A 72,089-nucleotide genomic window follows, 5' to 3' on the forward strand; every position below is an offset into this window, starting at 1 on the left:
GGACAGATGTGACATAGATAGAACTGCGAAAAATGAGGAGGGAATAGGTAAAAATTGATTTAATATACACCGAAATGCGGTGAAATTGAGGAAGTACTTGTGTATCTTCTGGTTTGCGCAGAACAGTTTGTACATGGGAACAAGTATGCAGCAACAAGATGAATCTGAGAAAACGTTGACATAGATAAACGAAGGGAATCAGGGAGGCAGTCAATTTTTTTCCGTTGAGGCAGTATTTTGCTGCATGTCTATTAAGGTATCAGTGATAGACGCGAGTTAACTATTGTATTTGGTGCTTTTGAGGAGGACAGAGATCGATTCAGCTCTAAACTTACTTGCATCTGCGTTAAAGGATAACAGAGAGTGGACGGGTTGATCGATTGAGTTAGAGCTGTAACGAGGTACGATTTAATGGCTGACTGGTTCATTCTAGAGAAGGAGAAGTTGCTGCAGGTCAGTTTTTTTTCCGGTTTTCTGTCTGGACTCATCAGTCACGTGACATGGGCTGCGTTCTACTTGTACACAGCTACGTGTTCCGAATGTGTTTTAAAGCACTGTATACTTGTGGTCGTTAATGATAAACCTGTCATTAGAGGACTTCCATCTCATGTGTGATGAAGCTTGATACATTCCTCTAACGAACTTTGATTTATGTGATCCCCCATGTCGCATCTCGAGACTTCAGCGTAATAACTAAGTTGTGAGGTGCTGCAATCCCCGTGTACAAATTTGCCCAACAGATGTGCTGTTAACAGGGTTAGTGACGGAATGACTTGTAATTTTCACATGTCGGATGCTGCTGCTATGCGTTTACCTGTCTCCTTGTAGGATGTATCCCCCGCTACTAACTATCATTTTATATAGGCCTGATGCGGGAATTGTATAATTTCTGAACCGTGATTGGATGTGAACAGTGTACACTGTACAACTCCGCAAAGCTACACTCCCGGAAATTGAAATAAGAACACCGTGAATTCATTGTCCCAGGAAGAGGAAACTTTATTGACACATTCCTGGGGTCAGATACGTCACATGATCACACTGACAGAACCACAGGCACATAGACACAGGCAACAGAGCATGCACAATGTCGGCACTAGTACACTGTATATCCACCTTTCGCAGCAATGCAGGCTGCTATTCTCCCATGGAGACGATCGTAGAGATGCTGCATGTAGTCCTGTGGAACGGCTTGCCATGCCATTTCCACCTGGCGCCTCAGTTGGACCAGCGTTCGTGCTGGACGTGCAGACCGCGTGAGACGACGCTTCATCCAGTTCCAAACATGCTCAATGGGGGACAGATCCGGAGATCTTGCTGGCCAGGGTAGTTGACTTACACCTTCTAGAGCACGTTGGGTGGCACGGGATACATGCGGACGTGCATTGTCCTGTTGGAACAGCAATTTCCCTTGCCGGTCTAGGAATGGTAGAACGATGGGTTCGATGACGGTTTGGATGTACCGTGCACTATTCAGTGTCCCCTCGACGATCACCAGTGGTGTACGGCCAGTGTAGGAAATCGCTCCCCACACCATGATGCAGGGTGTTGGCCCTGTGTGCCTCGGTCGTATGCAGTCCTGATTGTGGCGCTCACCTGCACGGCGCCAAACACGCATACGACCATCATTGGCACCAAGGCAGAAGCGACTCTCATCGCTGAAGACGACACGTCTCCATTCGTCCCTCCATTCACGCCTGTCGCGATACCACTGGAGGCGGGCTGCACGATGTTGGGGCGTGAGCGGAAGACGGCCTAACGGTGTGCGGGACCGTAGCCCAGCTTCATGGAGACGGTGGCGAATGGTCCTCGCCGATACCCCAGGAGCAACAGTGTCCCTAATTTGCTGGGAAGTGGCGGTGCGGTCCCCTACGGCACTGCGTAGGATCCTACGGTCTTGGCGTGCATCCGTGCGTCGCTGCGGTCCGGTCCCAGGTCGACGGGCACGTGCACCTTCCGCCGACCACTGGCGACAACATCGATGTACTGTGGAGACCTCACGCCCCACGTGTTGAGCAATTCGGCGGTACGTCCACCCGGCCTCCCGCATGCCCACTATACGCCCTCGCTCAAAGTCCGCCAACTGCACATACAGTTCACGTCCACGCTGTCGCGGCATGCTACCAGTGTTAAAGACTGCGATGGAGCTCCGTATGCCACGGCAAACTGGCTGACACTGACGGCGGCGGTGCACAAATGCTGCGCAGCTAGCGCCATTTGACGGCCAACACCGCGGTTCCTGGTGTGTCCTCTGTGCCGTGCGTGTGATCATTGCTTGTACAGCCCTCTCCCAGTGTCCGGAGCAAGTATGGTGGGTCTGACACACCGGTGTCAATGTGTTCTTTTTTCCATTTCCAGGAGTGTATATTGTGCTCGTATCATGCAAAGAAAATGTTTTACGGAAGTAGATTTTTCGTTTTACCATTCGATAAGATAGTTCAGCGTAGAGAAACCGTGAAGAAGGATGTATGTCATGCGCCTGAAATATATTTCTCACGGTGCAATATTGACGGCGCTACCTTCAATACGTCTGATATGTCGGAAACACAGGCGATCTAACATTACTGTCTGTTTTTAAGTGCAGAAACGTTGTAGCCTTAGGAGTTCCTGTGTTTATGTTCTCCCTCTTACCAGTACCTTCGAGGTACCGATCCTAGACTCTAGAACAATACTCTGGAGCTCGAACGTGTGTAAAAATCATTCATTTCTTGTTCTTCTTAACTGTCTGCTGTTACATCACGGCACTTTGAAATTTGTTACTATACATCGATAAGACGTGCTAAGGTCCTCGACATGGCCACATCTCGTGAAATCCCGTGCACTTGGACGAGTTAGGACTCGGATAGCTCAATTCATTCACGAGACGTGGAGTGTAGCAGTCTTCTTCTGGTCGGTTGCAGATTAATTTCTCTAACTGTGCTGCAGGGCGAGTTGGTCAATGGCAGTGTGATGGGGGGCTTTCACTCTCTAATTTTACCCTGAAACAGCGAGAATGCTCTGTGACTCCCATACGCAGAGAGATAGATCATAAACAACATGCTCGAGGTGGTAGAAATATGTGGAGCGCTTTCTGGTATACTTTAATGATTTGTGTGTTCGAGAATTAAGACTGAATGGACGTACTGCTCAGTCATCTATCCATGTTCACAGTGATACCCATTATGTGGTTTAACTATGATACTGAAATTGGAGAAACATGCTATCACATCATTGGCCGGTGTTGAAGTTACTGTAAAATTGTTTGCGCTATTAAGTTTCATGCTTATTATTAGAGTACATGGATGGTGTAGTTTTTCCATCCCATTCCTGCACTGGTTAACAGATAATGATTGACTGATATGCCTTGTTTGAGTTGGGGAAAAAGTTTTCGTGGATGGACAGCAACCTCTGGGGGTTGCTAGCAGTGAAACAGTGATCGCATACATGAGTGTAATATGAGGAATGAGTCGAAAGGGAACGCATAGTCGTCAGCTATTCCGTCAGTGTGGGAGACGAGTCTAAATGTACAGGTCATCATTCGCTTTCGGACATCAGTTTGGAGACGTACGCCAACGCCGTAAAAGTCTTCTACTTCCGTTATGTTGTAAGTGGGTTTTTATTTGAAATAAGCAAATGTGTGTTGTGTTATGATAGTTGCAGTAACAAAATGAATTACACCGTGCGATGTCTAGTTTTCTGTGAAAGGCCGTGTATCAGGGGGTCTTAATGTTAGTTTAGAACATGAGACAGGCATCGAACTCGTGGCAGAAAAACGAAATGTTTGGCGTTGTACAAAAGCGTGTTAGAATACAGTGTTTGAGACAGCCAAACAGGACCAGAGGAAGCGTGTCATACGATAATTGGCCTAGAGTATAGGGGATCAAACTTTAAAGTGGCCTCGGCGGTGTCTTTATGTTTAATACAATCGTGTCATACATGCAGCAGCAGTAGCAGTAGCAGGTTGAGGTGAGAGCCGGTGAGGAAGAGCTTATACGACTAGGAATGCTTGGATGGCTGCAAGCTGTGATATTGTGGGAAGTATTGTGAAATCTGTTTCCCCGCACTGGAGGCCGACTGCAGCTATGCGTCATTGCACCCGCATTGGTGTCTTGGTGATTTCTAATTCGTATGAGCTTTTATAGTTCGTAATTTTTGTGTGTTGGGCTGATTGATTTGAATGGACGTGGATCTGTAGTCCTTCTATCTAGTTTGCGGACGTAACACATTGCATGCATTTTCACCGGATGGTCAGAACACGGTGCTGTTGCAGTAATTCAGGTCGTTCTGTTTCTACAGAGGTTGCTGAAGATGGTAGATATGTCTTTCTCCGACTTCTGCTCAGTTCAGGATTAAATTGGACCGATCACATGGGCGAAGCTGTGGAAATGGGATCAGTTGCACGACGTGTAGGGTGTGACTAAAACCATGTTAGAATTTTACTGTAGAAGCTAGGTACGGGAAAGGTGACTCGTTTCGAGATATGAGGGTGCAACAGATATGATTGAGTAGTGATTGTAATCCGATACAGGTATGTGTTTGAATGGAGAAAGGTGATTCCAAATGACTGACATCATTTCGAACATAAAGCGTAACACTAGAGATCTGAGAAGCTAATGAAAATTTTTTTTTCTTACGACCTCAGTCAGCACATTATCTACAATTACTGTTTGTTTTCCTTCTCAATCAGTCATCGCCTGTAACCTGGTGAATATATCGCGGAACCTCTGATATAATGTCGAGACAGAGTGCGTTACAAATAATAAAGAATGATCTAGTTCGGGGCGGGGGGTTGGGGGGGTGTGAGGGAGTCGCAAATACCGCGCACATACCCTGTTCCTTAGCCGAATCACTTTCAAAGTTCAGTGATTTTATCCCTAGTCAGCACTGTTGGCTGATAATATGTATTCCTAAGATCACCGTCACGGTGTTTGTCCAGAAAAAACTCCCTCATTCAGAGCTAATGTCGTACCTCGATTCGTAAAGGGGCTATAGGTTTTAACATGGATACTTGTGTCCACCTCTGAATGAACCACGACTGTGACAGTAACATGCGCTAGTTGCTGGGATCGTTTTTTTTCTCGCTGATTACGTGTCTCTTTCTAGGAAACAGTGGTAGGCCTCGAAAGAAGAACTTAAGAGACATGCATGCCCATCATTGATTTTCGATCAGTATTACTTGGTATGGTAGGCAATCTGTTATTGACGAAGTAATATACTTAATAGTATTGGTGGGTACGTGATATGTTCACAGGTTTATAAAGTATGTGTGTTTGTGGAAAGAAGATGAAAAATGGTTCAAATGGCTCTGAGCACTATGGGACTCAACTGCTGTGGACATAAGTCCCCTAGAACTTAGAACTACTTAAACCTAACTAACCTAAGGACAGCACACAACATCCAGCCATCACGAGGCAGAGAAAATCCCTGACCCCGCCGGGAATCGAACCCGGGAACCCGGGCGTGGGAAGCGAGAGCGCTACCGCACGACCACGAGATGCGGGCTAAAGAAGATGACTATGCCCTGTTGTAGGGAAGGTTAGGATTTGACTTGGAGCACTGTGATAGCAATGGGGGTAGTATGTGCAGTTGTAAGGAAAGTACAGCTATTTCCAGAGACACTGCTGACAAGAGGATGTATTTCCGATGTTTCGCTCATTCTCGAATGCTATTCAATTGAGAGCGCTATTGCAATATTTAATTGTAAGTACAGTGATAAACATATATGCGACTGGTTTTCCGGAATGAATCTGTATATGAAAAGTTTGTGGTGGTAATGATTCAGGTTTCCTGTTAACAGCAGCATCCGTGCGAATGTAGAGGCCTGTTGGATTGTAGGAATGTGTATGAGTTAACTTTGCTCTTGTCTAGAGGGCCAGATAGCGAACTAAGTATGTGTTGGGCGGCTTCTGAGATTAAGTGGAACTTTGAGAAGATGGTATGATTGCGATGGAATGTTATTCCTGCCCATGTAAATTGTTCGGTTGACTGTTTGTGAACATTTTGCATCTTTATTTAGTTGGGAGAAGATCTAATGTGGTGTGTGGAAGACAGGTTTGCCTATTCTCTAGACATGGGAAAGACCTTTGTTGGCTTGTAACTTACATGGATGATTTGGAGTTAGATCAGCGAGATCGTTATTCGCGGTTGGAAACATGACTTTTCATGTGTTTGTTTCTAGTTACTCAGTGGTCCAGAGGACGCTCCATGTAGCTAAAGTTTCGTGTTTGTAGAGAAATGATTTCGAGTTTATATGTCGGGAATTATGTTGCGTTAGCTATCGGGGGGGCTACTGCTGTGTACCTGATATGGAGAAGTATAGCAAAAATGGTACAATATTATGTTGAAAATACGTGTGTTCTTGTTATCCGCGAGCCTGGAGATGTGCATAGAAAAGCGAGTAGGCATGGAAGCAGAGACAGTAACGCGTTTGTGTAGAGGGGAAACGATCGCAAATTTGTAGAACAGTTCTGAGAGTGACTTCGGTTCGCTGATGTAAAAGGGGTGATTTTGTATGATGGGGGATGTGAACTGTTTACCAGATCGACATGGTACTCGGTGATATATTGCTGGGATGGTGATCGGTTACACGCTCCAATATTCTTGTGAGTCTGGTATGTATTTGATGATCTGTAGACAATTTTGCGAGGTTTAGTTGTCGGTGCGAAATAGTGATTAGTATAAAGTGGTTTATTACAGCTGAATGTCGCGTCTATAGAAAGAAAGAATAGGCTGACGGTGCTTCTCTGGGACTAGGGTGTGGGGGATCGTGACATGTAAACGGTGTAAGTGTAGGCGTACGATGATTTTTTCGGGTGCTGTACATATGTAAAAGATAACTGCACTTTTTGTCTAAAATGTGTATATATTGTATTGTAAAGTTACTGTGGCTTACACTGTGTAAACGGTGTATATATTGCATTGTAAAGATAGTATGGTTTATGTTATGGCATGACTAGAGAGGATGACTGTGTGTCCTATCGTGAGGGACGTATAGATTGAGCAGACTTATTATGACGAGCGTATGAGATAGGTTATTAAGTGGAAAATTATATGCGCTATAGATACTGAAGCACAGTTGTCAAGAGGAGAGATTATCTGTACATTGATTGGTATCAGACTGTAGCAGCAGTTGTAATATTTAATTCTAGTTACACTGCTAAAAATCTTCCCGGATTCCAATATCCTTGTGAGTCTGGTATGTATTTGATAATGTGGAGAGAATTCTGGGGTTTAACTGTCAATGGAGTTTTGCGATCTGTGTAAAATAACCGCTGGAAAGCCGAGAAAGAATAGGTGGATGGTGCTTCAATACTGGCGGCATAAGTAATTCGCTGTGTAAATTCGATAAGAGCGAATCATAGTTCTCGATTCATTCACATCGTTTGTGCTGGGATATAGGAGTCTCTACATAGTGGAGGGAACGTTTGCGTATGTTGAAATCTGGAAGGGAAGACGTTAGGAGTGCTGGGAAGAGTGCAATAAATGTTATTTTGGTAAACAGGTTCAGTTAGGGTAAGGATTTTCGTGCATGGAAGCTGAGACATCAAGGTGCTATACATCTGAGGTCCTATACAATTCCCGAGAGTTCGAATTTGATATTTTATTTTTTCACAAAGCCACATGACGTAAGAATAACATTGGGAATATTTTACACTCTGAGTCGCCACGTGATGAGGCGAGACAGACCGATGAACGCGTGTGTTGACACTCACTGTGCTATTCTGCCTTCAATGGTAAAGACAAGTAGGGCATGGAAATGTCTCGCATATGAGACTGGCGTGAGCGCCCCTTGGAATGCTATGACCTCAGTATAACCGTGACTTATAGAGGCACGCAACTTTCACCTGTGTTTGACGAAGACTGCTGCTGGCTGCAGCTGTGATGGAGTGAACGGGAGCCGAGCGGGGAGCTGTGTGTGCTGTGACAGCTGGCCGCCACCTCACTTTGAGGGGTTTGTAGTGCGTGAGGACCAGCTTCGATCGTATGTGCGCTCTGTAAATATGTCTCCGCTCCGGGGCGATCGTGTCATCATCTGCGTCTAGGTGATGGGAATTTCTCAGGTGTGGTTGTGGGCAGCTGCGCGCGGTTTGGCACCTGACGGACGGATCAGTTCTCACTACCTCCTGTGTACTCTGCTGGACAAGGGGTGGCGGACTGTGCTTGCATCGTCGATCGCATTATTTTGCAAGCAGGTCTGTAGGCTGTGCTATGCGGTTATTTGGACAGTTTATGTGTACAGAGCCTGTCTACACATCTACATCTACATACATACTCCGCAATCCACCACACGGGGCGTGGCGGAGGGTACCTCATACCACAACTAGCATCTTCTCTCCCTGTTCCACTCCCAAACAGAACGAGGGAATAATGACTGTCTATATGCCTCTGTACAAGCCCTAATATCTCTTATCTTATCTTTGTGGTCTTTCGGCGAAATATAAGTTGACGACAGTAAAACTGTACTGCAGTCAGCCTCAAATGCTGGTTCCCTAAATTTCCTCTGTAGCGATTCACGAAAAGAACGCCTTCTTTTCCTCTAGAGACTCCCACCAGAGTCCCTGAAACATTTCCGTTACACTCGCGTGATGATCAAACCTACCAGTAACAAATATAGCAGCCCGCCTCTGAATTGCTTCTATGTCCTCCCTCAATCCGACCTGATAGGGATCCCAAAAGCTCGAGCAATACTCAAGAACAGGTCGTATTAGTGTTTTATAAGCGGTCTCCTTTACAGATGAACCACATCTTCCCAAAATTCTACCAATGAACCGAAGACGACTATCTGCCTTCCCCACAACTGCCATTACGTGCTTGTCTCACTTCTTATCGCTCTGCAATGTTATGCCCAAATATTTAATCGATGTGACTGTGTCAAGCGCTACACTACTAATGCAGTATTCAAACATTACAGGATTCTTTTTCCTATTCATTTGCATTAATTTACATTTATCTACACTCCTGGAAATTGAAATAAGAACACCGTGAATTCATTGTCCCAGGAAGGGGAAACTTTATTGACACATTCCAGGGGTCAGGTACATCACATGATCACACTGACAGAACCACAGGCACATAGACACAGGCAACAGAGCATGCACAATGTCGGCACTAGTACAGTGTATATCCACCTTTCGCAGCAATGCAGGCTGCTATTCTCCCATGGAGACGATCGTAGAGATGCTGGATGTAGTCCTGTGGAACGGCTTGCCATGCCATTTCCACCTGGCGCCTCAGTTGGACCAGCGTTCGTACTGGACGTGCAGACCGCGTGAGACGACGCTTCATCCAGTCCCAAACATGCTCAATGGGGGACAGATCCGGAGATCTTGCTGGCCAGGGTAGTTGACTTACACCTTCTAGAGCACGTTGGGTGGCACGGGATACAGGCGGACGTGCATTGTCCTGTTGGAACAGCAAGTTCCCTTGCCGGTCTAGGAATGGTAGAACGATGGGTTCGATGACGGTTTGGATGTATCGTGCACTATTCAGTGTCCCCTCGACGATCACCAGTGGTGTACGGCCAGTGTAGGAGATCGCTCCCCACACCATGATGCCGGGTGTTGGCCCTGTGTGCCTCTGTCGTATGCAGTCCTGATTGTGGCGCTCACCTGCACGGCGCCAAACACGCATACGACCATCATTGGCACCAAGGCAGAAGCGACTCTCATCGCTGAAGACGACACGTCTCCATTCGTCCCTCCATTCACGCCTGTCGCGACACCACTGGAGGCGGGCTGCACGATGTTGGGGCGTGAGCGGAAGACGGCCTAACGGTGTGTGGGACCGTAGCCCAGCTTCATGGAGACGGTTGCGAATGGTCCTCGCCGATACCCCAGGAGCCACAGTGTCCCTAATTTGCTGGGAAGTGGCGGTGCGGTCCCCTACGGCACTGCATAGGATCCTACGGTCTTGGCGTGCATCCGTGCGTCGCTGCGGTCCGGTCCCAGGTCGACGGGCACGTGCACCTTCCGCCGACCACTGGCGACAACATCGATGTACTGTGGAGACCTCACGCCCCACGTGTTGAGCAATTCGGCGGTACGTCCACCCGGCCTCCCGCATGCCCACTATACGCCCTCGCTCAAAGTCCGTCAACTGCACATACGGTTCACGTCCACGCTGTCGCGGCATGCTACCAGTGTTAAAGACTGCGATGGAGCTCCGTATGCCACGGCAAACTGGCTGACACTGACGTCGGCGGTGCACAAATACTGCGCAGCTAGCGCCATTCGACGGCCAACACCGCGGTTCCTGGTGTGTCCGCTGTGCCGTGCGTGTGATCATTGCTTGTACAGCCCTCTCGCAGTGTCCGGAGCAAGTATGGTGGGTCTGACACACCGGTGTCAATGTGTTCTCTTTTCCATTTCCAGGAGTGTATATTTAGAGTTAGCTGTCATTCTTTACACCAATCACAAATCCTGTCCAAGTCATCTTGTATCCTCCTACAGTCACTCAACGACGACACCTTCCCATACACCACAGCATCATCAGCAAACAGCCGCACATTGCTATCCACCCTATCCAAAAGAACATATATGTAGGTAGAAAACAACATCGGACCTACCACACTTCCCTGGGGCACTCCAGATGATACCCTCACCTCCGATGAACACTCACCATTGAGGACAACGTACTGGGTTCTATTACTTAGGAAGTCTTCGAGCCACTCACATGCTTGGGAACCATTCCCGTATGCTCGTACCTTAGTTAGGAGTCTGCAGTGGGGCACCAGGTCAAATGCTTTCTGGAAGTCAAGGAATATGGCATCCGTCTGATACCCTTCATCCATGGTTCACAAGATTTCTAAAGCCGTGCTGATGCATGGACAGCAACTTCTCTGGCTCAAGGAAATTCATTATATTCGAACTGACAATATGCTCGAGAATCCTACAACAAACCGATGTTAAGGATATTGGTCTGTAATTTTGAGGATCCGTCCTTCTACCCTTCTTATACACAGGCGTCACCTGCGCTTTTTTCCAGTCGCTCGGGACTTTACGTTGGGCAAGTGATTCGCGATACACATCGGTGTGAAGCATTATATAGGAGGAGTCTGAGTGTCTGTAACTAAATTATTTGCGTAAATTAGGAGCTGTTTGCATGTCTGCTGACTGTGTATTGTGAGCCGAAGCATATTATGGCGAGTGTTTTGCTTCAGTGTAATAAAGATATTCGATCTCTAAATACAATGCTCGAAAGTAAATAGAGTGCACTCCTTCTTTACTCTCCCCAGCAGCCCAGTGCACCCTGAGTTATTTTGGTATCATTCTGGCCCCTACAGACCACCATCTGGGATTAGGTCATAAGAGGGATGACAGTACGGTCTGATGGCAGTAATATGTACTATGTCAGTTGGACAGTAAATCTAGTGGTGGAGACACCACCTGCAAAATAAAGACTTTTGTTCAGATCTGTTCTCCCTCCATCCCCCCCCCCAACGTCATGCGCTGTACACGTTAGTACATACGTTGGTATACGTTTGTACACATTAGTACAGGTTAGTGCACGTTAGTACACGTTAGCCAGCCAATATGGGTCGGTGAGGGGGTGTAGTACTGGGTCCTAGGTTCTATGAAGTCTAATCACGTGACTAATACAGAAGCCAATATGAGTGCAGCATTCTAGGGGTATGGGAGGGGGGGGGGATGCTTGGTCATGAAAGAACAACGCGCTGATAGTGGGAAAATGAGGAGTTTCTCATTTGATCATTGAATATTGAAATTGTAGATTGACTTACTGAATATGATTAAAATTGAAATGGAATTATGTACTTCGGTAATTGATAGGTTAGATGAATGATGTTGGTGTCACTTGTGTTCAGCTAAATTCGTTAGCACATTTAGAGAAGAGTATGTCTGGCATGAGTATAAAGGTACGGGCTTAAGGCTGTGGTGTAAGCTGTCACTCGCTCGCGGGCCACTGTCACGGCCCGTGTCTGGCTCTGGTGTGAGCGAGAGAGAGAGAGAGCAGACGATGATGTGTCATCACTCAACTTGGGCTCTGGAGCTCGCGGTGAACACACTGGGTGCTGTCATCTTGAGTACCGGTACTTGCGTGATGATCTGATATCAGGAGTGGCCCTCTGGTGGCACCAATATGAACTAAGCCAGTTGGGCTCTGGAGGTCGTGGTGAACACACTGAGTACAGCCATCTTGAATAAATTGCATCATCATCTGACGTCACAGTGGCGTCTTCCGGTGGCGAGTCCAGACCCAGTGGAGAACAGACTGCTTGAAATTGGTTAAATAATAAAGACAGGTACTTCTTTCCTGCCATTTTCTTTCCTCAGTAAGATAACTGGGGTGTGGTGCATTATCCTGCTGGTATTTGAACTTTGCGCCATTTTCTGGGGGGGGGGGAGGGGGGTGTGGCACTTTCCCGCCAAAATTCAAACTTCCCGCCAAAATCCGCTATCTTGATTGACGTTATCGTCGCCATCTTCATTGACGTCATCTTCGCCATCTTGGATGACGTCATCGCCGCCATCTTGGATAACGAACCTTTGTCCCCGAACAAGCCTTGTTCCAATACTTACACCAGGCTGATGATACCCGTGTCTTACTGCGTCAAGTCTGTAACTCACCACTTCACATCCCCATACTGCGGTAACTGTCGAGTTCTTTTTTTTTTCTTTTCTATAGAGTGGAGCCTGTGAGCACCCACACTGGCAAGATGTCCAACTCAAAAGATCTACTGCTATCTCTGCATCGTGGTTAATTTTCACTGAGTGAGGTCTCACAGGCTGTAGGTACTGCGATGTTTACGTACGTCACGTTATCTGGGGGCAGATTGGGTCGAAAATCGGAAGACGTGTAGCGGGTTGAAAAGCAGAGAAAGAAAGAGCCAAGGCAAGATTCAAGGAGGAAAAATCCTCTGCGATAGTTGCGTCAGGTTGTAAGAGCACTAGCGGATTTCTTGCTGCCTGCGACAGGTCATGTAAGGTTACATTTTGTTAGTAGTGAGTATCATGCAGGAGGATACCTTTGACGTTTTGAAGCGGTGTTACTCGGCGGCTGCAGCTGGATGCCGGCTTTGGCTTCGAGACCAGGATACCTGCAACAGTTGGGCTCATCATTGGTCAGCGTCTGATAGGTCGTATATCGGATTCACAGTGTAGGGTAGTATTGGTGGTTTGTTCGTGCGTCAGTGCGTGGTGATGTCGGCTTCCCTACTGGTCGGCTGTGGTAGCAGCTGGCGTATCCAGTCAGTGTTGCCGATGTGCAGGGACTCGCCGATGTTGTCGCTTGTGAGTGTGTTAGCTCGCCGTAGGTGGTTATGTCCTAGCTAGTAATGTCTTTGGCCGTTATGCTTCCACCTACGTTTGGGATGATAGTCTCTCAGAGTGTGGATGAAAGGATTGTTCGAGGGTGCTGAGTTCCTGCATCGTCGTGTGGCATGTTTTTTTGAATACTTCCTTGAGGGTTTCAAGGCGGTATTCATTGTGGAGATCCACGGTGTGTATGTAGCGTGGAGCGTTGTTAATGAAGCGAAGCACGTGGTCCTGAATCATCTGCAGGCGGCTGGGGAGTATAGGAGCTGCATATCCCCGGATGGGAGCTGCATACTGAAACGTCCCCTTAGAACAAATTATGCATATGAAATGTCCACTTAGAACAATTGTACAAGACTGTGCTTAACCTGACACACAATGTTTTTAGCGCAACGCAATCTGACTATCAAAAATCCCTGCAAAAGAATGGCCCTGACAAACATTAAACTATACCTTTCACAAATCACTTACCTCACAAAAATCTTCGTTGCTCGAACTACTGCAATACGGCGAGCGCCACTACTGCCAGCTAAATAAAAGATACAAACTACGGAAGGCACTAACTACTGATAGTCTTAGCAAATGAAAGATTCTAATAGAGAACAAACAATGTATTTACCTCAAGATTCATAATATATACAGCAGTTCATGACATTTTTCAAAACTCCGCCATCTCTCCCCCCACATCCACCACTGCTGGCGGCTCACCTCCAACTGCCCAGCGCTACGCGCTGTTCGCATCCAGCTATAGCAGTTCATGACAACAATGGCAGACAACAATGCAAACTAGCCACATACTGCACACAGCACAGCCAGTGATTTTCATACAGAGTGCTATGTAACGTTGCCAATAAAAAACATAAACAGCAAACTTACATAAAGAAAACATAAACAGCCTAGCCTACTTACATAGCCCCCATGCTCCCCACAAAAAATTTTACAAAGGGTGTTGGGCACTGGCCAATACAGATTTGAAAAATTTTTCATAATTACAATCACAAAGATATCAAATGCACACACTGATTGATACAATGTTGGTCAACAGCTAAAATTTTTTTCACAGTCAATAAAGACAGTCCTGATCATTCACCACAGTAAAACTGCCGTTTCTTTTATCAAAGTCTGAGCAATAAAGACAATGCACACGGAAGTAGTGGATGTCCATGCAGTCTTGAAGAAGTAGTGTTGTCCTTCCAACAGAAAGACAGTGCTGACTCTTGACATGCTGACAGGTAATGTGCCACAATGGAGCAAACCCACAGCAGAGTCAGTCGACGTGTTGAAGAATATTGGTAGGTAGGTCATCACAGAGCAGACCCACTGCAGTCCTGGTAGAGAGTATTGTAGTGGTGGGCCACCAGAGGTGCAGACCCACTGTAGTCCTTGTAGAAATTGTGGTACTGGTGAGTCAGCAAAGGTGTAGACCCACTGTAGTCCTGGTAGAGATGGCCAGCAGCCATCTGCTGCGACTGTGCAGGTGCACAATCACCATCGAAGAGTCTTGCAGAGAAGATAGCAAGTCCATATACCCCCACTTGTGCACTCACAAAGTTTGTGGAATTGTCCTTAGAACCAGCAATGCTGTTATCCAGTCCCTTGCTGAATTATTAACACACGTGCAAACACTATCAGTCCCTACTTCTCACATATTGTCCATAAACTATGACCAACAGAATGTGTGCAGTGAAATGAATGTTTACAAGTTACTTAATTTGATTAACTGGCGTCAATTACAATTATATAACATAAGAATACAATTACAAAGATACAAAAAACATCATTAAAAACATAACAATACAGATAATATTTGTGGTAATAGGGGCTTTACAAAAGAATAGAAATAAACATATACATCAGTGTTACAGGAATTATGACATGAGTACAAAAATAAAAGATCAGAATCACTTTTGAAACATCAACTTCACACATGAGCATTAAAACAGAATAAATAATGTCTAAACATCTTTACAAAGAAAATAACAGAGTATTAGAAAAATTCTACAGCATAGCTCTCATCAGCTAAACACATAAAGACAGGAAAAACACAAATACACAAGGGTACACAAACACATAGTGGGATAACACAAAAGGAAAGGACAGGGTTTGTTTTCAGTGTAACATTTGGTACTGCAGTCCACCCCAAAACTTCATTTCGTATATCTTTCCTCGTATTTCATCCTTTGTTTCCACCAAAAAATTCTATCTAAGCATGCTTTCTGTATTTATATGTTCACACATTGCTTACCTCATCATTTATTTCCAAGAAAATCCTACCTATACCTCGTTCCCGTATTCTATTCATATTTCTTTCAAAATAATTATTTCTGATTGTACCATACTCATTTGGGCCCAATCTTTCTTCGCAATGCATTCTTTACCTATTCTCCATAGTCAGTTTCTTATATAGTCTACCCCCTCTTAAGCTAACTTAAATCTACTGAGCTCAGATATATACACCAAGGGACGAGGCAATGCAGCATCACAACAAATCAACACAAACAGAAATGACAAAAAATGCAAATTGGCAAAGCTAGCAGCATAAATTAGCAAAGCAAGTGCAATATTACAACTAATATAAGGCACTGTGCAGGAAACAAGAAAAACTAGCTTAGAAGAGTAACACAAAGTACAATTCAGTAACACTATGCCTGGCAAACAGCAGCAACTTATACCTAAACATGACATAGCTCAAGCAGAAAAAATATTACAGTAAAGACGATAATGCAGACAAGGGAAATGTATATTCACATCTTAATGTCTATGTAATTAAAGTGGTGCACCATAACAACTTATTGTAAAAAAAATATTACCATGTACTTGAAAAGAAAACTATGTGTCCAGTTACTAGTTCCTTCTTATTGTTCTTTCCTTTCCAGGTGCTCCTTTTTTAAAGAATGTGGATCATAAAATAATTATTTAATAGATCTGTTGACAGAAAGAGTTCACATTATCAAATGCATTTTATTTTATCAAAGCAATGCTGTAACACAGCTGGAAACCAGATATCAAATGAAATAAGCAACTACGAAAAGCAAAGCATAAAAATATCATTCAATAGTCATGTGGCATTTCGTTTCATAAGTTAATTGCTCTCAACTCTCGTAAAAAGACACTTGTCATAATCAGGTGTGCAGATGTACGAATATTTCCCATCAATTCATAAGCATTTCAGTAATTAGCACAAAGTGCGAGTAATCATATGTTTTTAAGTAACGAGGGTGTCGCATTAGCGATGAAAGGCACTCCCTAATGGCTTGTTCTCCAGGTGTTTGACACAGCTGTGTGCCCACAACGCATTACAAAAATCATATGTTTTCAAGTAACGAGCGTGTCGCATTAGCGATGCCCTCTACAAAGAATTGTCAACAGCGAGTTTAATGGCCTCCTTTTGTCCTTCTCTTCCACCTGTGCCTCTGGCACACCCTAATGGCTTTCTTTTCTACCTGAGCGTCTGAAAAGGCTTGTTCTCCAGGTGTCTGACACACCTGGGTGCCCACGTCGCATTATGTGTAGGTGGTCACTTAACTTTCTTACGGAAATATTTACGACAGCAGTTTCCGCTACAGTGACAGTCTCATATAAAAACATTTCACAGGTCAAGAATTTTATTGACATAAACATACCTCAACAGCATAATACACATCGTCGTCGTAAAAATAACATCATAAAACCTCAGTCAAATCTCAAAATCGTCGTAGCTTCCTCCAATAATTTCAAAACCTAACAAAATTCTCTGCTCATGTCAAAAGTGTCATCTGCCTCCAACGTACTTTAAAATCATACTCCCTTACCAAATACATCATTCAGAGTTCTCATAGTATCACAATGGTTTCAAAAAAAATTATGAACAGTTCACAAAGTGCAGACAAAGTACAATTTCTTAAGTGTGAAGTTATCCAACGGTGTAATCACGTAATCATCTGTCACTGACGAAATAAACAAGTTTGTCTCTCTCCGTTAAATGATCAGATAGCTGTGTAATTTATGTGTTAGAGAAATATGGTACCGATGTGTTAAATTGTATAAGCAAATACCATATTAGCTAGGGCTCCTTGTGCTTGCCAAACACATGGTACACAAAGTAGGCGTGTACCCCCCTGAGGTTTATTGTAATTATACCCTCAGGTGTTACAGATTACAGCAATGGAATGAAATGTATCACGAAAAACTTTCTTTGTAATTCAAAAATCTTTAAAAATAAATGTTTTAAGTACAAAATTAATCACTTAAATACGTGTCCTGTAGCGCTAAATGTGCGTCTCGCTGTAAGATAATCTCTGGGAAGTGTCGTAGTCATTGTCCTCCGAAAGCTAAGTTCTGCAGAAGTCAATGTACTTACCTCATGATAAACAAAGTGAAATGCTTTGCGTATAGATAACTTAGTTATTACGCTTATTGCCGTGATGAGGAAAGTACTGTGCTGTAACGTATTGTTGTCCTACGGAAAAGGCTGTCTCCTTGTAGCAATAGCACAAAAGTCACCACTAAAACATGTCTCACTTGAAGAATTCAGAAAAAACTGTGCAGATATAAAACAGATACACCGCAAAAGCAACATTGTAAATTGTCACTCATTAGTAACATCGTGATATAATCGTGTAGCTGTCAAAGAAACCAAATACTAAGTCATCTTGAATCTCACAGAAAGTACTTCAAATCCTGAATCCACTCTCAAGCAAACCAAAATGTTGCATGTTAACAGTTTCTCAGTGTGACAAATTGTACAAGTAGCGTGAAGTGAAAATTGCAAAGACTAAGTTAAAAAGCAGATTATCTGTCAATAAATGGTTTTACATGAGAAATGTGGTGTAAACCTTTACTCTTCCTAGTACGCAGAGTTTCAACTTCAACGCAATTATCATGTGGTATACGTCGGATTCTGTAAGGTCCATTGTAAACTAGAAAGAATTTGTGACTCAAGTGTTTCTTCTTATGTGACAATGAATGAGCTTTAATGAGAACTTTCTGACCAATATATAATTTCTTTGCATTTGCTTTACCGTGTAGTTTTCTCCTTTTGTCTGCTGCAGATTTTATATTTTTTAGAGCCAAATCAATTATGTCTTTGTGTCGAAGTTTACGTGTATTCGGGAAAGGTACAAGCTCTCTGATTCTGTTCGGAGGTTCTTCATTCTTCAGTACAAGAGTAGGTGGTAAAGCAGTGGAATCATGAGGCATTTCATTCAGCACATTTTGAAATAAGTGTAAATATCTGTCCCAATGCTGATGCTTTCTGTGACAATAAAGTCTGCAAAGCTTATTGATTTCTTTCATAATCCGTTCAGACGGGTTGCAATGTGGTGAATACAATGAAATAAAAACAGGTTTGATTTTATGATTCCGAAGCATGCGTGACCAAACAGCAGATCTGAATTGCGGTCCGTTATCTGAAATGACTTTACTAACGTGTCCAACTTCACGTAAAAATTTTTTAACAAAGGCGTTGGATACAGACCGTCCAGTGGCTTTACGTAACGGAGTGAAAGAAACAAATTTTGAAGTAAGTTCAACAGCGACTAGAACGTACGAAAATCCATTCGATGTTCTGACAAGGGGTCCCAAGAGATCAACAGCAGCAAATTCTTTTAATTTAGAAGGAATAATAGGAAATAACGGAGCACGATGTGAGATAGTAGATGGTTTCGCCTTTTGACAAAGTTTACAAATAGACAAGACTCTTCGAATTCGCTTTTCCATATTGTTAAAATAACAAGTCGTTCGAAGAATATGATAACATTTTCGTGGGCCAAAATGTGCGTAGCTGAAATGAATGTACCAAATGAGCTTATTAACAAAATCGTCTGGAATGCAAAGTACCCATAGCTTGTCATCAACAGTGCAGCGTTTGAAGAGTATGTTGTTTCTAACCAGGTAATAATGCCGAATCTGAGTGTGTGTCTTTTCATGCCATTTACTTTTGATATCTTTCCAAATCGGATCTTTATCTTGTTCATGAGCAATGTCCTTTAAAGATGTGGTGATGAAGTTTTCAAAGGCGACTTTCTGAATGTAAAGAATACTGAAATTTTTCTCGAGGTTGCCTTCTGTGTTACTTTTCTCAAGCCCAGCCGGTGCGCGTGACAGCGCGTCCGCAACAATGTTCTCCTTGCCGGGAATGTAGACTATTGTGAAGCGGAATTCTTGCAGAAACAATGCCCAACGTTTTAACCTATCATGATTTAATTTTGAAGACATAAGAAATTGTAATGCACGGTGATCACTGTATACTTTTACGTGCTTACCAGAAAGAAAGAAACGGAATTTGTTAAATGCCCAAACGATAGCTAAAGCTTCTAATTCAGTAACGGAATAATTTTTTTCAGATTTTGTTAGCACTCGGCTAGCAAAAGCAATGGTTTTCTGAACAGTAATGTCATCTTCTATGGCTTCTTGAAATAAATGGGCACCAAGACCAACTTTGGAAGAATCAGTGCTAAGGCAGAAATCTTGTGACAGATCTGGATGAGCTAGTATTGGCGCGTGAAGTAACGCTTCTTTCAAAGAATTGAATTCCAACTGTGCTTGTTCGTCCCAGTTCCAAATAGTATTTTTTCCAGTGAGAGAACAAAGTTTTGGTGTAACTAGAATTTGCATATTCAGAAAACGACGGTAAAAATTTACGAGACCTAGAAAACTGCGGACTTGTCTTTTTGTGGATGGAACAGGAATGGCTCTGATTGCTTCTAACTTTTCTGGATCCGGCTGAATGCCTTCAGAAGAAATAATATGTCCCAAAAACTTCACCTTTGACCTACCGAATTCAGACTTTTCCAAGTTAACTGTAATTCCAGATTCTGCAAAAATACGTAACAAACTGTTGAGGATGCGGTTATGTTGTTCCCATGAAGCTTCTGCTATTAGAATATCGTCCACATATAAAGTGATGTGACGTTTTAAGAACTCAGGTAATATGGAATTTAACCCACGAATGAATGCTGCTGAAGAAATGTTCAAACCAAAAGGAAGTTTCCGAAACTGATAACAAACGCCGAAACAAAGGAAAGCTGTGTATTTTCTGCATTCTGGATGAAGTTCGATCTGATAAAAGCTGGATCTGAGATCAATGGAAGACAACACTTTTACACCATTAAAATTTTGAAGAAGTTCTTCCATCGTCTGCGGCCTGTCTGTTTCAGGAATAATGATAGTATTGATTTGTCTCGAATCTAAAACAAGCCTGATCGATCCATTTTTCTTCTCAACAACATGTAATGGATTGTTGTATGAGCTTACTGCAGGCTCAATAATGCCCTCGTCAAGCATAGATTGTATTTCTGTTCTAACACGGTCCCTATAATGTGCCGGAATTACGTATGGTCTAACACAGAATTTAGTATGCTCACGAACACGAAATTGGTATTGAAATCCCTTGATTGTTCCTGTTTTGTGAGTAAAAACTGTGGAATGTGCTTGTAAAATCTCAAAAAGGTCCTGCCTATCAGTGTCATTACAATTCTCAATTGTTTGAATTTTAGTCTGAATTAACTCATTAATTTCAAATATGCCGTCGATATCATCCCTTTCAGTACTTGCAGAGTGATTGTTGGTGTCTAGTTCCGTAGAAAATTCCGAACTGTTATCTAACAGAAGGTAAAGCCGATTAATTTCCTCATCATGGTTTGAGAGCCAGTCTTCAAATTTCAAAGCTATTGACTTACCTTCTTTCTCTAAACTTATTTCAGCATCGTGAAAGCTTAAGATTGCTTTGTATTCATTCAAAAAGTCTACTCCCAGTATAATTTCCGTCGACAATAATGGAACAATAAGGAAGTTCATAGAGAAGCTGTGGCTTTGACAAAAGAATTCTAAGTTGGTTTGTTGGCGTACATCTACACTTTTTCCAAAGATTGCACCTTGTAATTTAATCTTACGTAACGGAAGTGTGGGGCAATCGTTCGCTTTGTTGCATTTGCTAAAAGCTGTTTCGCTAATTACTGAAATGGGACTGCCAGAGTCAAGTACTGCCGTAAATTTTACGTCATTTACAGTAATATGAATCACAGGATATGCAATGTTGTTATGTTTTACGTCGTGTTCCTGGAGTAAGATGTCCCTAATGTCTTCCATTTTTACGTAATTACAAGCTACGGCAGCTGCGTCGTCAGTTTCATAAGTACGTCTTGTGGCTGCCAGTGGTGTGAGTCATCGCCTATTGTCTCTTTGTTGGCGCGCGTCGTTATTGGGATTTGGAGACCTAACTTCTACAAATTCATCGTGACGAGAGTGCTCTGCTCTGTTTAAATCTCGCCAGTTCTGATGCAATTCAGGTCTGTCGTTACGATCATATCGTCTGTCGTCATGTCGGTAGTTTCCATAGTTTCTTTCTTGTCGGTCACATGGTGGAGAATTTCTCCTTGAATCGTAACTACGCGCTGGACCGTTGCGTCTAAAGTTATTCTGTCTCCCTTGATAATAGTTATTTTGGTTCCCATATTGTCTGTTTCTCTGATTGTCTCTGTGATAGTCATTACCGCGGAAAGGTGATCTTTCCCTGTAACTATTACTCTGCCAGTGGTTATCATATGGGTGGTGTCTGTTTTGGTCACGATTTACGTTGTAAGAATAGGTTTGCCGTGGCCATTTATTGTTTCTGTCGTCACGGAATTGTGACAGATGTGACCTGTAATGATTGTTTTCCTGTTTTCGCATCCCGCGACTATCTGTGTCAATTTCCAGTTCTTGTAACAGTCCCTGAAAAGCTTCAATGTCGTCTTTGCAAAGTCCTGCTAAAATAATATGCCGTAAGTGTTCAGGTAATTTGATTAAGCAAATGCGGATGAGTTCTGAGGGGCTGTATGGGTTTGACAGGTGTTGATTCTTGTGCAACATGTCTTCAAAATATTTCACAAGACTGGAAAATTCAGATTGCTCGAAGTGTTTCATCATTATGATGCTATGTTTTACGCGGTCTTGTGTGGCTTGAGACCAATATGCTGAGAGGAAGGCATGGTAAAATTCTCCTTCACTGTGGCAATCGTGAATGACCGATCGCATTCTTACAGCTGGTTCATTCTCCAAGTAGCCACACATAAATTCTAATCTGTGTTCTAATGACCAGTTGGGAGGAAAACAATGAGAGAATTGATGGAGCCACGCTTGTGGATGAATGTCGTTGGCAGAATTCTTGAATGTTTTGAATTTACGTGTAGTAATGAACAGCTTATAGTCAAAGTCATCATGTCGGCGAGTCACATATCGCTCATTGTTACGTGGTGTCGGCGGTTCCATCTCAAAATTCGGTGCACCTTGCCAATTCCTTTCATAATTACCGAAATGCCCTGTGTTATTATTTTGTGGCTTTTCCGTATTTATATGTCCCTCTTCCCTTATTGGGGCGCGAGTGTCCTCTGAAATACGTAATTCTTGTATTACCTGTGTCAGCTGATCTTGTACTTCCCGCATTTCTCTTTTGTATTGCGTATTAATTTGATTCTGATTTTGTTTGAATTTTCTTATTTGTTCATACTCTTCTGTGTCAGTGAAGGCTACGGGTCTTGTGTCATTCAGATCATCATCTACCTTTGTAGATAAGTTAGTGACCTGATCCGAAAGTTCAGCTACTTTCTCCGATAGTGAACACATTTCCTCAGTGTGTTTTTCTGAACCAAGTTTCAGAGTGTCCATTTGTGTTGAAATCGAATCTACTGTGTTCTTTAAGTTTTCCTGAGTTTTTGCCAGTTGCGTAACCGAATCGGTAGATGCAACTGAGTCAATTTTAGCTTGCAAAGTGTCGTGATTTTCATGAACAATAGTTTGCAGCTCTTTTATGGCTGCTTCGTGATTCTGTAATGCATTTTCATGCCGCGAAAAAATAGGCTGAAAATGCTCACAAATTTGTGTTTTTACGTCATTACAGACTTTTTGACATTTTGATTCAATGTTATGTAATTCAGTAGTTAAATCTTCACGTGTTTGTTCAAGTGTGGTGTCTAACTTTTGAAGCTTTTGCTGTGTTTGTCTCTGATTTTGTTCCATTGTGTGTAACTGTTGCTGTGTTTGTTTCTGGTGTTGTTCCATTGTGTCTAACTTTTGAAGATTTTGTCCCATTTGTTGCATTAATTGTAATAACAATGCATTAGTGTCTGGAATCTGTTCCTCTACGCTTTTCGGCAGTGCATTTGCACCAGCAACATTCACATTTTGACAAGCAGAAAATGTGTCTTGACTCATTTGAGAAGACGGTGAGGACGCAAAACCTGAATCTACAGTATTTGCAAAATTGTGTCCTATCATTTCGGATTCCTGAGGCGAGCTGTTGCCGACCGATCGATCGATAATGCTTCCCTGTTCACTACCTGTTTGACTGTCTACGCCATTGTTTGACGCCCGCTCCATTTCCCTATGCACAGTTACCAAATTACTACTTTGAACATTAGTTAACTCATTACACAGTGGCGCTAACACATTGCTTTCGTCTTCACTGTCGTTTCTCATTTTACTTTGGAGCCGAGTGTTACGTTTTTCACACGCCATTATTGTGACAATATTTCACACGATAACACAGAAAAGCACAATTTGAATAGCAAAAATAAGAGAACACATTAACATAGCACTGAAAATAATATGTAGTTAATTACAAGCGCAGCTGCGAAATACTTGTTGCAAATCTACATGCATGCCACAACTGTTTTACATTACAACAATGAAAGACTGCAACTACAAAGGAGATTCTCTCTACAATTACGCACTAGCAATAAACAAAAGCTACACTAAATACACAAACTACAAGAAAAAATCAGAAGATTCCAGTGAGGTATCCTAGGCTAAGGGTCGACATATGAAACGTCCCCTTAGAACAAATTATGCATATGAAATGTCCACTTAGAACAATTGTACAAGACTGTGCTTAACCTGACACACAATGTTTTTAGCGCAACGCAATCTGACTATCAAAAATCCCTGCAAAAGAATGGCCCTGACAAACATTAAACTATACCTTTCACAAATCACTTACCTCACAAAAATCTTCGTTGCTCGAACTACTGCAATACGGCGAGCGCCACTACTGCCAGCTAAATAAAAGATACAAACTACGGAAGGCACTAACTACTGATAGTCTTAGCAAATGAAAGATTCTAATAGAGAACAAACAATGTATTTACCTCAAGATTCATAATATATACAGCAGTTCATGACATTTTTCAAAACTCCGCCATCTCTCCCCCCACATCCACCACTGCTGGCGGCTCACCTCCAACTGCCCAGCGCTACGCGCTGTTCGCATCCCCCCGGATGGGAGCTGCATACGTCAGCAGAGGTCCAATCAGTGTCATGTGTATGCATCTCGACACCCTCCTATTTAGTGTGCTTTCCCTGTTCAGCGTTGGGTAGAGTTGTTTGACCTTCGCGTGGGCTCTTTTAGCAACGTATTCAACGTGCTCCCCCCATGTAAGTTTCCGGTCCAGCCAGACAAAGAGGTATCCGACTTTCCCTCGGAAACGTAAAGCGTGCATGTAGTGTTGAAGTTGCGCATAGCTTCGATCTTCGTGTGTACATAACTGCTTGCCACGTGTCGACGTTTTCTTTCATGTACCATCAAAACGTCGACCTGCAAGACGTTTTTACGAGACCGATGGCGTGATAAGGTCAGAAGTATAGGGTGGGTGCTCGAGTCTCTCCCACTTGGCGTAACTTTCGTTTTACAACATTTGCGATCTGGGGACGTGCGTTATCATGAATTAGCAGAACCCCTTGTCGTGCACAATTCCACAACGGTAATTTTCGACAGACATGTTGCTCCATACACCTCCTTTGTCCGATGGAAGTCTACGATGTTTGGCCTTCGGCAGCCAAGAAAAGAAAAACAGCCCCTAGATCCTGTTTGGACACCTATAGTAATAACGTCGCCAGTTAGTGCGTTTACCGCGCATGCGTCAGGAAGACACGAATGTCACACCATTTTCTTGAGCACATGTCGGTGCTTATATACTTGCTTGGCGTAGTCGTGCTACGTTGCATAAAGGCTTTAGCAACGCCCTCAAACGGAAACTTTCTGATCGTCCCTTATAACACGAACAAGTTTCTTGATGATGTTGTTTCTTATGTTTGGTATTACGGCAGTGCCGCCGGTAACTGAGTGATCGGTGTAAGATAATTTCAAGGTATTTGAGTGTAAAACAATGTTCCAGCCGATGACTTCACAAATAACTCCGTTTTCTTCTTGAATTTCTGTTTCCTTGATGAAAAGTGCAGACCCGAATTAGGCGTGGGTTTGGCTTCACGTGGTTCTTATTATAATGATGAGAAAAATTTGCCAGAGCATTTGTTAGCACCTGTTCCGTTTCTTAAAAATCATCTCTCTGTACTTTCAAAGCAAGGTCGTCAGCATACATGGAAATTTTGCGAGGATTACGTCTTGGTGAACATTTGCGTCCCTTGAAGATGGCCTAAGAAGCTGAAAGCAGGTTCGTGACTGGAAATTATTTTCCAGAACTTCAGTATGCATTTTCCTGTTTAATATTATCATCACGTTCTGACAAGTACCGACGGAAAATTGACTTAATATTATGGTGTCCTTTAGGCCTTAGTATTTAACCGACACGAGTGGCAGGCATTGTCAGAGCTTCACCCTCCACTGCTGGCGGTGGACTCAGTCGAAGATGAAGCTTTGACAGTGTCAGCTACTCGTGCAGGCGAAACGTCAGGAAAATCATCAAACAAACGTCGACCGTACAACCCGAGACAGAAGCCAATAGGCAATTTGTCAACAAGCGGCCACGAAAGCCTTAAAAATTTTGAACGTATATTTTATTCGCAACTCTGGCTGTCCTTTTGTATTATAACGTAGTAAGACTTGCTGTCCCATAACATCTAGCATGCTAGACGTATGCAAATGCGCGTTAATATGACTTGTGTAACTGTTGAAGGGCACAGATCACAATAGAGTCCATTTCGGGTAGACGACTCCTTTGGTTCGTCCGACGGGTGCGTCTTCCTTTGAGTTCAACATAGAATCTTGGGTTCAGCAGTGAGGTGACAGTTATTCTAGTGAAACCATAACGTGGATAAGAGCCAGTACGTTGTCCTCGATGGAAAGTGTTCATCGGAGCTGAGGGTATCATCTGGAGTGCCCCAGGGAAGTGTGGTAGGTCTGCTGTTGTTTTCTATCTACATAAATGAACTTCTGAATAGGGTGGATAGCAATGTGCGGCTGTTTGCTTATGATGCTGTGGTGTACGAGAAGGTATCGTCGTTGAGTGACTGTAGGAGGATACAGGATGACTTGGACAGGATCTGTGATTGGTGTAAAGAATGGCAGCTAACTCTAAATATAGATAAAAGTAAATTAATGCAGATGAATAGGAAAAAGAATCCTGTAATGTTTGAATACTGCATTAGTAGTGTAGCGCTTGACACAGTCACATCGATTAAATATTTGGGCATAACATTGCAGAGCGATAAGAAGTGAGACAAGCACGTAATGGCAGTTGTGGGGAAGGCAGATAGTCGTCTTCGGTTCATTGGTAGAATTTTGGGAAGATGTGGTTCATCTGTAAAGGAGACCGCTTATACAACACTAATACGACCTATTCTTGAGTACTGCTCGAGCGTTTGGGATCCCTGTCAGGTCGGATTGAGGGAGGACATAGAAGCAATTCAGAGGCGGGCTGCTAGATTTGTTACTGGTAGGTTTGATCATCACGCGAGTGTTACGGAAATGCTTCAGGAACTCGGGTGGGTATCTCTAGAGGATAGGAGGCGTTCTTTTCGTGAATCGCTACTGAGGAAATTTAGAGAACCAGCATTTGAGGCTGACTGCAGTACAATTTTACTGTCGCCAACTTACATTTCGCGGAAAGACCACAAAGGTAAGATAAGGGAGATGAGGGCTCGTACAGAGGCATATAGGCAGTCATTTTTCCCTCGTTCTGTTTGGAAGTGGAACAGGGAGAGAAGATGCTAGTTGTAGTAAGATGTACCCTCCACCACGCACCGTATGGTGGATTGCGGAGTATGTGTGTAGATGTAGATGTAGAAGAGCGTATATCTAATTAGTAACGTTACTTTGTAACGGATATGACCGAGTGCATAGCTACATAGGTACAAAATGGAGTCGTTCTTTTAGAAGCACAACCCCTGAAGTGCCACGGTGTCTGTGTTGACCTGGAAGACGGGGGGAGCTGTCGGTTGCCGAGACACGAGATGGAACTCCCGGCCTTGCCAGGTACCGGCGGTCGCCGTAAAACGTTACGTTACGGCGCTGGCCCTGGCCGCACTACACCTCGGGCCATCTGCGCCGCTGTTACGACGCCGGATGGCCGGATGGCCCCTTACGGCGCTCGGCTGCTTCTCGAGCGACCACCAGACACGGAGGAGCCGGGGTGGGCCGCGCCCCGCCCCGCCAGCCGCCTTCTGCCGCTTCCCTGGGGGACAGTGGGGTCACCGGTGGCTGCCATGGAGGGGAGCTGAGCCGCAGCAAGCGCCTCAGAGTACGGACGGACCAAGGAGGACAGCAAAAGCAGACTAAGACGGGTAGAAAGGGCATTCTTGGCCAAGAGAAGACTACTAGTATCAAACACAGGCCTTAATATGAGGAACAAATTTCTGGTAATGTTCGTTTGGAGAGCAGAATTTTACGGTAATGATACATGGACTGTGGAAAACCGGAACGGAAGAGAATTGAAGCATTTGAGATGTGGAGCTGCAGCCGAATACTGAAAATTATGTGGACTGATAATATAAGGAATGGGGAGATTCTACGCAGAAATAGGAAAGGATTGTGTGAAAAACACTGACAAGGAGAAGGGACAGGATGATACGACATCAGTTATGATCTCAGGGAGTGACTTCAATGGTACTGGAGGGAGCTGTAAAGGGAAAAAAACTCTGTGGAGGAAGACAGAGATTGGAATACATGCGGCAAATAATTGAGGACGTAGGTTGCAAGTGCTGCTCTGAGATGAAGAGGTTGGCACAGGAGAGGAATTGGTGGCGGGCCGCATCAAACCAGTCAGAGCACTGGGGAGGTTTGGAATTTAATGCGGAACATTGTGCGTAGCCCTTGCCGGCTGAGGTAATGGCACTGAAAAGATTGCACATCAGAATTCGAGCCAGCTTATCTTGAAGTAGAGCACCACCGTCCAGGTGTGTGTTAGTGGCCTCGGTTATGGACGCAGATTTACAGAAAATTAATACAGATCTGTCATTAGTTACAGTCTAGCGAAACGATGCGATGAGTTGAGCAGCAAGCTTCATGAGAAAGCGTGTAATTACTAAGTGCTTTTCAAACATCTAGTTGCCATCGTGTTGATGTCTGCAGGCAGAGTAATCGGATGTCGATGAGTAAGTGAAGACTTTGCCAGAACAAATCGCAGGTTTTTGAAAGGAGAAACGCTACTCTGGTACTGCTAATTGTACGGTAACAGTCTACGCTAGGTTACTGAGTTACGACAGCTTAGCGCGAAACAGTATCTGGAAATTTGAAAAAAAAATGATTTTGAAGTAAACAATGGGAAATAAGAAGAAGCAACATATTTTCAGACAGAACTTCTCAAGAAAGGAAAACTCCAGTGATAAAGTGATATAGATAGAACGTAGAAGTAATACGGGAAGGCCGTATACATTAAAGGGAAATACGTGTCATATGCTCACGCCACTTACACATCCATGACTGACAAAGACAGCAAATAAACATTTTGTGGCCGAGCGGTTCTAGGCGCTTCAGTCTCGAACCGCGCGACCGCTACGGTCGCAGGTTCGAATCCTGCTTCGGGAACGGATGTGTGTGATGTCCTTAGGTTAGTTAGGTTAATTTGTTCTAAGTTCTACGGGACTGATGATCTCAGATGTTAAGTCCCATAGTACTCAGAGCCATTTGAACCGCATGCGTCGAAGTGTCCTCCCGCGTACACTGGGGCTGCGACGAAACGCTGTAGCATCATGGTGGGTGTGCAAACAAGTAGTAGTCGAGTTAGTATCGGACTGGTAAATCGACAGGAGATTTGTCTGCTCCCGCGTGGAATTGTGTGTCGCTACTGTCCGAGTGGAAAACGTATCTTAGCCTTCCCTAAAAAGGCAGCCACGGCGCGAGACAGGCTGCCGTATGAAATATTCATCGGCGTTGTCGACCGATGAAGACGAGCAAAAACTGGTGCCGTTTGAGATATCTTTGCAGCCGAGTTGTTTCTGACAGCCGCACCCCGCTGTTTTGTGACGATTCGTCGTGTAACGTTCACAGGGGAAAGTTCATTGGCATAAGCATTGGGTGCGTGTCAGTTCTTACCGAACAGAAAAGGCCGCAAAACTACGTGGGCGGAAACGGTGCAGAGTAATCAACCCATTTCGACACTCGTCTGTGTAGACACGCACACCTGCCACACACGTGACCAGACTCGAGAACACGTGCTACGAAATAAAAGACGCTGCATGAGCTTAAGAGATAGTCACAAGCAATATAATCAGTATAATCTTCAAATTCTTGTGGCTTAGGACTGAACAAACGACTTGCGAGACATTTCTATGTGTTTGGTTACAAAGTCTTTTACGACGAAACAAAAGGTTGAAGCACTGAAGAAAAGATTGAGAAATTCTGTTATGCCCTAAAAATGCTTACGGACAGCTGTCAACAGTATTATACGCATACTACGGAAATGTGCATAGTTTGTTACGCTAATAATGTGACTTTATGAGGAAATGCAAGTTTTGCCACGACAGTCAGTCGTTTAAAACTGAAAAACAAGCAATGAGGGTAGTGAAATAGATTATAATGCAAACACATAACTACTCAGGAACGTTTATAAAGAATTTAATAATTTGACACTTACAGGATTGCATCAAATCACGAAGGGAATTTTCAGCATTAAACAGCCACTTTCACAGTATAAAACTAGATATAGTGAGGAGGCATTCAAAATCAGTGTAAGCTGCAATGGGGCATCGCTCCTGGTGGTGAGCATTCTTAAAGTTTAAGAATTTGTTTTCCTTGGTAGGCTTTACTGCGTGTACCAGTTTCCTGGTAGAACAGTCAACTTGATGCTTTGCTAAAATGCCGCTTGTGGAAAAGGCATTCAGATCTCAAGCAAATATGCTGCTTTTGCCCGTGTTTACTCAGTGGGGAGAAGAGGAGGTGGGAGGTGACCCTGTTCCAGCAGTAATGATAATTGTCTCTCTTCTTACTTTCCTCATCTGACAATAATAACATGTCCACATCCATCTTACACTGGCCTGCAAATTCCGAGAAGTGGACAGATCTGATGCTCTGTTCGAAATAATTACCATTTTCTGACTTGCACTTATCCAGGGTACAGACATGAAGTGATACTTCGGTATTCTATGGGGAACTCGATATGTCAAAGCTCTAAAACTCATGAACATCAATACCTCCACCATATCGAGATCTACGTTGCGGATCTTTCGTGTAATTTCTTTCACAAGCCAAGATTGACCATGCAAAGCAATACTGTTCGTCGTTAATAGGTGTCATCTTGTTAGCTACATAACCAGGAAGCTTGATATAGCTGAAGCCTCTGTTGATTGGATCATGAACATGCGTATGTGTTGAGTTGTACTACTTGGGTGACAGCTATATCTAAGCCTCTAAACTGCATCTTAGAAAACTCGTCTCATATAGCACTCACGGTGAAGTCTGCAAAACACATAGCAATGACACCATACCATTTCTTCACCAAATGTAGACGATGCTAGTCTTCTCTGCAGCAGTGCACTGTTTGGAGAGATGCACGAGCTCATAGCACAACGCTGCACTACACTTAATGGAGGGGTATCGCAGACTATTAGGCTGGTGAGTGAACTCCTGTCTAGCAGCGGAAGGCACACTTTCAGAATCCCTACTGGTATTCCATCTAGTTTGAAGCGTTTGCCTCTGGCACTGCAGGCGGATGAGGAACGCTTCAAGGTGACCATGAATAGGCAAACAATCACAATTTGTGACTGAGTCAGGATGAAGATTACTGTGGAGGGTTAGTGTTTATATCCAATAAGATTGCAGAAACTTTGACCGGCAAGTTGGAGCAAGCCCGTAAGTTTACCTGTCTCAACATGTTAGGCCATGAGCCCCTCTACTGAGTTGTCATTGTCTTTGACAGAGACCTGTTGGCCTCTAGTGGGTCGTCTCCTTCTTAGAAGGAGATGGTAGATCGCTAAGGAGACAAATCGCCACGTTTCAGACAAAACTTAATGTTTCCACAGTGGTAGTAACGGCCTGCGGTAGTCCAGACTCCTTTGAGGGGGATCATCCGCTGGAAGGAGTTAGTATCCCCTTTGATATTGAAATATTTTGATTTCTTTCAAAGTTATAGTTCCAGTTCTCCTAGTATACAGAGACTCGCTGTCTTCTAGTCAGTCGTCTGGAAACCTTTGTAAACATACCCTTCTTAGAAGGACACAGGAGATCACTATCACCTCTGACAATAAGATACATTACTCTGTGTCTAGCAACCGCGTACTTCTTATCCCTGTGTGGTCGACACTCCTCTGTGATGGGAAGCATCCCTTTCGTGGAAGCAGTCAGTATTGTCTTTGGCAGTGAAACGTTTTGTTCTGGTTCAGACAAAGTTATGGGTCCCAGTTTTCCTGACACACTTGAAATATTCAGGAACGTCACTGGCGAGTCGTCTATTGTTAAGGCGCTCCAGTCGTTCCAGGAGATCCGCTTATTTCCAACTAGGAGAAAAGATAGAACCCAGGCAGATCGTTAAGAGGTATGGGGCATTTGCTAGATAATTTGGAACAGGCAAACATACGCTGAAGTGGCGGAGAAGTACACACACACACACACACACACACACACACACACACACACACACACAAACACGAGCCGGGACAATATCGCGCTAGTTGGGGTAGTGGCCATGAGAGCCCACCACAGGCCGTACAGCGCCGTCAGTTGAACAACAGAGCGGTGGCAGGAGCTTAGGGACATAGTTAGCGGCTGTGCGCGATTTATTTAGATTCGTGGACGGCGGCTCTTTCATGTATTGCAATTACAATGATCTTATCAATTTTATTTAGTAATATTTCACTATATGACAATTTGAAAATGATGAGCTTTTCTTCTTTTTCATATCATGCTGTTTTGTTTCACTATTGTCTTTTAGCACTGTAGAATTAGGACAATTTTCAATTACGTTTTCTCTCGCAGTATTTTTTATTTTTTTTATTTTTTACCAATTCATCGATGTTTTTCAGTGTGCGTGTGTGTGTGTGTGTGTGTGTGTGTGTGTGTGTGTGTGTGTGTGTGTGTGTATACCTTACAGACGAAGTTCTTATATCTACATCTACATAGATATTCTGCGAATCACATTTAAGTACCTGGCAGAGGGATCATCGAACCACCTTCACAATTCTCTACTATTCCAATCCCGTATAGCGCGCGGAACGAATGAACACCTATATCTTTCCGTACGAGCTCTGATTTCCCTTATTTTATCTTTGTGATCGTTCCTCCCTATGTAAGTCGATGTTAACAAAATATTTTCGCATTCGGAGGAGAAAGTTGGCGATTGGAATTACGTGAGAAGATTCCGTCGCAACGAAAAACGCCTTTCTTTTAATAACGTCCATCCCAAATCCTGTATCATTTGTGTGACACTCTCTCCCATATTTCGACTTAATACAAAACGTCGACTTAATACAAAACGTGCTGCCTTTCTTTGAACTTTTTCGATGTACTCCGATCAGTCCTATCTGGTAAGAATCCCACACCGCGCAACAGTATTCTAAAAGAGGACGGACAAGCGTAGTGTAGGCAGTCTCCTTAGTAGGTCTGTTACATTTTCTAAGTGTCCTGGCAATGAAACGCACTCTTTGGTTAGCTTTCCCCACAACATTTTCTATGTGTTCCTTCCAATTTAAATTGTTCGTAATTGTAATACCTAGGAATTTAGTTGAATATCTGTAGCAAGTGGTGTGGTATTGACAGGTGTTTCTTCACCAAAGTTTTTCGGATATTTCTGTCTGTGTAATTCGAAGCTTTCTTTGCAGTATGCAGTGAGTTACAAAGGATTTTTCGATATGTAAGCGAGATTAACGGTTTTGTTTCAGTTATAGATTTTTGAGCGTTTTTCTACTTGTGGATGATTTTTCCATGAGGGCGTTTTTCTGTCATCCCGCTAATTTTAACCAGTTGTATTTGAATTTCAAGCAGCAAGGCTGTAAGGCAATTGTCAGTTTGGTTCCCCCACTAAATTTTAGGAATTTTTTAGGAAATTCTTAACGTCTTTTTGCGTATGTGGAACCTCTGCTACTTGATACGTAGAGCATACCTCAGCATCTTTCTTCACGTTTTTATTTCTACGTGAAAACGTCTCCAGTGTCCATCTTGAGCAATCTCGACAGTATCTGTTTGAATAATTTCGAACCTAAATATGACAAACACATCGTCGCCATCTGATCTCACTTTGAAGAGAAAAGGCGGAAGATCATGTCTGTAGCATTCTGATATACGTAGTGGCTGGGCGTCATGCATTGTGCACCTAAGTGCGTACGCGATATTCGACTTCATTGGAGTCGAACGCCTTGACAAATGTTGTTGTATGGAATGGCCAGCAAAGTTAACATAATACCAGTACAAAGACTTCATAACGGATGCCTGAGACTGATTATTAATGCATCACGATGTACAAGAACAATGGAACTTCGCAATGTTTGGAACAACAGATCGAAGATCACTCGAGAAAACTTATTATAATGTTAATCTGCGGTGACAAAAATTCCTGGCACTTAGAGAAAACGTAGGAGTGGTACAATTAGCAGAGTGGCACAGCTTTAGGGTCCCATCTTCAATCGTACAAATTTAAACAGAGGTATGGAGGTGTGCTAGACCTGATTATGTGCCCAATAACCTCCAAAAGAAACATTAGAAACATTAAATAAATAAATAAAAAAGCAGTAGTGGTCCTCAGTCCAAAGGCTGGTTTGATGCAGCTCTCCGCTCCACTCTACTCTGTCCTGTGCAAGGCTCCTCATCTCTGAAGCTTTTGAAATGTGACGCTATAGAAGAATGTTGAAGATTCAAAAATGGTTCAAATGGCTCTGAGCACTATGGGACTTAACATCAGTGGTCATCAGTCCCCTAGAACTTAGAACTACTTAAACCTAACTAACCTAAGGACATCACACACATCCATGCCCGAGGCAGGATTCGAACCTGCGACCGTAGCGGTCATGCGGTTCCAGACTGAAGCGCCTTTAACCGCACGGCCACACCGGCCGGCTGTTGAAGATTGGATCGGTAGATCACGTAACCAGTGAGTAGGTACTGAAGAGAATAGGGTAATTATGGGCATAATATGACTAAAAGAAGGGCTGGCTTGATGGGATACATTCGGAGATATCAAGGGATCAACAATTTAGTACTGTAGGGAAATGTGGAGGGTGAAAAGTGTACAGGGAAACCAAGCAATGAATACAATAAGCAGGTTCAAATGAATAAAGTGTAAACATCAAATCCCATAAAATCCAGCCCCCAAAGGCGATATACACTGGCTATTACGACAAAAAGAAGCAGCACATCGCCGCTGGATAGCAGTCCACGTCGTTTGTTTTATACGGCGCAGTGTAATAGTCGAGAGTCTGCAATTATGTTCTCTCATGTAGACATAAATTCTTTGTGTAGGATGCCCTTTCGACCCCAAAACACTGTGGTTACAACCTTTATGGTGCTCAGGATTGATCTAGAGTTTTTCGATTTTTGTTGGAGGGTGTAAATGATGTCATTCCACTGAGTGGCGTTTATGTTTATGGACTTTAATACGAATCCAGGGCCCCGTCACCAATAACAACGAGGTTCAGAATCTGCCCGCCTGCCGCCGTTAACGTATCAAGTGAGAAAAGTCAGTGCAGGTCCCATTCGTTGTGTTTAGTGTTGATCTGTCAAAAGCCAACGAACCCACCTGGAACACACTGTCTTATATCCCAAATCACCACTAAGAATTTCGTAAATAACAATCGTGAAATTTCACGAAAGTGAAAAAGCCCAGTCCACCCTAGTGAAACACCTACCTTGAAGAATTTTTTCTTCAATCCTTGATTTCAGTTCGACAATCAGAATTGACCGTTGACCTGTTCATCAAGGGTATTCTATGGTTCCCCATCCAACATGATACATCGTTTACGAACTGGAGCTTTGTTCATCTCATTTCTATGAACTTAGATAATCTGTCAGCTAATTTACATAGGGCGGACTTCATTTGCATTCGGAAACCTTGGGATTACACTACGAACAGTGCTCTACACAGGATCTCCTTTTTTCCCACAACATTTTAAAATCGTACAACTAAGCAGTAAATGATATTTCTTTGAAATGAACACGCCACCATTTGACTGTATTGTTGTTTATTTAATTACAGCCCAGGTTTCGTCTTTGTATTCCATTTTCAAGTGATTGAGTTCACGTCATTAACACATATTGATGATAAATGACAGTTCCTGCTCGATGTTTGTGACATATTACTGACAGTTATCTGGAACCTCTCTGACACGATGGCTGGGGTGAAGGTAAAGTTACGCTACTCGTCACATCAAAACGTTCTTTAGTTTTAGGGTAATGCTCCTAATTGGGCTATGGCAAACAGTCGTCCAGGAAATGCATTATCTGATGGAAATATCCGAACACCTTTTAGTGAACATTAGTGTGGGGTATATCCGTCCTTCTGCTGGGGATACTGATGTCTGTATGTTTGCTGTGGAGGAATGGCAGCCTGTTGTCCCACGTGAGCAGAAACCAGAGAAAATATCTATGTTGGACCACGGGTCTGGTCGGAGGTCGACCTCTTGTCTCATCCCAGAGGTGATCCATTGGGTTCAAATAGAGACTCTGGGCAGGCCAGTCCATTTCAGGATTGTTATTCCGTCTTACAGATACTGCTTTGCGACAGGATGCATTCTCATGCACGAACAAACAGTCATCGTCTCCGAACCGTTCCTTCACTGTACGCAAAACACAATGCTTTAAAATCCACGTTCAGAGTTTTCTTAAGCGCAGTAGGAGCACCATATCCTAACCACGAAATAAATCCCTGTACCCTAACACCATCTTCTCTCTATTTCACTCTTGGCGCTACACGTGATGGCAGGTAACGTTCTCTAGGCGTTAGCCAGATACAAAACCGTTCCATCGGATTGCCAGAGGTTATAGCATGCTTCAGCCCTCCATATTTCTCGTTTCCGGTCATCCACTGCCCAGTGGCATCACTCTGTAGAACACCACGTGCATTCCTTGGCACTGACAACAGAAATGTTTGCCTCATGAGCCATTTTACCTCAGTCTGTTTTATCTCCCTACGCACAGTCATGCTAGCTGGACTACTGGTAGCATTTTGAAACTCACAGGTGGGTACTTACGCTGTTTTCACGCGATGATTTACAACAAACTTCCGCGATATTCGAAGGCTCTAGTCTGTCAGTACATGGCTGTGGTTGTGCCTTCACATCCCGCCTCACAATCACATCACTAAGAGTGGACTTTGGCAGCTTTAGGAGGGTTGAAATGTTCTTGATGGGTTTGTTGGTCGGGTGTCATCCAGTGACCAGACCACGTCACTGAGTTCACCTGCTGCTGCTGCTTACAGCTGACAACACGATACTCCCACTCACCACATTTTTTACTGGCGGGTCCGCCACTCGTGACGTCTAGAGATCGTTCCCACCTTGCACAGAGGCGTCCAGGTACATTTGATCAGACGTCGGACGGTGTACGAGCTCGTTTCACGCAGTCCTGGCAGGGTCGCCACTGGAGTGCTGTAGGGTCGCCCCCAGACGAGACGAAGCGACACTTTGGCAGAGCAGAACACAGCGGGGCAGACGGCGGGCGCCCCTCGCCCCCGAGAACACTGGCGTCAGCCCGCCCCCCCCCCGCCCCCGCCGCCGTCTCCGCTAATGAGCGGCTCCTCCAGCCACCTCCAGACGCCTTCTGACACGACCTGACGCCACCCGCCCTCCCCTTCCAATTAAATTTCTTCAGAGTAATTTGGCTGTTCTGCAGAAACAGCAAGCTTTTCTCCTGAGCAGGTTGACAGGCGACTTTAAAACTCACTTCGAGACCGAGGAAATTACTACGAGTTCTTGTAACAGATCAGTACTCAACCACTGTTAATTTCCTTAATCACGGAGTAATAGACAGTCAGCTTACGTACGCCATACAGCGTCTGCTCTAGATAGGAACGAACAAACATTTACTGTGATTCACATTTATTAAGTGACTCGACAATTAAGAAGCGAAATTGTCGTAGACGCATTTATAAAACTTGCTAACCCTGTCAGTTATGGAAAGGCTTAGACTTAAACAGACATTTAAACTACATTATAAGAAGATGTGAAGTGCATAGCAGAGGGTACTTGGTATTGTATCACATACTAGGGCTTCTTCCCTTGAAATTCACGTACGGAACCTGAGAAGGATGATTTCTGAAACGTCTCTGCATCCCGTGTTGTTGTTTGATCTCGTCTTGGTGCTTTCTTCAATGCGTGCAATGCCTCCAATGTGAAGGGGGCTGAAAAACATATATAGATTATCTTCAAAATTTGTAAGTGGGCAGTTTTCAGGATAATTTGAGGCTATCTTCGGCAGTCTGCAAAGGTTTTTTCAAAACCTCAGCGACACACTCCTTTGTATCCAACAATCCTGTAATCATTCGTCCCGCCCTCTTTTCTATACGTGCTATATCCCTTGTCAGTGCTAATTGGCCAGCGAAGTAACTCACGTTAGACACTAGAGTGCAGTGAAGCCGACTTCCTGACTCATCCCAAAGGTGGTCCAGTGGTTTCAAATCGGAACTCTCGGCCGGCCAGTCCATTCTAGGATTGTTATTCTCCACAAACCATTGCCTCGCCGATACTGCTTTGTTATAGGGCTTGCTGGAACAAACTGAAACAGTCATCGTCTCCGAACTGATCCTCCACTATAGACAATACACAGTGCTTTAAAATATTTTCGTATCCTTCCGCATTCAGCGTTTTTGTAAGCACACTAAGGGGAGCACACCGTAACCACGAAATATACTCCCACACCCTGACACCACCTTCTGCGTACTTCACTGTTGGCGCTACACATCATGACAGGTAATATTCTCCAGGCCTTCTCCAAATCCAAAGATGTGACTGTTCCACTTCCTTGGGCAATAGGACGATGAAGTGACTTGTAGTCAGTTTCCTTTTTAGACTGATTGCGTTAATCCAGTATCCTGTAATTGAACCGAAGTTTGCCTACGACTGAGCCTAGGTGACCATTCCATTTTAACGCAGATATTTGTATGATTTGATCGTTTCTGATAGTGAATGAAGCCATAGCGTTTTTGAAGTGCATCATTTTACATTTCAGAACATTTAAAGCAAGTTGCCAATCTCCTTACCATTTTTAAATCTTAGGAAGATTTGAACGAATATTTCTACAGCATTTTTCAGGCTCTTTGCCGTTGATATAACTTCGTCGCCTACGTAAAGTCTGACCTAAGAGTTTCAATTGTGTGACAGGTCATTAATAAAGAACATGAACAACAAGGCTCTCGACACACTTCTTTGGGCAACCCGAAGTTTCTTGCACTTCTCTCTCAGCCTATCACTCCAAGATAACGTCCGCAGCTCGTGGTGTAGAGGCTCGCGTTGCTGCCTCGGGATCACGGGGTCCCGGGTCCGATTCCCGGCCGGGTTGGGGAATTTCTCGGCCCGGGACTGGGTGTTGGAGTTGTCCTCATCATTTCATCATCATCATTAATGACAGTAGCTAGGTTGGACTCTGTAAAAAATGGACTGAATAAAAATTTGGACTTTGTACGGGCGCTGATGACCGCGCAGTTGAGCGCCCCACAAACCGAACATCATCACTCCTCTGAGACAACATGCTGCTTCCTCTCTGCCAAAAAATTCGCAGCCCTGTCATAAATTCTGTTTCGTACCCTATTTAACCGTCCGTTCGGTAATAAGCAGAGGTCTGGTAGTGTTTTTCCGAAGTCAGAAAATGTTGTATCTACCTCCGTGAATTGGAGGTTGTCTTTAGGACGTCATGTGAGAGAAACGCGAGTCGTACGGTGCCGAAACCTCGCCTTAGAATTACTCGCGAAACAGACATCTAATTTTAATCATTCGCATTAGAATCACTTGCGAAACAGACATCTGATTATAACCATTTCTTTACTGTAAGGGACAGTCAAATGGAAACGAAACAGATAGGTAAAAAGTAAGTAAAATGTTTATTGTTTGAAAAGTAATAATCATGATAACCTTTTCTTTGACTGCAAGAGCCCGCTCCTCATTGACTGTCTGAAACGCGGCAGTATAATTAACGCACCGTGATATATGGACACTTTGAAAAAATTGAAGCGCTCCGTGTGGTCTACACGCCCAGGACCGTTGACGGACGGTATCATTCTGTTACAGGCTAATTCCCGCCCAAATGCCGCCAATGCTGTTTCGACTACGCTGCAGAAGTTCCATTGGGAAGCAGTTACACATTCTCCATACATCTCCAATCTCTTCCCACGCCCACGCAATTTCCATACTTTTGAAGCCCAAAAGAAAGAAATTCGTGGCCGTCGATTTCCTTTGGACGAAGAGATGCATGTCTGGACACAATCATATTTCCGTAGGCAACCCCTTTCCACGAATATAGTGGGATAACTGTATTAACAGTTATGGACACAATTTTGAAAAATAAACGGCTTAACTACTTTTTTCCCCTCTAGTTTTCATTTGACTGCAGTTGCACGTCGGATGCGTCTACTTACTGCGTCGGATGCACAGATTACTTGTGTCACCGGTTTGCAGCTGTTCTTACGGAATGTACTTGTCGCGTTTTTTTTTTACTCTCGTTATGGAAATTGACATTTTGTTACGAGACGCGTTTTCTCTCTGTTTGGGAGTGAAAATGGTAGCAGCGACACGGTCCTCTGCTTCCATCGCCCTCACTGTTGCTAACTACGCCATCCGTGTAACTGACACGCTAAAATATCCCGCACTTCAGGCCGCAGATGAACTATACGAGCTGCGTATTAATCACACAATCACTTAACAGTACACCAAAGTTGACGTCCGAACACAGGTATTCTTCCTTGATCCCTATAAGACTCGGGTCTGCTCCATCCTCAGCCTCTCCGTGGAAATTTGATCTCCACACTTCGTTACATGGACCGTGAGCTCCATGTACCGCGCAATTCCTTCAGTTTTAGCCTCCTTACTTGTGCTGTCCTATTCCACCTGCACTTCAAATTTCTCCTACACCTAAACAGTTGTACACCTCCTTAAAACTCGTCCACCAAAAACCAACCACTGGTCTGTACCTTCCAGTCCTGCGTGGTCTATATCAACATATCACATTCCTCCTCATCTGTGTGTTGCCGACATATAGTAACCCAAAGGTTCTTTCGTCATAGCCGCACTTTCTGATGAACAAGACAATGACATTCGCCGTAGGCTGTAAAGTAGTTCTGCTGCCTCGTTGTGTCTTATGCAGGAACGATGAAGATCAAGTAAGACAGATTGTGGTGTTTGCTAGAGCATGAAGAGCGCCGTTTTCCATTCTCTCTGTATTATGTCATATTTGTATGAAGAGCGCACATAAAGCTGCAAACTTCGCTCTCACGTCATCTCAGCACACTTCTCGACAGTCAACAATAAGTCGTCCCCAGTGGGACTGAGAGATAGAAACTACATACAGAGGCTGTGACACGTTATTCAGCGCTCCTTGCGGTGCGACGCCGTACTAGTAGCCGCCATGTTTCGGGAAAAGCATTCTGCGGTTGCTTTGAAAGTTAGAGAGTTCATGTATGGTTTTGTAGTCTATACAGCTGCTGAGGTTTTTTTTCGCAATCGTGCCTGCCGTATGCTGAGTGTATAAATTTACACACATATCCAGAAAAAGATCGAAGATTATTGAAAATATTCATACATAACTGTGTCTGTACTTCTTCTGCGTTTTGTGTACAGTGATGTATTTGTTTATCCGTGTAAGACAGCTTGTTTCATCCAAGTTTTTGGAAGCATATGATATTCCGAGAATTTTGTGAAGACAGAGAAGCTAATAAAGCCCTGCATTATACTTTATAACACTTCTGGAACAGCCGGCCGGGATGGCCGAGCGGTTGTAGGCGCTGCAGTGTGGAACCGCGAGACCGCTACGGTCGCAGGTTCGAATCCTGCCTCGGGCATGAATGTGTGTGATGTCCTTAGGGTAGATATCCGGCCGCGGTGGTCTAGCGGTTCTAGGCGCTCAGTCCGGAGCCGCGCGACTGCTACGGTCGCAGGTTCGAATCCTGCCTCGGGCATGGATGTATGTGATGTCCTTAGGTTAGTTAGGTTTGAGTAGTTCTAAGTTCTAGGCGACTGATGACCTCAGAAGTTAGGTCCCATAGTGCTCAGAGACATTTTTAAACGTCTGGAACGTCAGGAGCATAAGATCGTAAGCTTTCTTTGTGACTGAAAACTTAGTTGCTGGTCGTAACATGTGGTCGATTAGGTGTTTTTGGAATGATTAAGTTTTTAATAGTTGCAATAGACATCTCCAACAACCGCTTCTGTTGCTTTCTGGAAACTAAATGAAGTATGCCTTAACATGAGTAAGTATGGATTATAGGCGGACGGGTCTGCAATTCCTTGTCAACTGACAGCTATTTTCTTTTAAATTGCAGTTTTAATTTATAATAGAAGCCGTTTAAATGCAAAGTACGAAGTTCAAAGTACTCTCTGACTCAATCGTGGTATTACTTTGTATATAGATAGTCATGTTCCATAGTTTCGATCTACAACAGATATTTACGTATTTTAAATTTCAACTTCCGATAATCGCGTAGGTAAGGTATAAAGTGTAAATTAATCCGATACTAAATCTTAGAAATCTAAATTTGGAAAGGCAGTCTTGAGGCTAGAGTGCGATATTGGACGCCCCTCCCAGCGGCACCTGCCCCCCCATCCCCCCACACCCCGAACCCCTGAATTCGTGGTTGTGGTGAGACTGGCCTGTACCAATGCTTAATGTTTACGTTCTCCCCTTATTTAACGGCGCTCTTCCATATCTAACTCACTTTTCGTCATAAAAACCTAAAACTGGGGGGTAATTTCAGAAATCGTGTCTTTCATAATTCGCAAGTCTTCAATTATTTTCGTGCAATTATGTACATATATCATAAATAAACCATGAAAAATGTGAGGGGGAGGTCTACTACGTGACTTTGGAAAATTGGGCTCAATATTTAACTACATCTGAGGAGAGTAATCCGATTCGTGAGAAAGAGACGGTAATATATTTTAATAAACTTACGATCAACCAAAAACTTAATTGCAAATTCGACTGCCTGCGTGGCTTTCATCGTAGTATACCAGCTGTGTAGCGCGGTGTCTCCCTGCTCAGCCCAACCCAGTTTTTGCTTTGCATGTGAAATGAATGATACATATAATCGAAATTAACGTAATAATTCTGTAGAACGTTCGCCTCTGAAATGTTTGTTATTCTTTGAAAGTTTTGTGTAGAAAAGCGTGTACTAAAACACACGATGGCGGATCCTAAACTAAATCTTACAGACCGTATCTTTTACTTGTAAGTTCTGTGCTAGTGACCATCTGGAGTTACAGTATTTAAATGAAAGCCACTGCCGTTGTCAAGAGACTGTGTATTTAAAGTGTTAGTGCGCTATACTCAGAGGTTGTGTTGTTAATTAAGGTTGACAGTTGCAATTTCGTAATTTTCTTACTCACTGTCACGTATCACCCTCCCCAGCCCTTCCATTTGTTTTGACTTACGAAAACATAGCGGAGGTTTGTTCAGCGTGCTCCACTCTGGACGTGGTTTCGCCTCTCTACAGTATTCTACCTCTTTGGATCCCACGTAACTGCTTAGTCCTGCAACATCCAGATCTCGTCAGCAACGTCAGCCAAGAAGTGACAGCTGCCACTTCATTACTACCACTGTTTTAATAAATTACTGGTAAATCATGTTTTATAATAGCCTTTTAATTTAAATATATGCCCAATGTAATTTCTGTTACGTTGAAGTTCAGCAACAAAGCTTCTACAAAACCGACCGATGTAGACCAGTGAAATAGTCAGCAATGAATAGAAAAATACGCAACAGAATTCTTCGTCTCAGGCGGTAAGGCTGAGGTACCGACATTGTCCTACTGCCCTGCTGTCTTAGTCAGTTATGCAAGTTAACTAGTTAGTTAGCTACATGTTCCACAGATAGTTCGATTAATCCTGTTATCGAAATGATGTAGAATGATCAGTTTACAGGAAATGTACATTTATCGTTAGCACATGTTTAGTTTTAACTTTCTTAATCTCATTATTTTTTAGTCCTACTCACGCATATAATCTGAAAACCAGTTTTTAATTTTTTTAGAGGCTACCAATTTTTAAACACACATTTGTCAACAAAATAAGAGTTGTCTAGGAGAAACGATTTTAAGTTAGATTTCAAATTTTACTTTGGTTCTTGTCAGACATTTTACTTTATTGTGCAAACGATTAACATTTTTTATCGCTCCATATTAAACTACTTTCCTAGCCACTGACAGTTTTAATAATGGTATTAATAAAGGCGATTTTTTTCTCTAGTTGTAGGTGTGTAAATTATCATTCTCCTCAAATTGAGATGGATTATTTATGATAAATTTCATCAACGAATATTTTCATCACGATGGTGCAGTTCAAATGCCTAACTCCTTGTAGAGCTGCCCACATGGCGACTGCAGGTAAACACCATGTATTACTCCTACTGCTAGCTTTTGTGCAATTATTACTTTCTTTCTAAGTGACGAGTTACCCAGAAAATTATGTTGTTGGACATTATAGAATAGAAATATACGAAATATATCAGGAGGTTAGCCGCGTGGGATTAGCCGAGCGGTCTGGGGCGCTGCAGTCATGGACTGTGCGGCTGATCCCGGCGGAGGTTCGAGTCCTCCCTCGGGCATGGGTGTGTGTGTGTGTTTGTCCTTAGGATAATTTAGGTTAAGTAGTGTGTAAGCTTAGGGACTGATGACCTTAACAGTTAAGTCCGATAAGATTTCACACACATTTGAACATTTTTATCAGGAGGTTATTTCGTTTGTTCCCAATACTAGCAATTATACGAAGCTCAGTAATATGATTGTTCCAGTTCAAGTTTTCATCACTGTGTACGCCTAAAAGTTTGGTGCATTCTAACCTATTTACTGACTCTTGGTTCAAATGGCTCTGAGTACTAAGGGACTTAACATCTGTGGTCATCAGTCCCCTAGAACTTAGAACTACTTAAACCTAACTAACCTAAGGACATTACACACATCCATGCCCGAGGCAGGATTCAAACCTGCGACCGTAGCGGCCACGCGGTTCCAGACTGAAGCGCCTAGAACCGCACGGCCACACCGGCCGGCTACTGACTCTTGTTCATGAGCTACGGCAGATGTTAGTTTAACTATATTTGTTGTGTTAACTGAATACAGTGTCTTTCCTCCAAATGAAGAATCTGTTTTTAATAGAACCACAAGATAATTCTTTGTAAAAATCATTAACAATCTCTTCCATTGCTTTCTCACTAGTGGCATTTGTTACAATACTAGTATCGTCTGCAAAAGTATCAATTATTTTGTTGAATGTTATGCGGAATGTCATTCACATATATACGTAAGGAATATGAGTGGACCGAGAATTGAACCATGTGAAACGCCATTTGTGATTTCTGCCCAGTCACTCAACCATTCCAACATATTATGAGTTAATCAGCGCAACTTTTTTCATTCAGTTTGTTAATTGTGATTCAAACTACTTGTGTGTAAAGTCATGGATGAAATGAAACTTAATTTTGTTTGGAAGAGTTAATATGATCTGTACAATCGTACGTCTTGGAAAGACCACAAAAGGTACGAAATGGCGATACTTGGTTATTAAAGACTCGTAATATTCGGTTGATGAATGTATTAACATCATTTTCAGTGGAGCAACCATTCTGGAATCCAAACAGCGGTATGCTAAGTAATTTGTTTCTACTTAACTGTACTACCACTTTCTCGAATATTTTGGAAAAACATGTCAGTAAGGAAATTGGACGATAATAATTTACCAACTTTCTCATAAAGCGGTTTAAAAGTTGCATATTTTATTGTATCGTAGGTAGCCCGTACATACTTGCGAATTTGAAACTGGTGTCTGCGACTTTAGAGCGCGTGACAACGTCTCCAGCAGAGAAATACGCCCCGGGCCACGCGGTAACGCCCGTAGCACACAATTCGCCGCGGACGTAGCCATTACTTGGCCCTTCCCAGTGAGTTCTGAATGTGTGCGCGGAGGGCGTAGAGCCAGAACTGACAGCCGGCCGGAGGCGGCGCCTGGCAAATCGCTTCAGCCCTCCGCCGTCCTCGCTGCCCTTATCGGGTGTGCGCAGGGCCGCGCCTTTTCCCGCTGACTGGGCAATCAGCGGGCTGCGACTGGAACGCCGCTCTCTTACAGCGGGGCCGCCTTGCCGGGAGCTGCGGCCCTCCTTCACTTCCCCCACTGTCGGCGGATTTGTTTATCTTCCCGCAGAAGGCAGTGCCGACTCCCGCGTGACAGAGAGAGCACCCCTGTTCACGAAATGGGTAAGCTCTGTTGGGGTTGTAAGAGGCCGGTAGTGACCGTACCGAAGTAGCCTACATGTTCGAAAAATTTAAAAGAGAAATTTTACGAGAAAATTGACGTGAAACGTGGCTGGGTTCGCTAGCTCAAGTTACACTGCGGCGTGGAAACAGTAACAGCTTAAACTCTGCCAGAGTCGTGTAGGGAAGGTCGAGGCGAACAGTTTGATGTAGAACATTTGTGGTCTATCAAGCCGCGAAACAACCTCGAACTGCCCCACAAAAACTTGAATCAAATCTTCCACACGGGCTGTTACAGTACTTTTATTAAAAAAATCATTGCAGGTTTCTCATTATTAGAAATGCGCCTTCAGGTGATGTGTTCTTTAAACAGCCATAGCGCGCCAAAGTGATGGCTTAGAGGCAAGTCCCATCGATCATCATCAAGACAGAAACAGATAGCGCCCTAAAAGGGCAGGCCTGTGATTAAACTGAAGAGGCCCGCGGAATACCGTGCTACAGACAGCATAGAAGCGTGAGCTGTGCTGATGGGTCGGTATTTAGGAGCCACATGTGCGACGTAGCACCTGGCCCTGTTCTCGGGCCGAACTTTTTCATTAAAGTATTTTAACAGCCAGTCCGAAAGATTTTATTCAGTGTGTGGAACTTTGGCTGCGGCTGCCCGATCTTTAAAATAACATGGTCTGCAGAAACCAGCTAACCTTCAACGTATGCGCGCAGCGCGAGACTCTAACATAGTCTCGCCTTTTTAGGCTACGGACTTGTTCTTAAACGTTTCGAGTTCATATCATATACTCACTCAGATTTTAACGTCGTAAATTGACAGTCAAATCGTTTTACTTCTGTGGCTTTCTTATTACAAGCCTACTGTGCTTGTGACGCTTAACTTTAGAACGAATTGTAACCGTAACCAACCAAATAAAAAAAATTTAAAAATGTGGCCGACTAAGCCCCTGTAATAAGGGGGCGAGGGTGAAACGTCCCCTTAGAAAAATTATTGAATTACTGTGCTGATAAACCTCTTACGTTATTTGCTTTTCAAACAGCTGAGCAAAACTGAACGTTCTCAGACATTACTGTCTTTACTTATTCTGATCAACACTAAACTGACACATAATATTTTTAGCGCAACGCAATCTGACTTTTAATAATCCATACAAAAGAATGGCCCTGACTAACAATAATCTATACCTTTCACAAATAACTTGCCTCACAAAAATCTTCGTTACTCGAACTACTGCAATACAGCGAGCGCCACTACTGCCAGCTAAATAAAAGTTTCTAACTACTGAAGGCACTAACTACTGATAGGCATAGTTAACAAATAAAAGATTTTGATAGAGAACAAAGAATGTATTTACCTTAATAGTGTTCAAAAGTCATAATATATATAGCAGTTCATGACATCCAGTCTTACAAATGTACTGTCTCTGATGGACACACGTCCAGATCATCCGCTCTCAAAATTCCGCCATCTCTCTCCCCACATCCACCACTGCTGGCGGCTCACCTCCAACTGCGCAACGCTACGCGCTGTTAACAGCCAACAGCTCAACACTACAATTGCGAATATTTCAACAATGCCACCCAGCCACAGACTGCACACAGCACAGCCAGTGATTTTCATACAGAGCGCTATGTGGCGTTACCAATATTAAAACCTAAACAGCCTACTTACATAGCCCCCATGCTCCCCACAGAAATTTTACAAATTGTTTTGGGCACTGGCCAATACATATTTGAAAAAAAATTTCATAATTACAATAACAAAGAAATCAAATGTGCACACTTATTGACACAATGTTGGTCAAAAGCTAAAATTTTCTCACAGTCCATAAAGACAGCCCTGATCATTCATCACAGTAAAATTGCAGTGTTTCTTTTTTCAAAGTCTGAGCAGTAAGAGAAAATGCACATGGAAGTAGTGGATTTCCATGCAGTCTTGAAGAAGTAGTGTTGTCCTTCCAACAGAAAGATAATGCTGACTCTTGACATGCAGACAGGTAATGGGCCACATCAGAGCAAACCCACAGCAGAGTCATTCGAAGTTTTGAAGAATATTGGTAAGTAGGTCATCACAGAGCAGACCCACTATAGTCCTGGTAGAGGTTATGGTATTGGTGGGACACCAGAGGTGCAGACCCACTGCAGTCCTTGTAGAAATAATGGTATTGGTGAGTTATCAAAAGTGTAGACCCACTGTAGTCCTTGTAGAGATGGCTAGCAGCCATCCGTTGCGACTGTGCAGGTGCACAATCACCATCGAAGACTCTTGCGGAGAATATAGCAAGTCCATAAACCACCACTTGTGCACTCACAAAGTTTTTGGAATTATCCTTAGAACCAGCAATGCTGTTAACCATTCCCTTGCTGAATTATCAACACACGTGCGAGCACTAACAGTCCCAACTTCTCACAAATTGTGCATATAGTATTACCATCAGAAATATGTGCAGTGAAATGAATGCTTACAAGGTACTTAATTTGATGAACTGGTGTCCATTACAATTTTATAACTTGAGAATACAATAACAAAGGTACAAAATACATCATTAAAGAACATAACAATACAGATAACATTTGTAGTAGTACAGGCTTTACAAAAGAACAGAAATAAACAGATACATCAGTGTTACAGGAATTATGACATAAGTAAATATATAAAATAATGAGAATAGTTTTCGAAACATTAATTTCACACATGAGCATTAAAACAGAACAGAATAAATAATGTCTAAACATATTTACAAAGAAAATAACATAGTATTTGAAAAATTCTACAACAAAAATCTTATTAGCTAAACACATAAAGACAGTAAAAACACAAATACACAAGAGTACGCAAACACATAGCAGAATAACACAGGAGGAAAGGGCAGGGTTTGTTTCAACATTTGTTTCCACCAAAAAAATCCTATCCAAGCATGCTTTCTGTGTTTATATGTTCACATATTTCTTACCTCATTATTTATTTTCCATTATCTTACCTCATCATTTATTTCCAAGAAAACCCTACCTAAACCTGTTGTCTCTAAACCCTACTTTTTTGTTCATATCCGCTTTCAAAATACTTTTTTGGCCAAACAATTTTCTTATAGCTTCTCAATGCATTTCTTCCAATTCATCACATCTCGTTCTCTTATATAGCCCACCCCTTCTTAAGCTAACTTAAATCTACTGAGCTCAGATGCTAAACTAAGGGATGAGGCAATGCAGCAGCACAAAACAATTAACACAAACAGCAATGACAAAAAAATGCAAATAGGCAAAGCTAGCAGCAGTAAATCTAAATTTGAAGAGCAAATGCAACATTAATACTAATAGGAGCCAATGTGCAGCTAAAAGAAAAATAAATCAGTATTAAAACTGGTTTCACAGAGTAATACAAAGTGGAATTTAGTAGCGCTATGTCAGGCAAGCAGCAGCAGTAAATGCAATAACTTATACCTAAACATGACAAAGCTCAAGCAGAAAAAATAGTACACTACAGACAACAATGCAGATAGGGGAAATGTCTATTCACATCTTAATGTCTATGTAATTAAAGTGGTGCACCACAAAAACTTATTCTACAAAAAATTACGAAGTACTTGAAAAGAAAATTATATATGCAGTTACTGTTATTAGTCCCTTCTTGTTGTTCTTTCTTTTGAAAGTGCTCCTTTTTCGAAGAATGTGGATCATAAATTTATTATTTAATAGATCTGTTGACAGAAAGTGTTCACAATAGCAAATGCACTTAATTTTATTTTATATAACCAATGCTGCAACACAGTGGAAACCAGATATCAAATGAAATAAGCAATTGTGTACAAAGTAAAGCATAAAAATATCATTCAATAGCCATATGGCATTTCATAAGTTAGTAGAAATTCTCTCAACTCTCGTAGAAAGACACTTGACATAATCAGGTGTGCAGATGTTTCCCATCATTTCATTGGGCATTTCAGTAAATATCATAAATTAAGAGCTCCACAGTGTAATCATATGTTTTCAAGTTTGAGCGTGTCGTACTTGCGATGCTTTCTACAAAGAAATGTCAATAGCGAGGATAATGGCCTCTTTTCTTTTCACCTAATGGCTTTCTTTTTTTCAGACGACAATCCCTCAGCTGGACGCTCAAAACGCATTACGTCAAGGTCACTTACCTTTCTTAACGATATATTTACGACAGCAGTTTCCGCTACAGTGACAATCTCATATAAAAACTTCACAGGTTGAGAATTTGCGTTACAAATGTGTAGAAACAAAATCCTATAAATATAACAGTGTCCAAAAAATTTTCGTCAGCATTGTGATACATTCAGGCATTTACACACATTTCATAACTCTTAAAGTACGATTCTTGGTTTCCAACATCCTTTTTCACAAATCAGAGTCCCTAACCACTATTCATTATTCCTTACCTTGTTACACATATACATATTCACCAACACGTCTTCACTGTAGCGCTAAACTGTGCGTCTTGTTGTAACATAATCTCTGTCATTACTTAAGGGTAAAAAATGTGCCAAGTGTCGTAATTACCGTCGTCCATAAGCAAAGTTGTGTGGAAGTCATTGTACTCACCTCGTAATAAACAAAAGCGAAATGCTATGCATATAGATATAGTTGTTATTACGTACAGTACCGTGATCAAGAAAGTACTACACTGTCATGTATTGTGCTACAAAGAAGGCTGTCTTGTTGTAGCTATACCACAAAGTTACTGCTAAAACATGTTTTACTTTCCAGAAGAATTCAGAAAAACTGTTCAGATATAAAGCAGATACAAAAGCAACAATGTAAATTGTGTCACACATTAGTAGCGTCATGATATAATTGTGTCGCTGTCAAAGAAACCAAATGCTAAGTCATCTTTAATCCCACAGAAAGTACTTCAAATAAAGAATGTCTTTTCAAGTAAACCAAATTGTTGCATGAAAATCTCATTAGCAGTGCTGGTATATGTTCTAAGTATGTGAGCCTTATAGTCGTTACATGATCATGCAACTAACAAGCAAGAATGTACAAATAACAACACTGTGTCGTCTGTTAACTATAACAATGCATTCGTAATTTCTGTTTAAATAAGTTCTCTTGGTTCTTGACTGGATATTTAACTTCAAAACATTGTTGCATGATAACAGTTTCTAAGTGTGACAACGCTTATTAGTAGTGTGAAGTGAAAAATTTTTTGGCAAAGACTAAGTTAAAAAGAAGATTATCTTTCAATAAACGGTTTTACATGTGAAATGTGGTGTAAACCTTTACTCTTCCTAGCACGCAGAGTTTCAACTTCAACGCAATTATCATGTTGTATACGTCGGTAAGGAATGCCAAAATTTTTCTCTGAGCCATCTGGCGCACGTGACTGCCTGCTATCTCTTTGTTGGCGTGCGTCGTTATTGGGATTAGGAGACCTAGCTTCTACAAATTCACCTTCCCAAGAGGGCCCAGCCCTGTTTGAATCCCGCCAGTTCTGATGAAATTCAGGTCTGTCGTTATGATTATATCGTCTGTCGTCATGATTATATCGTCTGTCGTCATGTCGGTAGTTCCTGTAGTTTCTTTCTTGTTGGTCATGTGGTGGAGAATTTCTCCCTGAACCGTAACTGTGCACTGGACTGTTGCTTCTATTCTGTCTCCCTTGATAATATTTATTTTGGTTCCCATATTGTCTGTTTCTCTGATTGTCTCTGTGATAGTCACTACCACGGAGAGGTGATCTTTCCCTGTAATTATTACTACTCTGCCAACGGTTGTCATATGGGTGGTGTCTGTTTTGGTCACGATTTGTGTTGTGAGAATAGCCTTGTCGTGTCCAGTTATTATTTCTTTCATCGCGGAATTGCGACGGATGTGACCTATAATTGTTGTGTTCCTGTTTTCGCGTTCTGCGATTGTCAGTGTCAATTTCTAATTCTTGTAACAGTCCCTGAAAAGCTTCAATGTCGTCTTTGCAACGTCCTGCCAAAATAATATGTCATAAATGTTCAGGTAATTTGATTAAGCAAATGCAGATGAGTTCTGAGGGGCTGTATGGGTTTGACAGGTACTGATTCTTGTGCAACATGTCTTCAAAATACACTCCTGGAAATGGAAAAAAGAACACATTGACACCGGTGTGTCAGACCCACCATACTTGCTCCGGACACTGCAAGAGGGCTGTACAAGCAATGATCACACGCACGGCACAGCGGACACACCAGGAACCACGCTGTTGGCCGTCGAATGGCGCTAGCTGCGCAGCATTTGTGCACCACCGCCGTCAGTGTCAGCCAGTTTGCCGTGGCATACGGAGCTCCATCGCAGTCTTTAACACTGGTAGCATGCCGCGACAGCGTGGACGTGAACCGTATGTGCAGTTGACGGACTTTGAGCGAGGGCGTATAGTGGGCATGCGGGAGGCCGGGTGGACGTACCGCCGAATTGCTCAACACGTGGGGCGTGAGGTCTCCACAGTACATCGATGTTGTCGCGAGTGGTCGGCGGAAGGTGTACGTGCCCGTGGACCTGGGACCGGACCGCAGCGACGCACGGATGCACGCCAAGACCGTAGGATCCTACGCAGTGCCGTAGGAGACCGCACCGCCACTTCCCAGCAAATTAGGGACACTGTTGCTCCTGGGGTATCGGCGAGGACCATTCGCAACCGTCTCCATGAAGCTGGGCTACAGTCCCGCACACCGTTAGGCCGTCTTCCGCTCACGCCCCAACATCGTGCAGCCCGCCTCCAGTGGTGTCGCGACAGGCGTGAATGGAGGGACGAATGGAGACATGTCGTCTTCAGCGATAAGAGTCGCTTCTGCCTTGGTGCCAATGATGGTCGTATGCGTGTTTGGCGCCGTGCAGGTGAGCGCCACAATCAGGACTGCATACGACCGAGGCACACACGGCCAACACCCGGCATCATGGTGTGGGGAGCGATCTCCTACACTGGCCGTACACCACTGGTGATCGTCGAGGGGACACTGAATAGTGCACGGTACATCCAAACCGTCATCGAACCCATCGTTCTACCATTCCTAGACCGGCAAGGGAACTTGCTGTTCCAACAGGACAATGCACGTCCGCATGTATCCCGTGCCACCCAACGTGCTCTAGAAGGTGTAAGTCAACTACCCTGGCCAGCAAGATCTCCGGATCTGTCCCCCATTGAGCATGTTTGGGACTGGATGAAGCGTCGTCTCACGTGGTCTGCACGTCCAGCACGAACGCTGGTCCAGCTGAGGCGCCAGGTGGAAATGGCATGGCGAGCCGTTCCACAGGACTACATCCAGCATCTCTACGATCGTCTCCATGGGAGAATAGCAGCCTGCATTGCTGCGAAAGGTGGATATACACTGTACTAGTGCCGACATTGTGCATGCTCTGTTGCCTGTGTCTATGTGCCTGTGGTTCTGTCAGTGTGATCATGTGATGTATCTGACCCCAGGAATGTGTCAATAAAGTTTCCCCTTCCTGGGACAATGAATTCACGGTGTTCTTATTTCAATTTCCAGGAGTGTATTTCACAAGACGGGAAAATTGAGATTGTTCGAAATGTTTCATCATTATGATGCTATATTTTACTCGGTCTTGTGTAGCTTGAGACCAATATGCTGAGAGGAAGGCATGATAAAATTCTCCTTCACTGTGACAATCGTGAATGACCGATCGCATTCTTTCAGCTGGTTCATTCTCTATGTAGCCACACATAAATTCTAATCTGTGCTCTAATGACCAGTTGGGAGGGAAACAATGATAGAATTGATGAAGCCATACTTGTGGATGAATGTCATTGCCAGAATTCTTAAATGTTTTGAATTTACGTGTAGTAAAGAACAGCTTATAGTCAAAAGCATCGTGTCGGCGAGTCGCATATCGGTCATTGTTACGTCGTATCGGCGGTTCCATCTCAAAATTCGGTGCACATTGTCAATTTCTTTCATAACTTCCGAAATGCCCTGTGTTATTATTTTGCGGCTTTTCCGTATTTCTAAGTCCCTCTTCCTGTGTTGGAGTGCGAGTGTCCTCTGAAATATGTATTTTTTGTGTTACTTGTGCCAACTGATCTTGTACTTCCCGGATTTCTCTTTTGTGTTGCGTATTAATTTGATTCTGATTTTGTTTGAATTTCTTAATTTGTTCATACTCTTCTGTGTCAGTGATGGCTACAAGTCTTGTGTCATTCAGATCATCTACCTTTGCAGATAAGTTACTGAACTGATCTGAAAGTTCGGCTACTTTCTCAGATAGTGTACTTATTTCCTCAGTGTGTTTTTCTGAACCAAGTTTCAGAGTGTCCATTTGTGTTAAAATCGTATCTACTGTGTCCATTAAGTTTTCCTGAGTTTTTTCAATATGCGTAACCTAATCGGTAGATGCAACTGAGTCAATTTTAGCTGGCAAGGTCTCATGATTTTCATGAACAATAGTTTGCAGTTCTTTTATGGCTGCTTCGTGATTCCGTAATGTATTTTCATGCCGCGAAAAAATAGGTTGGAAATGCTCACAAATTTGTGTTTTTACGTCATTACATACTTTTTGACATTTCGATTCGATTTTATGTAACTCAGTAGTTAAATCTTCACATGTTTGATCAAGCGTGGTGTGAAGATTTTGTTCCATTGTGTCTAACTTTTGAAGATTTTGTCTCATTTGTTTCTGATTTTGTTCAAGTGTTGTCTCTAACTTTTGAAGCCTTTGTCCCATTTGTTGCATTAACTGTAATAACAATGCACTGGTGTCTGAAACATGTTCCTCAGTGTTATTCGGCAGTTCATTTGAATCGGCAATATTCGCATTTTGAAAAGCAGAAAATGTGTCTTGACTTTTTTGAGAAAACGGTGAGGACGCAAAACCTGAATCTACAGTATTTGCAAGATTGTGTCCTGTCATTTCGGATTCCTGAGGCGAGCTGTTGCCAACCGATCGATCGATAATGCTTCCCTGTTCACTATTTGTTTCACTGTCTACGCCATTATTTGCCGCTCGCTCCATTTCCCTATGCACAATTACCAAATTACTACTTGGAATGTCTGTTAATTCACTACACAGTGGTGCTGATAAGCTACGCTCGTCGTCACTATTATTTCTCAGTTTACTTTGTAGCCTAGTGTTACGTTTTTCACACGCCATAATTATCACGTGTTTCACACGATAACATAGAAAAGCACAATTTGAAGAGCAAAATAAGAAAACACATTAACATAGCACTGAAAATAATATCTAGTTAATCGCAAGCGCAACCGTGAAATCCTTGGTGCAAATCTACATGCATGCCACAACTGTTTTACTGTACAACAATGAAAGACTGCAACTACAAAGGAGATTCTCTCTACAATTACGCGCTAGCAATAAACAAAAGATACACTAATTACACAAACTGCAAGAAAAAATCAGAAGATCCCAGTGAGGTATCCTCGGCTAAGGGTCGACATATGAAACGTCCCCTTAGAAAAATTATTGAATTACTGTGCTGATAAACCTCTTACGTTATTTGCTTTTCAAACAGCTGAGCAAAACTGAACGTTCTCAGACATTACTGTCTTTACTTATTCTGATCAACACTAAACTGACACACAATATTTTTAGCGCAACGCAATCTCACTTTTAATAATCCATACAAACGAATGGCCGTGACTAACATTAAACTATACCTTTCACAAATCACTTGCCTCACAAAAATCTTCGTTACTCAAACTACTGCAATACAGCGAGCGCCACTACTGCCAGCTAAATAAAAGACTCAAACTACTGAAGGCACTAACTACAGATAGGCATAGTTAGCAAATGAAAGATTTTGATAGAGAACAAAGAATGTATTTACCTTAATAGTATTCAAAAGTCATTATATATAGCAGTTCATGACATCCAGTCTTACAAATGTACTGTCTCTGATGGATACACGTCCAGACTATCCGCTCTCAATATCCCGCCATCTCTCTCCCCACATCCACCACTGCTGGCGGCTCACCTCCAACTGCGCAACTTTACGCGCTGTTAACAGCCAACAGCCCAACACTACAATTGCGAATATTACAACAATGCCACCTAGCCACAGACTGCACACAGCACAGCCAGTGATTTTCATACAGAGCCCTATGTGGCGTTACCAATATAAAAACCTAAACACCCTACTTACAAGGGGATATTCAGAATTTCAGTCAGCATTCATACGCTGTTGCTTAAATGGTTTGTTTAGTCCAGCAGTTTCCAACCTGGGGGTAATTACCACCCGCAAGGTAAAACAAACTTTTGTGGGGACTGAAAACATGAAGGATTAAGTTACGGTTCAGTCACGTAACTGAATTTCACCAAAAAACCTATTTTGCTGCCTAATTAGACTTTCAACTTTAAGATCGGGTGGTAATTCTAAAAGTGTCTAAAATGAGCATTAACGCATGACGGTACGTGGTGGACATACTGATACTTGGCGCGCAGCAGGCGGTGGCAACTAGCTGCAGCTTGCGCCAGTTCATTATCTACGCCACCGAGTTACCCGTTCGCTCATTCTTCGTCTTTCGATAGACAGTCGTTAGCTCGCCAACTAAATCATTCGGTACGAAATGATGACCCCCGATTTCATTTCCTTCTCAGCGTATTTCGGATTGAAACGAAAAAGAGAAACAGTTAAGTTTCTCCTAATCAAGCGCAAACTTTTGGGAAAGAAATACCTAATTAATAGCACTGCCTTTCGTTCACTACTGGACGTACATAGATGAGCCAATAAAATATGTTAGAAGGTGTGTAAGTTTCTTTATTACCTGTAGTTCTGTTGCCACTGTACAGCAGTCCTAAAAAGATCAGTATAAATCACGTACGGTCTAAAAATAAGAAGTTTCTGCAAATGCAACATTCAGCCACCGCTTTATACAGCGCTATGCTTTGGCAGTAAAAACACTTCCACTATGGTTTGTTGAATATACTCACTCAGGTAGTGAAGATTGTAAACCATATCCAAAGTGCAATTAACACAAGACTTCTCAAAGAGTTGTACAAAGAGGTTGGAGCGAAATTCGGTGTGCTCTTGGTCCACATAGTTCGAAGGCTGTCATTTGGCAAGGTGTTGCTTAGAGCTCCACCGAAAAAGTACTTTGTTACTGGAAAGGGCGAGGACGGAAAAGGAGAAAGGCTTACATGCCAAAGTGCCATATCGTGGGATTTCTTTGCGGAAATCGGGACACTTAACCTCCGCTTGTAAGGAGATATCGTGAATATTTTAACGTTACACGATAAAGTTGCCGATTTGCTTCGGAAGTTGGAGCTTTACCAACGTAGGGCTGAAGTTCAAGACATTTCGGTGTTCCCAGAATTGACAATAATGCCCGATGCCAACAGTGAAAAATGCTCATTCACAAATGAAATACGTCAGCACTTATCACCAACAATAAATTCTGTCAGTAACTATTTTCCTGAACTGGAGAACCGACAAGTAAATGGCTGGGATTTAAGACCATTTTCAGTGAACGCAGGAATTTCTTGGACTACGTGAAGACAACATACTGAGAATAGATTTCACCAAAACAGAACTGGCAACATGTCTGAGTAAGTTTGATGGCACCTCTCGATTATTATCAAAAGAAGCATTAACAATATCGATTCCATTGCCCCAACTTATAGATGTGAAAGTCGATTTGTGACTGTGGTGCCGGGTAGACCGCCAGTGAGAGAGCACCTCGAGTTCGTGCTGCTAATGAGGCTAGTGCAACGTCCGTTTGTTACGTATTCAAACAGGAGCGACTTATTTTCATTTATCTCTGTAGTTACTAGTTTATTTTTGTAATGTCTTGCGTGTGTGTATGAGTGCTTACCAGGCACAACTAATTATTTTAATAACAATGTATCGTACAGTTGCGCCGTTGTTATCGACGCTTCTATTGACTCTCGTATCACATAGACTGTCTATTTTTGTTAGATCTATATCTACGTGATTACTCTGCTATTCACAATAAAGTGACTGGCAGAGGGTTCAAAGAACCACCTTCAAGCTGTCTCTCTACTGTTCCACTCTCGAACAGCGCGCGGGAAAAACGAGCACTTAATTTTTTCAGTGCGAGCCTGATTTCTCTTCTTTCATCGTGACGAACATTTCTCCCTGTGTAGGTGGGTGCCAGCACAATGTTTTCGCAACCGGAGGAGAAAATTGGTCATTGAAATTTCGTAATAAGATCCCATCGCAATGATTGCTGCAGTTCACGTTTCATGTCTGTGGCACTATCACACGTATTATGCTATAATACAAAACGATCTGCCCTTATTTGAACAATTTCGATGGCATCCGTCAGTCCCACACGATGCGGATCCCACACCTCTCAGCGGTACTCCAGAATAGCGCGGACAAGCGTGGTGTAAGCAGTCTCTTTAGTAGACCTGTTGCACCTTCTAAGCTTTCTGCCAATAAATCGCAGTCTTTGATTTGCTCTACCCACAGCATTATCTATGTGAGTGATGCAATTTAGGTTATTTGTATTTGTAATCCCTAACTATTTAGTTGAATTTACAGCCTTCAGATTTGTGTGACTTATCACGTAATCGAAATTTAGCAGATTTCATTTACTACTCATGTGAATTACATCATATAGATATCTTAGCAAAATCATTTTTCAATTCGTTCTGGTGATATGATGACTTTACAAGATTGTAAATGACAGCATCAGCTCCGAGGTCAGCTTCAACCAGTTTTTCCATTCGTCTCTAAGCAATTCGTGTTAGTATTTTGCAAATGGTTCAAATGGCTCTGAGCACTTCTGAGATCATCACTCCCCTAGAACTTAGAACTGCTGAAGCCTAACTAACCTAAGGACTTTACACACATCCATGCCCGAGGCAGGATTCGAACGTGCGACCGTAGCGGTCGCGCGGAGTATTTTTCAGCCGTGACATATAAAACTGATAGGTAATTTTCGCACCTGTCAACACCTGATATTACAAAACGGTAAATGATAGCATCAGCTGCCAACAGTCTAATACGGCTCCTCATATTGTCTCCTTTGTCGTTAATATAGATCAGGAACAATAGAGGACCTAAAACACTTCCTTTGGGAACGCCGGACATCACTTCCGTTTCAGTCAATGACTTCCCGTCTATTACTACGAACTGTGATCCTCCTGACAGGAAATCACGAATCCAGACGCACAACTCAGGCCATATTCCATAGGTACGCAGTTTGGTAGGAACACGCTTATGAGGAACGGTGCCGAAAGCTTTATTGAAATCTAAAAATGTGGATTCGATTTGACATCCCCTGTCGATAGCACTCGCAATTTCCTGAGTATGAACAGCTAGTTGTGTTTTACATGAACGATGTTTTCTGAATTCTTGATGGCTGTGTCAATAAACCGGTTTCATAATGGTATTTGATAATGTTCGAACACAGCATACGCTCAAAAACCTTACTGCAAATTGACGTTAGTGATATGGACCTGTAATTCAACACATTAGCTGTACTCCCCTTTTTGGGTGTTGGTGTGACTTGAGCAATTTTCCAGTGTTTATGTACGGAACTTTCTGTGAGCGGGCGGTTCCATATAATTTCTAAATATGGAGCTATTGTAACGGTATACTCTGGACCGAAGGCCTTGCCTTTATGAAGTGATATAAGCTGATTTGCTAGACCGAGGATATCTACTTCTATGTTTCTCATCTTGGCAGTCGTTCTTGATTGGTATCCAGTAATATTTACTTCGTCTTCTTTAGTGACTGAGTTTCGGAAAACTCGTGTCTCACAACTATGCTTGAGTGGCTCTGTCATCAGTGACTTCACCGTCGTCATCGCACAGTGAAGGTACTGATTGCATTTTGCCACTAGTGTGCTCTATATACGACCAGAATCTCTTTGGGTTTTCTGCCACATTCCGAGACAGAGTATCGTTGTAGAAATTATTAAAATCATCTCGCAGTGTAGTACGCACTATATTTCGAACTTCTGCAAATCTTTGCCAATCTTGGGGTTTTTGCATTCTTTTAAATTTGGCATGCTTTTTTCGTTGCTTCTGCAACAGCGATCTGACACGTTTTATGTACCATGGGGGATGAGTACCATCATTTATTAAGTTATGTGGTATATATCTCTCAATTGCCGTCAATACCATCTCTGAAATCATTCCACATCTTTCCTACGAAACGAGTGGGGACTCTCTCTTAAAAAGGAGTTAAGAGCATTTCTATCAGCTTTTTTAAATAGATGTACTTTGGGTCCCTTTTTGATGGGAGTGGCTGTTATGGTATTCAACCTAGCAGCAATTGCCTTGAGGTCACTAATCCCTGTATTCGCCATGATACTCGTTATTTGTCTAGTATTATTAGTTGCTAAGAGGTCAAGTATACTATCGCAACCTTCGAATGGGCTCATGAACTAACTGTTAAATACAGTTTCCTGAGAGAGCATTCAGTACAATTTCGGATAACGTTTTATGCCTCCCGCCGGCTTTAAACGTATAATTTTTTCCAGTATATCGATGGTAGATTGAAGTCACCACCGACTGTAATTGTATGTGTGGAGTACATATTCGAAATGAGACTCTAGGTTTCTTTGAACTGTTCCGCAACTATATCTTCTGAGTCTGGGGGTCGGTAAAACGATCCAATTAATAATTTAGTCCGATTGTCAGGTGTAACATCTACCCATACTATTTCGCAGGAACTGTCTACTCCAGTTTCACTACAAGGTAAACTTCTTCTGACAGCAATAAATACTCCACCGACTGTAATTACTCTATCCTTTCTGGACACTGTCAGCTCGTTTGAATTTTGGCTGAACTTATTTTCTGCTTTAGCCAGCTTTCTGTACCTATAACTATTTGAGCTTCAGTGCTTTCTATTAGGACTTGGAGCTCTGATTCTTTCCAAACACAGCTACGACAGTTTAAAACCACAATACCGATTGTTTCTACAACTGTATTACTGTGTTTTACCTGCCCCCTTTTAGATGGGCGCCCTTTCTGTGGTTTCCTGTGACACTCTAACCTAAAAAAACCGCCCAGTCCCTTCCACACAGCCTCGCTACCAGTGTAGCCGCTTCCTGTGTGTAGTGGACTCCTGACCTATTAAGTGGTACCCGAAAACCCACCACGCGATGGCGCAAGTCAAGAAATCCGTAGCTTACACGGTCACAGATCCGCCTGAGCCACTGATTCAGACACTCCATTCGGCTCTGCACCGAAGGACCACAGTCGGCGATGCTGCAGATGGTGTACTCCGCCTTGATCTCGCAATCAAGACCGGCAGTCTTTACCATTTGGGACTGACATGGGCCACCACCTGCAGTTGGCTGCACCCTGTACTCTTAATGTCATCCTGAAGCACCATTTCCACATACGGAATAAATCCCCGAAGTATGCACACGGAGTGCGCACTGGCTTCCTTCTCCTCCGTGGCTGCCATGTTCCTAAGGGGTCCCATGCTTCCTCTCGAACAGGGTGGACAACTGCATCTAGATTAGAGACTTCATCAGACACAGATAACGCCGGAAACCTATTTGTCGAACGAACCAGGGAGGCCCTGCCCTTCAGACTAGAATGATCTCCCGTTCGACCACAGGTGAGGGATCAATCTCAGTTAAGGCAGTACTCGGGTCAGCCACAGCAGTGGACCGACCGGGGGACACGTGGGAGTGGGACGCTGTAGACGTCCACGGCATACACGCGTCCGAACACCCCCCCCCCCCCTTCTCCCCACAATGCTGCCCTTGGCAGCAGCCTCAAGCTGTGTGACGGAGGCGCACACAGCCTGCGGCTATGAGCGAAAGGAAAACAGCTCGCATCTGCACACAGCAATCACAGTTCCTATCCATTACTGAAGACGCTCCTGTTTGAAGCCCATTAAAATATGCAACAATAAACGAACGGTGTACTCGCCTTACTAGCAGTAGGAAATCGCGGTTCTCTCTCACTAATTGACACTTAATATAGCTAAGTGTCGGTTAGACCGGCAGTGAGAGAGCACCTAGAGTTCCTGCTGCTAATAAGGCGAGTACACCATTCACTTTGTTACATATTTTTACGAAGTTCGAACAGGAGCGACTTCAGTAATGGATAAGAACTGTGACTGCTGTGTACAGATGCGAGATGAGTTGGTGACCCTGCTCTCACAGCTCCAGGCGGTGTTGGCTTCAGGCTGCTGCCAAGGGGCAACACTGTGAGGGGACGGACGCAGGGATGCAGGGGACGTCGAGCACGTCCCACGTGTCCCCTCCACCCCTCCCCCAGTCCACTGCTGTGACCACCCGTGGTACTGCCTGCTCTGAGGTTGACCCCTCACCCGTGGCCGAGCAGGAGATCATTCCAAAGTCTGGTAGGCAGTGAAGACTTTCTGAGTGCCTCAGCAGTACGTTTGACGAACAAGTCTCTAAACTGGGTGCAGTCCCAGAGTAAGCTTCTCGGCCAGCAAAGTCTGGGCATTCACAGAGGGTGGGTTTGCTGGGAGTTAGGATCACCAAATGTAGATGCGTAATGGGGCCACTTAGCAATATGAATGAAAGCAGGGGAAGGAAGCCAGCGTGCACTCAGTGTCCATATCGGGGCGACTAATTCCAGGTGTGGAAAGGCTGCTTCCAGTTGTCTTGTATTGTACAGGGTGCAGCGACAGGTAGTGGCTCATTTCGGTACCAACGACGGGTGTGGCTTTGGATCGGAGGAGATTCTCTCTGGTTTCGGGCGCCTAGCGGAAATGATAAAGACTGCCAGTCTTTCTTGCGAGATAAAGGCGGAGCTCACCATCTGTAGCATCATTCATAGAACCAACTGCGATCCTTTGTTGCAGAGCCGAGTGGGAGGGAGGGGTCTCTATCTGAGGCTGAGGCGGTTCTGTGACCGTGTAGGCTGCAGATTCCTTCACTTGCGCCATCGGGTGGTGGGTTCCCGGGTCACGCTTAATAGGTCAGGAGTCCTTTGCTCACAGGAAGCGGCAACACGGGTAGCGGGGCTGTGTGGAAGAGACTGGACGGTTTTTTAGGTTAGAGGGTCACAGAAAACTAGAGAAAGGGCATCCATTTAAAAGGCGGCAGGTAAAACACACTAATGTAGTTGTAGAAACAATCGGTATTGTGGTTTTAAATTGTCGTAGCTGTGTTGGGGAGAATCAGAGAGCCAAGCCCTAATAGAAAGCACTGAAGCTCAAATAAACATTGGTACAGAAAAGCTGATAAAGCAGAAAATAAGTGCAGCGAAAATTTTCTCAAACGACCTACCAGTGTTCAGGAAGGATAGACTAATTACAGTTGGTGGAGTATTTATTGCTGTCAGAAGTAGTTTACCTTGTAGTGAAATTGAAGTAGACAGTTCCTGCGAAATAGTATGGGTAGATGTCATACCTGACAATCGGACTAAACTATTAATTGCCCGCCCCAAATCAGAGGATATAGTTGCTGAACAATTCAAAGAAAACTTGAGTCTCATTTCAAATACGTATCCCACTCATAAAATTATTGCCGGTGGTACTTTGAATCTGCCCTTCATATGCTGGAAAAAATTATACGTTTAAAGCCGGCGGGAGGCATAAAACGTCATGTGAAATTGTACTGAACACTCTCTCAGAAAATTGTATTTAACAATTAGTTCATAAGCCCATTCGAAGCGTAAATGGTTGCGATAGCATACTTGACCCCTTAGCAACAAATAATCCTGGAGAGATAGGGAGTATCAGGACGGATACAGAGATTAGCGACCACCAGGCAGATGCTGCTAGGCTGAATATAGTGACACCCACAACCATGAAAAGAAACGCAAAATAAATCTATTTAAAAAAGCTGATGGAAGTGCTCTTAACGTCTTTTTAAGAAGCTGTCTCCACTCCTTCCGATCCGATCGTGTAAGCGTGAAAAAGATGTGTAATTATTTCAGAGATGGTATTGACGGCAATTGAGAGATATATACCACATAAATTAATAAATGATGGTACTCATCCCCCATGGTACATAAAACGTGTCAGATCGCTGTTGCAGAAGCAACGAAAAAAGCATGCCAAATTTAAAAGAATGCAAAAACCCCAAGATTGGCAAAGATTTGCAGAAGTTCGAAATATAGCGCGTACTACACTGCGAGATGATTTTAATAATTTCTACAACGAAACTCTGTCTCGGAATGTGGCAGAAAACCCAAAGAGATTCTGGTCGTATATAGAGCACACCAGTGGCAAAATGCAATCAGTACCTTCACTGTGCGATGACGACGGTGAAGTCACTGATGACAGAGCCACCCAAGCATAGTTGTGAGTCACGAGTTTTCCGAAACTCATTCACTAAAGAAGACGAAGTAAATATTACTGGATACCAATCAAGAACAACTGCCAAGATGAGAAACATAGAAGTAGATATCCTCGGTCTAGCAAATCAGCTTATATCACTTAATAAAGGCAAGGCCTTCGGTCCAGAGTATACTGATACAATAGCTCCATATTTAGCAATTATATACAACCGCTCGCTCACAGAAAGTTCCGTACATAAACACTGGAAAATTGCTCAAGTCACACCAACACCCAAAAAGGGGAGTACAGCTAATGCGTTGAATTACAGGTCCATATCACTAACGTCAATTTGCAGTAAGGTTTTAGAACGTATACTGTGTTCGAACATTATGAATTCCCACGATGAAACCGATTTAGTGAAACAGGCAGGATTCAGAAAACATCATTATTGTATAACAGAACTAGCTCTTCATACTCAGGAAATAGTATGTGCTATCGAGTGTTGAACACAAGCATCTTCTAACGAAACTGCGTACCTATGGAATATGGCCTGAGTTGTGCGACTGGATTCGTGATTTTCTGTTAGGAAGATCTCAGTTCGTAGTAACAGACGGCAAGTCATCGACGCCGGCTGGAGTGGCCGAGCGGTTCTAGGCGCTACAGTCTGGAACCGCGCGTCCGCACGGTCGCATGTTCGAATCCTGCCTCGAGCATCGATGTGTGTGATGTCCTTAGGTTAGTCAGGTTTAAGTAGTTCTAAGTTCTAGGGGACTGATGACCTCACATATTATGTCCCATAGTGCTCAGAGCCATTTGAACCATTGTTTGAAGTCATTGACTAAAGCATAAGTAATATGCGGCGTTCCCCAAGGAAGTGTTATAAGTCCTCTATTGTTCCTGATCTATATTAACAACAAAGGAGACAATCTGACTAGCCCTATTGGATTGTTTGCAGCTGATGCTCTCATTTACCGTATTGTAGTATCAGGTTTTGACAGGTGCGAATATTACCTAACTATCAGTTTAATAAGTCAGGGCTTCAAAATACTAACACGAATTCCATACAGACGAATGGAAAAACTGGTAGAAGCCGACCTCGGGGAAGATGAGTTTGAATTCCGTAGAAATGTTGGAATACGTGAGGCAATATTGACCCTGCGACTTATCTTAGAAGGAAGATTAAGGAAAGGCAAACCTACGTTTCTGGCATTAGTAGACTTAGAGAAAGCTTTTGACGATGTTGACTGGAATGCTCTCTTTCAAATTCTGAAGGTGGCAGAGGTCAAATACAGGGATCGAAAGGCTATTTTCAATTTGCACAGAAACAGATGGCAGTTATAAGAGTCTAGGGGCATGAAAGGAAAGCAGTGGTTGGGTAAGACAGGGTTGTAGCCTATCCCTGATGTTATTCAATCTGTATATTGAGCAAGCAGTAAAGGAAAGAAAAGAAAAGAAACATTTGGAGTAAGAACTAAAATCCATGGAGCAGAAATACAAACTTTGAGGTTTGCCGATGACATTGTAATTCTGTCAGGGGCAGCAAATGACCTGGAAGAACAGTTGAACGGAATGGAAAGAGTCTTGAAAGGAGGATATAAGATGAACATCAACAAAAGTAAAACTAGGGTAATGGAATGTAGTCGAATTAAATCAGGTCATGCTGCGGGAATTAGATTAGGAAATGAGACACTTAAACTAGTAGAAGTGTTTTCCTATTTGGATTTAAGTGTCAGGAAGTCGTTTCTGAAAGTATTTGAATGGAGTGTAGCCATGAATGGAAGTGAAACATGGACGATAAATAGTTTGGACAAGAAGAGAATAGAAGCTTTCGAAATGTGGTGCTACAGAACAACTTGACTAGAAAAAGGGATCGGTTGGTAGGACGTGTTGTGAGGCATCAAGGGACCACCAATTTAGTATTGGAGGGCAGCATGGAGGGTAAAAATAGTAGAGAGAGATCATGGGATGAATACACAAAGCAGATTCAAAAGGATGTCTGTTAAAGTAAGTACTTGGAGATTAAGAAGCTTGCATAGGATAGAGTAGCATGGAGAGCTGCGTCATACCAGTCTCTGAACTGAAGACCACAACAACAACATAGAGGCAGCCTGGGCCGCGAGGGATTAGCCGAGCGGTCTTGGCGCTGCAGTCGTGGACTGTCCAGTTAGTCCCGGCGGAGGTTCGAGTCCTCCCTCGGGCATGGGTGTGTGTGTTTGCCCTTAGGATAATTTAGGTTAAGTAGTGTGTAAGCTTAGGGACTGATGACCTTAGCATTTAAGTCCCATAGTATTTCACACATATTTGAACAGAGGCGGCGGGCCCAAAATTTCTGCATGGGACTTGCAGTGTCTTGTTGAGAACATGCGACGTCGAGTTGCTGCATTGCCTGGGCAAAAGGAGGCCCGACACGAAATTAGGAGGTGTCGCATGGCTTGTGTGTACCATATGACGTTACAGAAGCGTGAACGTATTTGTGTGTGAGGTGGAATACACGTACGATCAAAATTTTGAACTCCTCGGTAAAAGATAGTAAACAGTGACGCATCACATCCCTGGCACATATCGATAGATACTATCAGTGAGGGAGTGAGCCGGCCGCGGTGGTCGTGCGGTTCTAGGCGCTGCAGTCCGGAACCGCGGGACTGCTACGGTCGCAGGTTCGAATCCTGCCTCGGGCATGGATGTGTGTGATGTCCTTAGGTTAGTTAGGTTTAATTAGTTCTAAGTTCTAGGGGACTGATGACCTAAGATGTTAAGTCCCATAGTGCTCAGAGCCATTTTTTTGGACGAAGTGGAATCAAGCCAGGTAGAGCAACGTTCTTTGCGGTGTCTGTCGTATTTACTCGCATAATGCACTGTTCCAGTAATTTCATGTCACGATGTTAGCGAGTAAAAAACGATGTTCTCAGTCTTATTCTCTACGACTGCGGTTATGGATTAAAATGATATGTATAGTTTCGCAAACGGTGAACGTTTAAATTTCCGAGTATACGAGTATACGAGTACGCACGTAAAAATAGTGAAAAGTCGAAATCAGATGATTGTGGCATAGTTGACAGTGATTTTATAACAACCACGTAGGGAAATGTGGTTGTCTGTCACTACTTCAGAGGATGGACTAGTAGTTTTCGCTAGATGGTGTACAGTAATTTTATACAGTTCATTGGCGAAATTAGGAGGAACAACGGAAAGTGTGGCATCACTTTTCATGATGACAGTGGTAAGTGTCCAACAGTATACGTCAAGGAGTGTGTCGTTTGACTGAGGAAGACATGTGTCACTGCCCGTGTTCACCTGATTTTTCGTGTAATGACTTCTTTTTGAGTGACCCCTGATTTTCATTTGAAAAAAACTATTGAGTCATTCCAAAACCCTCATGTTTGGGATACAAACATTGTAGTAAAAAACAGTTTGGTTATTTTTTCAGTTTTAGTAGAAGATGACAATCTGGTTTTTTTTATTAGTTTTTGTGAAAGGAAGGGGCCTTCGTGTTCGCGTTTACGCTAGTATTGTGAGGGAACTGTAATGAATTGTGTTAGTTGGTTTTCCACGTTACCGGCTTAGTCTGTCGGCCTCACGGTGTCTCACCCGTACATTTGTGGAATCAACGGAGTTCATAAATTGAAGGGAAGATAGAAAGTGCGAGTCGGCGAGATGAGGCAAATAACGGCGGCGGCGCGGCGCTGTTTGCCCGCGCGCCGCACTGCAGTGTCCGCCGGACCGTCACGCCACCACGTAACGCTGTGTCTGCACAGCGGCCGACTCGCCGCGGTGATCAGCCGGCCGTGGCTTCCCGTGCGAAGAAACCGCGGTCGTCTGCAAACACCGCTCAGCGGCACTGCACACCCTCCCCCCTTTGGCGGATTTTATTTTCCTCGCCCTGAGCCAGTCGGCAGTGCTCCCTCGTGTTTGACTACTGTATTAAGCCTTTTACGGTGCCAGATGTTTGCTTCTCTTCCGCCTAATGTCCTGCGGCCGTCACGGAGTCAAAGGCCGGCACCAGAGACCCGTGTCCTCTCAACAAGCCGTAGGAGGACCGCACACACCGACTCCGGCCACTCCATCCGCGGCTTTGCAGTATACGGGCAGCTCGTACAGTATTGCACACGCAAATCACTTAGAAATTGTAATTATTCCTGAAGGTTGTATTGGAACATTCTTCACACTCAAGAATAATGTGCTGCGCTACTTAACAGAATTGAGCTCAATAGCGTTATATATATATATATATATATATATATATATATATATATAGAGAGAGAGAGAGAGAGAGAGAGAGAGAGAGAGAGAACCAAAAAAATACAAAAATTCAAAAAATGTCCGACAGATGGCGCGCTTCATCTGATCAGAGTAGCAATAATTAGCATAACAAAGTAAGACAAAGCAAAGATTATGTTCTTTACAGGAAATGCTCAACATGTCCACCATTATTCCTCAACAATATCTGTAGTCGAGGAATAATGTTGTGAACAGCACTGTAAAGCATGTCCGGAGTTAGGGTGAGGCATTGGCGTCGGATGTTGTCTTTCAGCATCCCTAGAGTTTCGGTCGATCACGACACATTTGTGACTTCAGGTAACCCCAAATCCAATAATCGCACGGACTGAGGTCTGGGAATCTGGGAGATCGAGAATGACGAAAGTGGCGGCTGAGCACACAATCATCACCAAACGACGCGCGCAGGAGATGTTTCACGCGTCTAGCAATATGGGGTGGTTCTAATAAAACCCCATGTCATTCCAAGCATGTGTGTCAATTTTTACCTCTCTCTTATTCCGTGGTTCATTAAGTTTTCAAATTTATACTGACATTTGGATCACCCGGCATAAATATATATATATATATATATATATATATATATATATATATATTGTGTGTGTGTGTGTGTGTGTGTGTGTGTCTATTTGTTTCCGATCTGCATTTGGTTACTTAAACTCTTGGAATGTTATGTGGAATCCGAAACTGTAATTTTTAAACATATCGTTTCTGTTATGAAAAAATTTAATTGGACAATAAATGTGTACTTCTACAACTAATATTCTAAATGCAAAAGGAATTATTTCTGATACGTTTTCACGACATAACCGCTGAACCGATTTTGATAAAATTTATTGTGTAGATTGCTTGAAGGCAGGGGAATGAAGCAGGCTACTTTAGAAAGTGTTTAATGCAAGATATTTATTGGTTTGAAGAATATAACACGAAATATGGAACAATAATTACTTTTTGAGAAAGGTGTTTGCTCTTTACCTCTGGAACTTTATCATGTTTGGGAATATGCTTTTATTGTTTCGTATGTTTTATACGGTACGATTCAACATGATCAATACAATGCTTACAGAATGCTCAACGTGATTAATCCATACTTCTACACTAATATGAGGAACAAACCCGTCGTATTTTAGCCGCTGAGGTTCGCACGTCTCCTATAGGTTCTGACTCAAAACGACGACGAACTTGCCGTCAAGCCTTCGAAGGAAGAAGTACTTGAAATACGAATTCACGACATCCAGAAACCGATGGCTCCAGTATGCCAATATCGAAGCGTTTGAGAATTTTTACATGAGGTGCATATGGGGCCTGACGATGGCATACTGAACAGCCGAAACTGGTTGCGAAAGTAAAGTAAAATAACTTTGCAAATTGCATTGCTGTTTGGCGATGTTCCTTGTTAATAAGTGTAAACGATGTGTGACAGAGACACGTCTTGGCTTTAAATCTAGAACGTGGGAGGCGTTTAGCGAGGCTGCTGTTGACTACGATGTGCGAAAGCAGCCGCGGGCAGAAACGTTAGGACAGCTGACGTTAATGCACGTACAAATGTTATAAAATTTGCGCTGCATGGAACTAAAAATTGTTTGTTATCTTTCTTCGTCAGTTAAACGCTGTTCAATAATTTCCGGAAGTCCACATTTTATTCTAATGCCGTCACCATAACTTTTGGTTAGCGTTGTCCCTTCATCGTGGAATCCTGGTTCGATTCCAAGCCGGGACGGATTTTCTCCGCTCGGTACGGGTGTGTCTTTTCTCCCTATCGCGTTGGAGGGAGGAGTCATCCACGGACGAATGGGAAACGAAAGGCAAAGGTTCCAAATCCATGCACTTAGCATAGGAAGTCATGGGAGCAATCGCCGTCTGCTCCGTATTCCGAGGGCAAAAGGGGCGTGGCGGGAGCTGCAGCGAGTGTGTCATACTTCCACAAGTTGGAGTCTCGTGCCGGCAAAATGGCGCAATCGACCCCTTCGCCCAGCTGGCACCGAGACTGCAGCGTTATGGGTCCAACAGGTCACGCAAGCAACGGATTACAATGAAGCGTCAGCTGCTCCATACTGACAACACCGCATACAAATGCCACCCTCTGTGGTCCACCTCTACAGCCGGCAGCCACCCCTGCTGCCCTCAAGCGAGATTTTTCTGGCTTACGACGTTCAGAGGCATGTGACCAGGTGTGTAAGAAATCCGAGATGGCCCGCACCTGGCACCCGTGCACGCGTTCTGCTGGACTCCAGACGCTAACCGGCGCCACGCGGTACATGGCTAGAGAAGGAGACAGTGCATAGTCCTAGAACTGGTACACACATTTCAGGATTTTGGCCTTGGAAGTTTTCACGAACAGCTGCAGATGTCAGTTAGAAGCTGGGTGGAATGGGACGGCAGTCAGATGCAAATGCAAAAATCCTCATACTCCCATAGCACGAAATGCTGACCATTATTCGATACGAGGATCCGCTCAGAACTCTTGGAACCAATAATGTCCGACAGTGTACGAATGTCTGCTATCGACAACATGGGGGACACTTTGGCTACATACAGGAAAGTGGACAAGGCATCCACAACCAACGAGCGTATGCTTACCCAAAATGAGCCAGCAAAAGCGACGAGCAGCCTATCCCATCAGGCACGGCGACTGTCAAAGAGGAAAACTGATGCAGTGGCGCACCCAGGTTCCGTGCACAGTGTGTACAACCCCGCACAATATGTTCAACGTCATGGCCAATCTCCAGCCAGTGGACGTGTCGCCATGCCACAGCCTCGATACGAGTGCCGCAGCTGGAGAATGCGAGGAGCTGAAATGACGACTGCGGACTACACAGCTTTGCTCCTCCGTGAGAAATGTGGGGACCCTCCGACAGCATAGCAAGAGAAACGTACACCACGTCGAATCTGCTCCTTAAGGAGCACGCTCGTGCCGTCCTGTAAGGACTACAGCGGCGATTTTTCGTAAAAGGCAGTCAGCAACCGTGACATCCCGTGCCATCGAAGGCAAATCCATCAGTGTCAGCTGCAGGGTACGGACCAACGCGAAAACGAGAGACAGCTGTCAGTCAAAGTTTGTGTCGGGCGCCATTGGCAACCGCCTAATGCATTTGCTTAAAATGCTGAATTGTGGACCAGTAACGAATTACATAGCAGTAACTACTGAGAAAGCGTTCCCAGGTCTGTAATTGTTGGGTAGTCCTGTAGCTTCGAACAAGAGCCAAATAATGAAATCAGTGGCTTGTGGTTGCTGATGATAGAACTTTGCTCCGCAAAAAAGTGATCAGCGACCTAGTCGGTACCGTATGGGTTGTGATGGACCGCACCAGTGACACACTGCGACGTTTCGCACGTGGGTTAACGGCTTACCCGGCATAAAAGACGTCAAGCGTGGAGTGGAGTACAAACACTGTTTGTGGGCCCTAGAAGCCTGTTGCAGTCCGCAGATGACAGGCATTTGATGTCCGTTTAGGCCACCGGTTAGCCGTGCGGTCTAACGCACTGCTTTCCGGCGGATTAGTGTCGAGGTCCGGTGTGCCAGCCAGCCTTTGGTTTAAGGCGGTTTTCCGTCCGTCTCAGCGAATGTGGGCTGGTTCCCCTTATTCCACTACAGTCACACTATGTCGGCAATTGCTGCGCAAATACTGTCTCCACGTACGCCACACCATAATTACTCTACATTCGTCTCGAATGAGACGTTTCCGTGGAGGGAGGTGGGGGGGGGGGTGTCCACTGAGTGCCGAATCGCACAATAACCCTGGGTTCGGTGTGGGGCGGCGGTGGGTGAGTGGACTGCTGCAGCCTGTTGTAGGGTTGTGAACCACTGAGGCTACGGCGGGGACGAAGCCTCTCGGTATTTCCTAGCTCCCCAGTTCAATACAAGACAATACAATACAACGTCATTTTGGCGAAGCCAGTTAAGGGGATGGTCTGTCT

Source organism: Schistocerca cancellata, chromosome 3 (assembly GCF_023864275.1).
Source record: "Schistocerca cancellata isolate TAMUIC-IGC-003103 chromosome 3, iqSchCanc2.1, whole genome shotgun sequence".
Classification (NCBI taxonomy): domain Eukaryota; kingdom Metazoa; phylum Arthropoda; class Insecta; order Orthoptera; family Acrididae; genus Schistocerca; species Schistocerca cancellata.